The sequence below is a fragment of a genome, unplaced genomic scaffold (assembly GCF_019419815.1).
Source record: "Pyrus x bretschneideri cultivar Hongxiangsu unplaced genomic scaffold, Pyrus_bretschneideri_v1 Contig5, whole genome shotgun sequence".
NCBI classification, from domain to species: Eukaryota; Viridiplantae; Streptophyta; class Magnoliopsida; order Rosales; family Rosaceae; genus Pyrus; species Pyrus x bretschneideri.
The window spans coordinates 10,902,991-10,964,263 of NW_025999787.1; the positions used below are offsets into that span (position 1 = coordinate 10,902,991).

General features: G+C 36.7%; 6 protein-coding genes and 1 long non-coding RNA gene across 13 annotated transcripts in view; 4 read left to right on the forward strand and 3 right to left on the reverse strand.

Moving 5' to 3' along the window:
* Positions 1 to 4,496, reverse strand: part of LOC103940704 — a 4,691-nt gene extending 195 nt beyond the window's left edge. The window contains exons 1-5 of the mRNA XM_009350865.3: positions 3,649 to 4,496; positions 1,514 to 1,599; positions 1,119 to 1,424; positions 891 to 974; positions 1 to 556 (exon numbers count right to left, since the gene is read on the reverse strand). The exon at positions 1 to 556 is cut by the window's left edge and continues 195 nt beyond it. Coding sequence (XP_009349140.2) covers positions 100 to 556; positions 891 to 974; positions 1,119 to 1,424; positions 1,514 to 1,599; positions 3,649 to 4,032 — 1,317 coding nt within the window. The 5' untranslated portion in view covers positions 4,033 to 4,496 and the 3' untranslated portion in view covers positions 1 to 99. The remainder of the gene's footprint in view (positions 557 to 890; positions 975 to 1,118; positions 1,425 to 1,513; positions 1,600 to 3,648) is intronic.
* Positions 4,497 to 9,852: 5,356 nt separating this feature from the next.
* Positions 9,853 to 13,892, reverse strand: LOC103940703 (WEB family protein At5g55860). Of its 2 annotated transcripts, XM_048569156.1 has the most exons (4): positions 13,737 to 13,892; positions 12,951 to 13,022; positions 12,235 to 12,437; positions 9,853 to 11,856 (listed from the first exon to the last, which is right to left on the reverse strand). In XM_048569156.1, the coding sequence occupies exons 3-4, from the start codon at positions 12,400 to 12,402 to the stop codon at positions 10,072 to 10,074; spliced, it is 1,953 nt and encodes a 650-aa protein (XP_048425113.1). In that variant the 5' UTR covers positions 12,403 to 12,437; positions 12,951 to 13,022; positions 13,737 to 13,892; the 3' UTR covers positions 9,853 to 10,071. The 2 variants fall into 2 exon arrangements, with proteins under 2 accessions (XP_048425113.1, XP_009349139.2); XM_009350864.3 differs by lacking the exon at positions 12,951 to 13,022.
* Positions 13,893 to 16,547: 2,655 nt separating this feature from the next.
* LOC103936344 lies at positions 16,548 to 17,823 on the reverse strand. The gene is made up of 5 exons (XR_001952198.2): positions 17,450 to 17,823; positions 17,289 to 17,344; positions 17,101 to 17,191; positions 16,876 to 16,994; positions 16,548 to 16,787 (listed from the first exon to the last, which is right to left on the reverse strand). It is a non-coding gene; the product is annotated as an uncharacterized LOC103936344 (long non-coding RNA).
* Positions 17,824 to 25,775: 7,952 nt separating this feature from the next.
* On the forward strand, positions 25,776 to 29,965 carry LOC103940710 (cellulose synthase-like protein E6). The gene is made up of 8 exons (XM_018645861.2): positions 25,776 to 26,121; positions 26,570 to 26,888; positions 27,012 to 27,152; positions 27,245 to 27,376; positions 27,761 to 27,973; positions 28,085 to 28,309; positions 28,411 to 28,758; positions 29,133 to 29,965. Exons 1-8 carry the CDS (start codon positions 25,826 to 25,828, stop codon positions 29,676 to 29,678), a joined length of 2,220 nt encoding a protein of 739 aa, XP_018501377.2. The 5' UTR covers positions 25,776 to 25,825; the 3' UTR covers positions 29,679 to 29,965.
* A 2,534-nt stretch (positions 29,966 to 32,499) lies between these two features.
* On the forward strand, positions 32,500 to 39,240 carry LOC108865360 (cellulose synthase-like protein E1). 3 transcript variants are annotated; one of them, XM_048568863.1, is made up of 9 exons: positions 32,500 to 32,852; positions 33,839 to 34,160; positions 35,766 to 35,906; positions 36,169 to 36,294; positions 36,524 to 36,736; positions 36,851 to 37,078; positions 37,209 to 37,556; positions 37,630 to 37,726; positions 37,829 to 39,240. In XM_048568863.1, exons 1-9 carry the CDS (start codon positions 32,581 to 32,583, stop codon positions 38,182 to 38,184), a joined length of 2,103 nt encoding a protein of 700 aa, XP_048424820.1. In that variant the 5' UTR covers positions 32,500 to 32,580; the 3' UTR covers positions 38,185 to 39,240. The 3 variants fall into 3 exon arrangements, with proteins under 3 accessions (XP_048424820.1, XP_018501378.2, XP_048424821.1); XM_018645862.2 differs by having other exon boundaries at positions 37,630 to 39,240; XM_048568864.1 differs by lacking the exon at positions 36,169 to 36,294 and having other exon boundaries at positions 37,630 to 39,240.
* A 2,948-nt stretch (positions 39,241 to 42,188) lies between these two features.
* On the forward strand, positions 42,189 to 49,948 carry LOC103940701 (cellulose synthase-like protein E1). 3 transcript variants are annotated; one of them, XM_048569405.1, is made up of 8 exons: positions 42,191 to 42,523; positions 45,500 to 45,821; positions 47,406 to 47,546; positions 47,805 to 47,930; positions 48,150 to 48,362; positions 48,477 to 48,704; positions 48,812 to 49,159; positions 49,233 to 49,948. In XM_048569405.1, the coding sequence occupies exons 1-8, from the start codon at positions 42,252 to 42,254 to the stop codon at positions 49,785 to 49,787; spliced, it is 2,205 nt and encodes a 734-aa protein (XP_048425362.1). In that variant the 5' UTR covers positions 42,191 to 42,251; the 3' UTR covers positions 49,788 to 49,948. The 3 variants fall into 3 exon arrangements, with proteins under 3 accessions (XP_009349137.2, XP_048425363.1, XP_048425362.1); XM_009350862.3 differs by lacking the exon at positions 47,805 to 47,930 and having other exon boundaries at positions 42,189 to 42,523; XM_048569406.1 differs by lacking the exon at positions 47,406 to 47,546 and having other exon boundaries at positions 42,189 to 42,523.
* A 6,946-nt stretch (positions 49,949 to 56,894) lies between these two features.
* On the forward strand, positions 56,895 to 60,697 carry LOC125470422 (cellulose synthase-like protein E2). Of its 2 annotated transcripts, none has more exons than XM_048569410.1 (3): positions 56,895 to 57,253; positions 57,341 to 57,661; positions 59,912 to 60,697. In XM_048569410.1, the coding sequence occupies exons 1-3, from the start codon at positions 56,982 to 56,984 to the stop codon at positions 60,024 to 60,026; spliced, it is 708 nt and encodes a 235-aa protein (XP_048425367.1). In that variant the 5' UTR covers positions 56,895 to 56,981; the 3' UTR covers positions 60,027 to 60,697. The 2 variants fall into 2 exon arrangements, with proteins under 2 accessions (XP_048425367.1, XP_048425368.1); XM_048569411.1 differs by having other exon boundaries at positions 56,900 to 57,253; positions 59,919 to 60,697.
* Positions 60,698 to 61,273: the final 576 nt, after the last annotated feature.

The following is a 61,273-nucleotide window of genomic DNA, read 5'->3' on the forward strand; positions in this document are numbered from 1 at the left end:
CACGGCTAGAACTAGAAGCGAAATCTAAAATTTCGGGGGAAAAAGGGGGTAGACAATAACCTGTAACATGATCAAACAACGCAGATTGGATCCACGGTTTCAGCTCAACTGTTTGCAGCACTTGTAAGCAACGGCAACTGACACAGCGGCACAAACAACAGCTACAGCTGCGTATGTATCTTCACGCTCCCAGCTCTGAAACCATGTTGGCATCGCACAAACCTTGCGCGTGGATGCCCCTTTGCCACTATTCATTCGTGAAAGTGGTTTCCTAGTGCCTTTTTTCTTTTCGGCTGTTGCCTTCACTGCAATCTCATCATTCAGCTCGGGACTATTTATGTTTTCCATTAGCGTAGCATTCTGACAGCAAGAGTTTCCGTTTTCCTGGCAACAGCCCCCAATCTCGACTTGCGATCTACAGACACTAGTATTCATCCCCCTTTCCTTTGGTTGTGTCAACTCTGTAGTGGTTTGTCCCACATCTGTCTCACCATTAAGCTGGAGCCTTCGTTCTTGAGATTCCTTCTGCTGTTCTTCTGATAAACCCATCTGACCCCTGAAACCACACCATAGATTCCCGTCAGTAATCACAGTTACGCAACACATGCACACGGTAGGAACAAAAAATCCTCAAACAAGAAGAGTGACCACTTCATAAAATAATCGGCTACTAATTTTGCGAAGGTTGAACCGACTATTTCCTCAATATTTTCAACCTCCTTTCTCTAGTCAGAATAAAATTGCATAGGTGCAAAAGAGGCCCTTCCTCTAAGATCCAGTTTCATGGCTAAACATTGTTTCAATAATAGAGCAAGCATCGATATGCGAAAATTGCTTCAAAAGCAAGCCTATGGATTATGACAAAAAAATTGAAGATTTAAACAGATTACCTCCATAGCCGGTCTACAATTTCTCCTTTCCCGACATGCTGTTCAAGCAATACATTTACATCTTCTGGAGCAACATATCCATACCTATCAGAAATAAAATGATCAGATATTGCCAACAATTAATCAAGCAATAGAATTGGAAAAGAGCGAAAAATATACCTAAGAGCAATGATAACAGAAAAGAGTACTAAAAGTTATATAAATTAACAGAAAAACAATTCCATTTACCAGTGGCCCGAGACTTCTCTGTTGCAATTTGATCCAAATATGATAACATTTCCAGCATATTTATGCCCCCCAATATGCGAACATGGGCTAACAGACACTTTACCCTGAAGACCATGTAATTCTATCTCTTCTCTAAATCTATTGATCAGGGGAGGTCCACAGACTCCACAACGGCGATCCCGGGACCCATGAGAACATACAAAAACATATGAACCCCTCAGAGTTTCAGGAGTTCCAGGCAGCCATTCACCATCCTTCACAAGAACTTCTTCAACAAATGTATCAACATCAAAATGGGTCAATCTCCTGCATTTTATCATTCAGTTTATGTTAGTATCAAATTTTAAGGGGAATCAATGTATCGAAAGGAAATCCCAATGGAACTTGTAGCTTACCTGTATCGGATCATGTCAGGGAAAATTAATACATCGCCATTTGATGTTTCAGTTCCATCATGTCCTTCACATATTGTTAAGCGGGTCTAGAAGAGGAACGAGATGAAAGAGACAAAAAACAATTGTTAGCCTCAACTAAAAAGTACACCGTTAGAGAAAATAAGAAGTTAAAAAGGAATAAACTGGTAATGACATGGTATTTTAAGCAGCATAGAATGTGCAGCTAATAGATCCAACTTCTGTGAATGGTCAGTAAACACTGCATCCAAGCAAACAGGGCTCGGGTCCTCTCTGGAACTTTCACAGAGGAGACCAATTTGATCGTGGACGTTAGATGCATATCCTATGGCTAGTAATTAATTTATCTTTTTAATGATTTTCACATCAAAAAATCTGTCCCTCTCTTTCTTCTCTCTTCTGAGTCTCCTCTCTCAATTTCACTAGATTTCAGTTTTCTTCTCTCTTTTTTCCATCAAAGAGCTGTAGGAACCATTTCAATTTCACATCAAACAGTCCGCCTCTCTCTCTTCTCTTTCAACACTGCACTGGCAAGTCCGCCATCTTCATGGCTTCCCTTTTAGCAGGCTGCTCCTCAAGCCTCCGAGTGCCGATCATTGCGAGACGGCCCAACCAAAGATCCTCGATCCGAACTATTTTTCTCCTCTTTCTCCCTCCCTTGGTTTAATGGGTTTCACGTCAAATACAAAATCTGACAAATTTCTTCTTTCTCCCTGCAATCTATTGCTTGGCTGTTTGGAAATTTTAATTTCTAGGTTGTTAGGGAGTTTGGAAAATACACAAAAAAGAAGAACATATTAAAAATGTTATTCTTGGTGTATAGGTGTTTTTGGTTAGGTGAATAAAAGAAGTCGGGTTTGGGATGGAGGATGGGGGTAAAGATTGCGTTTTGGGTGTTTAATTTGTTGGATTGATTGATTTTCTGCTTGAGACCAACAACAAAGATGGCTTTATTGAAATTCTGAGATGTGGGAGGCAAGGGGAAGGTGAAAGGTGAAATGCTGAGAAGCAAAATGGGACAGGAGAGAGATGTCATGTGAACGACTTCGCTCTACAGGAAATTTTGAACAAAAAAATTGAAATTAATTTTTGGAAGAGTGAGAAATGGAGAAGAGAAGGTGAAGATTGAGAAAGAGAGAGAGGGTAAAGAAGGCGGTGAATAAGAGAGAGGGAGGCGTTTCGTAAAGAGAAGAAAATAGTTTCAAACTAATCCTGGCCGTTTACTTATTGTTGATCGCTCGCGCTTGAAGGATCCCGAGGATCCCCAGGGAAGGGATCCGGAGAGGATCCTACCCAAGCAAACAAATCAATATCACATCATTCATTCATCAGGCCAGGTAATTTATCTGCTGGTGATTTTCATTTCATTCCATTCAGTATGAAACAAACTACGTAAAAAGACCTATAGCATAAACCTTGTTATACACCAGCTTCCTATATTGTGTTGTACGATGCCATGGGATTAGTCAGTTCACCTTATTTCAAAAATCATATTTTTCACACTATTCCGCATTCCCAAACTAAATCCTACACCCGCAAGTAAACACCGAATACCTCATCAATCAACGTCAAGTTTTGCCATATCCCACCTCCCTTAACAGTTCCCATTTTAGAATTATCCAAATTCTACACAACCGGATTCCGAATTACCCAAAAGAACACCTAAAAGGCTAAAACAGAACCCACTGTACAACACCAAAATATGAAAGGTACCCCCTTCATGTTCAAGCTACACACTAAATCACATGCTTCCAAATCAACCTTAGATTATAAGCAAACCTAACAAGCAGCCAAGATCCATTTCCGCTCGCCACATTCACAAGCAACCGCATTCAACCCGAAAGCGGAAAACTACCAAACCATACAGCCTTAAAACACAAGCAATACACTCCATTGATCAGAATTCATACCCAACCTACTAAATCACACACCTTGAAATCACTACTTAAACAACAAGCAATCCACAAAGTAACCAAAACCCATATAACAAAACGAATTCGAATATGAAAAAAAAACCGAAATAGCACCAAATATCGATCCAATTCATTCCTAAAAAGACTTAGATTTTCACCAAATTAAGCACCAATCACAAAGCAAAAAAAAACAAAAAAGTATACCTCTTTCTTCATATCTCCCCTCCTGGCCATGACGGCGGAGTAGAGCAACCTCGGCAGCCGATCAAACTCGGCGGCCTCGATCCTCGGCGGCCAAACCTGTGGGTTCTTGTAGCACAAAAACACATGCCTTTGGTAAAACTCCACCGTCCCGGCGAGTTGGCTCGTCCGGAACTCGGACCGGGAGAACCCCAACTCGGCGTCGCTGCAGCTTCCGCTGGTGTCGGCGAGGAGACCCTCGTTCTGGAAGCTCCCGGAGGCGCTGCCGATGTGGGAATTGGGGTCGGAGAGGAAGCTTTCGAGCGCGTCGGAGATGACGATTGGGGAGGAGGACGTGGATGGGTTGGTGAATGTGAGTGAGTCGTCTCGGTCTCTGGCGCTCCCCATGGGTCTTGGAGTCTGAGTCCGAGTCTGAGTCGAGTCCGAGTCGAAACCGAGTTGAGCCCGAGTTGCCGTTTTTCCAGTGGACGGGAAGTGGAGACAGGGGGAGTGGGAGACCTCGGTCGGGCAATTATGACACGTGCATTAATTGCTTGTAGTGTCCGTCTTCTCTTTGAGGTACGTATATATACAGACTTCTGTGAGTTTAGAAGAGGCCACGCCTACTCAATTTGTACTTTAACAATAAAAACAATAATTTATAAGAAAACCTAAAGATTCAGATTTGAATAAATTTGTCTGATATGTCTACCTTTTCGGAATAAGAAAAATCATGAATGGGATCACAGTGTTAAAATGTTCACGCTTTTTAGACAGAAATAGCGCGAAGCGCAATTCAATTTTTTAACTGATGCATTTCGTTGAACATTTAGTGGTCTTGTTGTTGTTAACCGAATCAAGTTGCACACATATCAAAATATATTGACATATGTCGAAGCAATCTGATGTGTGCTATTGAGAATTTGTCAAGTGTTGTTGAAGCAACCTGGGAGAGATATTTCGTCAAAAAAACACTGGTGGGCACAAAAAGGACCTGTACCAAACATTTGGAGGATCGTCTGAAGAACTTCACATGTACATTTCTCAGACTTCAGGTGGCCTGAGACTAGGCCTGGCAATTTCTGACACGACCCGATAACCCGACACGACACGACACGAAATTAACAGGTGTTTGGGTCGACACGATAACGAATCGGGTCTTATCGGGTAACCCGATAAGCACCTGTTAAGATAACGGGTCGGGTCGGGTATACACGTGGGTAAACACGATACACGATAAGCAAAATATTATTTTTATAATTTTATAACCCCTAAAAAAATATTGTAATAATTATATACATTAATTTTACAATTTTATACCCCTAAAAATTATAATAAATATATATATATATATTAAATTAACTATAAAATTTATAATAATTATAATAATTATATATACTATAATAATTATACCCCCAAAATATTAAGTCTATCTATACTAATTATATTATATATATATATATTAAATTTTATAAAAATTATAATGCATATGAATTAATAATTTAATATGCATGATCATGCATTTGCCAACTTGCCGTCCTTTTTGGAAAAAAAAATGGAGAGAAAATGAAAATGTTAAGAAAAGTTGAAAATAAAACAAAAAAGTGAGGGAATTAGGGATAGATGTTGGAGGGAAAAGTGAAAATGATAAGAAAAAGTTGAAAAGGAAACAAAAAAGAGAGGGAAAAATGAAAATTAATAGAAGTGGTGAGAAATTTTTTTTTTTTTTAAGTTATTAACTTTTTATCACACACATGACTGTCATGACATATTTCACTATTTTTATAATGAACATGTGACACGTGATGTATGTACTATTCCGTGTACCAGTCAATTATAATTTATACGTACAAAATAAATAGATTTAAATCTACTTAATAAATATATATATATACACACACACACACACGGAACTTGATTGATGGCATACGAATTCTCCAAAACTAATTTCAACGATCCAAACCGTCAAAATTGTTTGTATATGCTTGGAGATCATATCAGCAAAAAATCACAAAAAAAAAACATTCAGAGATCAAGTAACGGGACAAAGCTTTTCAACGGTTATAAACGAAAAATCAAGATTTAATGGTTATTTTAACTCCGATTTTGATAATTTTTTATAACTACACTTCTTGACCCTATATGAATACAATGAATGAATTCGATCTTCAATTTAAAATATTTACACAAGTGGATACCACAAAATCTTATGTTATACTTAATAAAAGTATAAATAAACTCTAAGTGTTAGTCAATCTATCGTTTTACGAATTCTCCAAAACTAATTTCAACGATCAAACCGTCAAAATTGTTTGTATATGCTTGGAGATCACATCAGCAAAAAATCACAAAAAAAAAACATTCAAAGATCAAGTAACGGGACAAAGCTTTTCAACGGTTATAAACGAAAAATCAAGATTTAACGGTTATTTTAACTCCGATTTTGATGATTTTTTATAACTACACTCCTTGACCCTATATGAATACAATGAATGAATTCGATCTTCAATTTAAAATATTTACACAAGTGGATACCACAAAATCTTATGTTATACTTAATAAAAGTATAAATAAACTCTAAGTGTTAGTCAATCTATCATTTTACGAATTCTCCAAAACTAATTTCAACGATCAAAACCGTCAAAATTGTTTGTATATGCTTGGAGATCACATCAGCAAAAAATCACAAAAAAAAAACATTCAGAGATCAAGTAACGGGACAAAACTTTTCGATGGTTATAAACGAAAAATCAAGATTTAACGGTTATTTTAACTCCGATTTTGATGATTTTTTATAACTACACTCCTTGACCCTATATGAATACAATGAATGAATTCGATCTTCAATTTAAAATATTTACACAAGTGGATACCACAAAATCTTATGTTATACTTAATAAAAGTATAAATAAACTCTAAGTGTTAGTCAATCTATCATTTTACGAATTCTCCAAAACTAATTTCAACGATCAAAACCGTCAAAATTGTTTGTATATGCTTGGAGATCACATCAGCAAAAAATCACAAAAAAAAAACATTCAGAGATCAAGTAACGGGACAAAGCTTTTCGACGGTTATAAACGAAAAATCAAGATTTAACGGTTATTTTAACTCCGATTTTGATGATTTTTTATAACTACACTCCTTGACCCTATATGAATACAATGAATGAATTCGATCTTCAATTTAAAATATTTACACAAGTGGATACCACAAATCTTATGTTATACTTAATAAAAGTATAAATAAACTCTAAGTGTTAGTCAATCTATCGTTTTACGAATTCTCCAAAACTAATTTCAACGATCCAAACCGTCAAAATTGTTTGTATATGCTTGGAGATCACATCAGCAAAAAATCACAAAAAAAAAACATTCAAAGATCAAGTAACAGGACAAAGCTTTTCAACGGTTATAAACGAAAAATCACGATTTAACGGTTATTTTAACTCCGATTTTGATGATTTTTTATAACTACACTCCTTGACCCTATATGAATATAATGAATGAATTCGATCTTCAATTTAAAATATTTACACAAGTGGATACCACAAAATCTTATGTTATACTTAATAAAAGTATAAATAAACTCTAAGTGTTAGTCAATCTATCGTTTTACGAATTCTCCAAAACTAATTTCAACGATCCAAACCGTCAAAATTGTTTGTATATGCTTGGAGATCACATCAGCAAAAAATCACAAAAAAAAAACATTCAAAGATCTAGTAACGGGACAAAGCTTTTCAACGGTTATAAACGAAAAATCACGATTTAACGGTTATTTTAACTCCGATTTTGATGATTTTTTATAACTACACTCCTTGACCCTATATGAATATAATGAATGAATTCGATCTTCAATTTAAAATATTTACACAAGTGGATACCACAAAATCTTATGTTATACTTAATAAAAGTATAAATAAACTCTAAGTGTTAGTCAATCAATCATTTTACGAATTCTCCAAAACTAATTTCAACGATCAAAACCGTCAAAATTGTTTGTATATGCTTGGAGATCACATCAGCAAAAAATCACAAAAAAAAAACATTCAGAGATCAAGTAACGGGACAAAGCTTTTCGACGGTTATAAACGAAAAATCAAGATTTAACGGTTATTTTAACTCCGATTTTGATGATTTTTTTTAACTACACTCCTTGACCCTATATGAATACAATGAATGAATTCGATCTTCAATTTAAAATATTTATACTAGTGGAATTTATATACTTAATAAAAGTATGAATCAACTATCATATTAATAATTATATACATTAATTTAATAATTTTATGCGGAAGAGAGTTCTGACGTGGAAAATCTTACTGAAAACATCTTCAACATAACTCTTGAAGGCAATAGATCAAGCCAAAGTTCCAATATAATTTCATGATGTTCGATGTAAATTGAAGATTTTGTAAATGGAGGTGTAAACTTTTAAGAAAGACTTACAATCTTAAAAACAAAAACTCTTTATCCTTGCACATTTAATATTTGTAATAGATTAGTAGTGTATGTATTATTTTTTTTATTAGGCTTTCATTTTCAAGTGTAGATATAGTACTTGAACGAGAAATGTTTTAATGTTTTCAAGTAATATTTATGTCGCAATGTGTGGTATGTGCAAATTGTAAAAAAATATATTTTTTTCTTAACGGGTCATAACGGGTCATAACGGGTCGGGTCACTTTACCCGTTGGGTAAAGTGACACGACCTGTTAAGGACCCGTTAAGATAACGGGTGTGACACGACACGACCCGTTAAGATAACAGGTGTTACACGAAAACGACACGAACACGACAGACACGACCCGTTTGCCAGGCCTACCTGAGACAACCTTGGTCCCAATGTGCATCCGCCACTGATCGTGACAACCATTATCGATAAGTAAAAATGCCAAACTAGAGGTGTAATGTGCGTAATTATATAGTTAACACAATAAATACATAAGAAGTCAAGAATCGAAATAATTTCAGTACTCGTGTGTTAATAAATCATAGTGACTCTAAAAACTGTAAAAGATAAAAGAGCATAACAAGATAGAAGTGCACCGTGTGTGATTATAAAGTGATAATAAATGCAAGTGAAGTTATGAATCGAAAATGCGTTATGTGTTAGTAAACCTTCGAGACGTCAAGAATCAGAATAATTTTGATACTTATTTTAAGTTAGTAAACATGTCCTTAACTACAAGCGTAATTTGTGTAATAGTACAATAAATGCAGGAGAATTTAAGAATCAGCGTGATTGTAGTATTTGCATTAATAAACGGGAAATTTGGAAAAGTAACCATATTTTCGATCTTATATAGAATTATAGCCACCATTTTAGTTTTATGATAATTCTAACCAAAACTTGATGAAAAAGTATTAATATACCTTTAATATTAGGGTTTTTCATAACAAAAACAAAACCTCCTTAAACTCTCGCAACCTTTTGGTTCTCTGCCTTTTCAAATTGTCCAAGAAACAATGGTATAGTTGGTCGATTGTAGCTTCCATTTTCCTAAATCAACTTTTTGATATTTCATATCATGGTTTTAGTCAAAACTTTAATGATTTTCATGTTCCAATGCAAGGTGAATATATTATGAATCTTTCGACAAATCAACAACTTTAATGATTCAGTTTTTGATTAATTTTTATGTTTAGTTTACTGGGTTATCTTCAATTTTCACATTCTCTGACTACATTTGAATATATATATCTACTCTATATCTATATACATATATATATATATATTGATAAAAAAATAAAAATAAAATAAAAATAAAAAAAGTGTAGGAAATGGAGGGGTTTGAGATTAGGGGTACTGGGTAGTATTCAAGAGGCTACCTCTTTTATGCTTCAAGATCTCAACTAATTGTTGTTTTTTCATGGTTAAGAACAATGGGGAATTTTTTGTCATTAAGGCTATATTAGTACTTTTACATTAAGTTTTAGTTAGAAATATTATAAAACTAAAATGGTGGCTATACTTCTATATGTGGTCTAAAATATGGTTACTTTTTCAAAATTCCCTTAATAAACCCATATGAAATCCAGAATACATAATTACTCATTCCATGTAAGTAAACATCTCGTAATTAGAGGTAATGTTTGTTGTGTAGAAGCAATGGTTTTACAATGAACTTGGTATGTAATTTGTGCAACTTGTGAAAGAACCATGCATTGATGCAAGAGTGGATTAGAAGCCGAAACCAACAAGAATCCAATAAGAAAAGCAAAAGGCTAAAATACTAGACACTTCATTTCTACAGAAAATCTTCAACCGATCATCCAACAATTGTCTATCCCAATATACAAAATCACACGGTACCTGGAGTTGCATCCAAATCTAACTAATCTCACACCCCTGTTTTTTCTATTTCTCCCCAAACTTCTTCACAAAATGCGGACACAACCAAACTTCTTCATAATCTCGACACAGGCGTGGCAAATGCAAACATCAAAGGGGTTTCTCACCAGGGAGATAAGAAGGGGAGCCACCTTCGACCTGGTTCTTTTTTCTATTAAACATGCCGCTGAGAGTAGGCAAGAGTGTTTTCTTCGAAATGGATGTCTTATCTTTGTCCAACTTCTGGGCCACAACAGTTTTCGTCTCAGGGTTCTGCTTTTGAACCCTGTAATGGTGTGGGGATGATTCCACTGATGTCTCTGTTTCTGCCAATATCCACGATGCAGCATCAGCGGCTTTCTTCTGCTCCCTTTCTCGCCACCTTCGGAGCTCTCCTTCCACTGCCTTTTTGGCGGCTTCAGCCATTTCTGCCCTCTTTTTGGCCTCCTCAGTTGCAGACTTCATATCCTCGATTTCCTTCTGGGTTGCCTCTATCCTCTTCAAGGCCTCATTTTCACTAGCCTTCACAGCTTCCACCTGAGCCATGGCAGCAGCCACCTTCATTTTTGCCAATGTATCAGACTCCTCAACCTTTCGGCTCAAAGACTCATACTCGTCCTTTGATATAGTGATCTTGGCACCAGACTCGGATGTTGATGCCCTAGCAGCGTTAGTTCTCTCAGATAGGACTCTAATCTGTTCAAGGGCCCTTTCTTCTGCGGCTTTAGCCTCTTCGGCTTCTACCAAAGCAAGTCTCAGCTTCTTTTCTGCTTCCCTTACTGCAATTTTGGTGGTTTCTGCTTCCTTTTTCAACTCCTCTGCTTTTATCTTCATCTCTTCTGCTTCTCGTCTTGCATTTTCTGTTTCCGACGATAGCTGGTTTAGTGTAGCTATCATTTCATTCGAAGCACCTCTTGCTTTAGATTCTTCTGCTAGGCAGGCTTCAAGCTCATACTTAGTTTTCCGCAGTTTAACATGTAAATTCCCAGCAAGAGATTCTGTTTCTGCTTCCTTCTCCTTCAGTTCAGCATGTTCTTTCCTCACATTCTCAAGTTCCTCCTTGAGGGCTTCAACTAAGTTTCTGAGGCTGCTTTCTTCTTCGGCTACTTTATTCAGTGATTCCTTAGCATCATCCAGCTCCAAAGTGACAGTTCTGACAGAATCTAAATCCGAAGCCTTTGCATTCTCCATTTGCTTTTGCAATGCTCCAACTTCATTCAACGTTTCAGATAGTTCTGCTTCAAGATTTCTGGAAAGTTCTGGATCAAACTCTTTTTTCAGAGAGAGCAATTTCTTTGCTGACTCTTCCAATGAAGCTTTATAGGACTGCCTCAACACATCCTTCTCAGCAAATATCTCTGCTTGCTCCTGCTGGGCTTCCATAGAGGCGAGCTTCACTTGCCCAATTGATTCTTGTACTGCTGAAATTTCCTTAGATAGCTCATTTACCTTCTCCGCATTGGCTTTGGCTGCATCTTCAGCTTCTGCTGCCTGCTTGATGGCAGCAGCTTTCGATTCCAAAGATGCATCACAGTCCTGACGAATTTTCTGTAACTCTTGCTTTGCAGCATTAAGTTCAGTAATCACACTCAAATACTGTGTTCTTGCAGATTCCAAGTCTTCTTTCCAAGCACCATTAGTTCCCCCAAGGTTGCCAGAGTTTGCTTCTTCAAGTTGCTTTGCCTGACTTTTTGCAGCTTCGGTCGCCTTTATTGCAAATTCCTTACTTTCAGTGAGGGATTTCACCTTTTTTGACAAATCCTCGAGAGTTGCCTTGGATTTTTCAAGCTCCACAAGTGCTTGGGCTTTAGTAGTTTCAGCATTCTTCAGTTGTTCCTTCAACTTGTTCAGTTCTTTCTGGGCCAGGTGAAGTTGTGTCTCATTGACTAGTATCCTCTGCATTGAAACAACAAAAATTATCGACATCACATCAAAACGCATTTGGATAGTAGAAGAGCATGCGTTAATGAAACATTATAATCTAAAAATGATTAAGAGTTTCAACTAATCTAGAGACTGAATGGAGGAAAAGAAAAAATGCATGATTTATATATGGGCGACACTAAATCATTCACATCCATAGTTATGAATATACAACTTCCTTCAAAGAGTGGCTTCCAAACTAAATAACTTCTCATGATAGGTGGACATAGTATGAGTTATCGATATTCAGAAGGGTAACTTCCTCCAAGAGTATCCTATGTGAAGCTTTTCAAACAATATACATACAACATCTATGTGCTTGCTAAACAAAGGTAAAGGAATTAGATATACCTCTGATGAATGAGCTTTTGCCTTCTTAATTGCAGGTTTCTCCCCAGAGAATGCACCTTCACCAAACATCGAAACGGCATCTTTAACAGATTGGAAGGGTGCCCTGGTGTCGATCTCTCCCACCTCCACTTTAGGACTAGGAGAACTTGTAGCACTGTTTGCAACCATACTGCTCAACTATTTTGTTATACTTCGACTGCTGGCTGAAAATGATAAATATACTTTAAAAAAATTATACTAGAGGAAGGAGAAAGAAGGATAGCAGAAAGCTGACAACCCCACATCTCTCCACAGCTGATCATGAAACTCAACCAAATGCTCATTAGATTTCATACAAACAGTACATGTAAGAAATACAGCCTCATGAAGCATAGTAATACAAGAAACGACCAACGACTGGAAACTACATTCACGCTACAAAAGTTCAAAGGAACCTTCAACCTAAGGCATGATATTGTCAAGGGATGTCAACGTTTGATACTAAATATACCATGCAGCATTGAAATTTTTAATTTTATCAATTTTGAGGCCTTTTCCTCATGCAGCGAAGTAATGCTTCAGGAGACAACAGGAAAGTTGCAACATATCTGTTTAACACACGGCCTTCATCATGACAACCGTAAGAAATATGAGTCAATCCAACAAAAGCCTCTCCATAGGACATATTCACATGCAAGAAAGGGGAACGAAAGGATGAGAATCTCGTTCTTTCATACCCATTCAAACTGAGATTGCTCTTCTTCAGAATACACCCAGTTCCACCTAAAAGTCCCACCACTTCTCGTCACCTAATAATTAACAAATTCCTACAACATTAATCTCCTAAGGTTTCAAGAGCACATTCCCACCACCTAATGTTCTGTCACATATAGAGGACTTGCAAAAAGTAAATGATGGCATAGCAAATTTAGCCAACGTTAAAAATCCACCAACGCCAAGTTATAAGACGGTCCACACTATGGCCAAAACACGTCCTTAATTTCAGAAAAGGCCACAAATTTCACATGGACACACCAACTTTGTCGTTTCATTAACGGCATTGGATTGACACACGATTACAGGTAACTGAATGGGGCGATTTCAATTCAATTCTCACACCATGAATCAATTTTCATTAACTAGTTCCAATTTGAAATTTTACACCGGAAAGTTCAAGCTCCGTAATACAGTATAAAAGGCCTCAGCAACGATGCTTCGCCGCAACTAGTTTAAAGATTCACAACTAAATTTATAAGCATTCACACAATCATGAGACATCATTACATTACTTGAATTCCCCAAGAATATGGGCCCATGTAATCATCAACTCACACTTTTAACAACGAAACAGTCCTTACAAAATTCAAGTCTCGGAAATAAAATAAAAAACAAATTCAAAACAATTAAAAATTCCAACTTTTCTTTACAATTCTTCAGTAAAAGATCAAACCATCATGCCATCAGACAAATTTGGAAAAAAAAGGAACAAAATTTAAGCTCCAAAATATGTGACAGTTACTTACCCAGAAGCCCTAATCAAAGCCCCAAAAATCTACGCAGCACAAAACCTAGAAATCACCAGAGTCTGAAACCATCGCGCTACCGGATCATCCACACACCGGCGAACTCCGACCATCTTCCCCGATCTTCATCTCCTTCCGAAGCCAAAACCCTTTTAAATTCTCGACCCGAGAACCAAAACCCACCAAGAAATCTCAGGTTTGCGCGAGAATTCTCGAGAATATTCAAACTTTCTCGGCAAAGGTGGTGTTTTCCTGGAAAATAAAAACAGAGAAAAAAGGGGAAAAAGAACCAATCTTTAGGTTAGAAATAGAATCGGCTTTTGTTTTCTTGGACGATAAAAGCGGCTAGAGAGAGAGTCTATAGTGTTTTAGAGAGAGAAAGTAGAGAGAGAGGTTTGAGAATTCGAAAGCTGGTTGGAGACAAATATTATATCAGCAGGTTAGTCTGCGAAAGAGAAGAGAGAGAGAGAGAGAGAGAGAGAGAAGTATCCCGTGGGATATCTATTGTCTTGACTGTCTTTTTAGTTTTTTAATGCAGAAATCAATTGTACTTGTCAGACGGTTTTACCCTTGTGTTTTTGAAAGAAATGGTCAGCTCGTTGAATGTACAATGCTCTGAAGCAACCAGTCAGCAAGTGTAGGGGCAAGTGAGGGTGAAGACGTGGCACCGTCCATGGGAGAAGGAGATGGGTTTGGTTGGATTGAGAATGGAATAGCTTTGCCTTTTAGTTGTTTGTTTGTTTGTTTCTCTCTCCATCTCTAAACTTTATCTGCTAAAATGTCACACCAATGCGTCATATGACCAATGTATTTATAATTTAATGCTATCTCATGTCATGTTTCTATTTTTTCTATGTGATGATGTGTGTTTGGGGGGTGGGGTGGTGTGTGTTTGGATAATGGTTATGTTTGCTTACCTAAAAATGGACAATCAACATGCAAGTTGATCATCCAAAGTTCAATCATCTAATGAATATTTTCCAAGTATAAATGGTTCATCTAAGAAATGATCCATCATAATTTTTGAATTGGAATTCCATCCAAATAGTGACAATGAACTCTGCCTCAAATCACCATCACGAACATGAATCTTAAACATGCATTAAGAGGAATCAAATAAAAACAAAAATCCAAAAATTAAGGACTAATCTTACATGATCTCAAATCACCTTTGATTGGTGGTGATTTGGAGCCATATTGTGCCCAGATTCGATTGAAAATTCATAGAAAAAGTTGGAGTGAGTTGCGAATAGAGAAATTCGCCATAGACTAATTAAGTCGCGAGACAGAGAAAAGAAAGAGAAACTGATATTTCAATTTCCTAAAACGTATAATTGCCACGAAAAAGAAATGAGATGTCCCCATTTCCAATAAAGCAGGGACAAAATCATCAAAACATTGTTAGTGAACAGTTTTTTTAGCTGACTTTTAGTATATGTCTAATTTGTTTTCTCTGATTTTCTATTTACTTCTTGGTGGGGAAACACATACATAGATCAAATTATAATTGCGTCAATAAGAAGCGTGTAGAGTATAACTTGTAGCTCAAATAATTGACAACATTTATTTTCGCACTTAAAGTCAGTCGTTTCTGTACTCAAGGTCATCCGTTATCCAAACCGATTATGTCCAATGCATTGGAGGTGGCCTATCTAACTCATGGGACATGAACAACGTCAAGCCATCGGCTTAGTCCATGCTCCACATTTAGTTTGGTACTCTTGAAACCTAATTAAAGTGACAATGCAGAACAAGCTTGAAGCTAAGCTCCATGTTATCTCAAATAAAAGGCATGATCTCCTCACCTAGAAGTCTGTCTTTGGCCGACGCCTCCACACTTTTGCATGATCTCCTTACCGGGAAAGCTGAGTCCATTTTCGTGTATGCTAGTATATTATCAACATCTCTTCACAATACCATAAAGTAGGTCTAAGTAAAAGACGAAATGGTAATCTTCATAGTGCAGCCATAAATGTGCACTACAAGATGAAGATTAGAACTTCATTGCATAAGGCAGAGTACACTGCGTTTGTTAAACTAGGAAAATAGAGATTTGAACTTTAGTGTAGATGAATGAACACATTGCGCTAGTTAATTTGGACAAACCGAAAGTCTACAAGAACCCCCAATATTATATTTTTCCCAAAATATCAAAGACAAATATAAGAAAGAAAGCTTCTAGCAAATGCAAAAAGCAAACCCTTCACCCAAAAAAAAAACCTCATTCCACCAAATCTCCATTCTCTTTGAAAAACTACTTTTCATCCCCAATTTTTTTTTTTTTTTTTTATCATCTACTTTTTATCCCTAAATGTTGGATTTGAGAGGGTCTTGAAATAGAGAAATTGGACCTTTCCCTCCTGCTTTTTTGTTGGTGTGAGAAAGAAATTTGGACTCAAAGTGGCAAAGTCCATATCTTCTATCCATGCCCAACTCCAAATTTGGAATTCAACCAAAGTTCAATCACCCAATAAATATTTTCCAAGCATAAATGGTTTGGAATTCATCCATATAGTAACAACGAGAAAATATGCCCGCGCGTTGCTGCGAGACTTGAATGCACCCGCCTTAACTACATAAATAAGACATATTTAACCTGAATAAATTAAGACACATGCACCATGCACTCGTCTCTCAATTATAAGAAAACTTGTGTTGCAATACTGAGAAAAAGCTTATTTATGCAAACTGGCATTTCACTCAATTATACATTAGTTATGGCATCTTTGGAACTAAATGACTTCAACCTTAATATCCTATAAGCAGTATGTTTCTATAATCCTGTTATGCTAACAGGTAAATATAGATGATACAAAAGTAATTTAGTTTCATCATGCATATTTTCGCACTATTTAGTAAAGAACTTGGCCGGACTTGATTCCGAATAACATTCACAATTTCATATAGAATTTCAAAAGCCAGAGACTTTAGTGTAAATTACAATAAAATTTCACAAAGAAAGCAAATTGTAATATAAGTCTGATCTACAATTCGGATTTACCTGGATATGGTGATTTACGTTTTCATTGGAATTTTTGCATGCATTTACATCTGATGAAAAAATAATACATCATTAGTTGGCAGGAAGGAACTTTGATAAGCTAATAAAGAAGCAAGATTGAATATAAGTTTCGTGTACCCTGAAGTTGTTTGTTCTTGCTACAGAATACTCGCATCCGTTGTAGCCGCTTCTATTTTCTTCATGGTTTCAGTAACGGTATGCTTGGGTCCAATTCTTGTTGTCTTCTATTTCTCATCCTAAATTAAGTTAACAGTTCAACATTATTCGTTATAAGCTAAAAAAGTAGGATTAGTTATTTTTGTAAATCTATTTCTTGTAAACTTGCCTGTTCCTCGAACATACCTGACAAATCGAGATCATTTGACATGGCTATCAATTGGAATGCATTCATAAAACTCGAGGATTTGGGAATTATTGTCTCCACCACATTTTCCTGCAATGAACATAGCAATTGTAACAAAAATCAGATATTTGGATCGAAGGTAAGATTCTAGCATTTTCTCTGTATCACAATCATGCAGAGCTTTTACCTCAATTGAATCAAATCCAACACTAACCCATCACAGCTCGATGATCACTCAGAACACTGAACGCAAAAATCAACAAAATTTCACCATTTTAAATTATAATTAGTTTCATATTCTTTAATCCACTGAAAAAGCAAAAAATTAAAATTAAATTAAAAGTGAACCTGATTGTCGTGGGTGCGGCCACCGATGAGGAGGTTGAAGAGATTGATTTTAGCTTTTTCGTTGAAAAGCTGGCTTTCTTCTTTTCCTTGCGAATCGGATTCTATTATGTGTAGCTCTTCCTCTTTTTGTTCCTTCAAAACTTTTTTCAGCATTCGCTTGAGGAAAGGGGAAATGGTTCAGAGCGAGGTGTCTCCATTGCTGCGACCTTGTCCATTGAACTTTCTGCAGTTGCTTTTAAGCTTCGCTCCCTCCCTTCCTCCCTTCCTCTGCAAGTCACATACATTCCCCTCACCAAACCCTTCTCTCTCTCCCTCCTCCCTCCCTCCTCTCTGCAAGTTGCATGCCTTCCCCTCACCAAACTCCTATCTCTCCATCCCCATCCCTCCTTCCCTCTCTCTCCTCCTCTCTCCCTCCCTCCTCTCTGCAAGTCGCATGCATTCCCCTCATCAAACCCCTCTCTCTATTCCCCTCCCTCCGTCCCTCTCTCTCCTCCTTTCTGCAAGCAGCATGTCGCCTTCCCACCAAATCCCACACCGAGCCATCAATCCCACCGAATGCAACCCTAATTGACAACAATGCCCACCCAACTTTTACCCCCAACCGTGTGATGTTAACCCTAGACGGGCATTCCTGTCATTCGAATTGATGATGGCATCTTCGTAAAAAGCTAAAAGCATCTGAATGGTAATTTTGTAAATAAATTGAAATGTGGTCCAAAACACTGTTCATATGAATAGTGCGATTTCCCCTCCTACTTTAGACTAAAGTAATTTGTTTTCTCTTTTTGTTTTTTTGTTTAATTTTTAATGGAAAAACCAGATATATAGATCAAATTATAATTACGTCAATAGAAAAAAATGTAACTTAAATAATTAAAAGCATTTATTCAGCACTAAAAGTCACTCGTTTCGCACACAAGGATCATTCGCTTCCGCACTCGAGGTCCTCCGTCATCCAAACCCATTATGGCCAATACATTGGAGGTGGTCTATCTAACGCATTGGAGGGCTGAGAAATTTAGAGAAGCCCAAGTCCAACTTCTTGCCCAACCCCAACTAGACAGTTCTTTCTCACACAAGATTGACACGTGGCCCAAAACTCATGCTTGTTGACACATCATCACATCCATGCATGGCTCGTGACACTTGGCGACAAAAACTCAGGCCCTTGGCAGTTGGCATGTACCAAAATATTATTCCTATCAAACCCAAAAGAAAGAAAACCCTAAAATCCTAATACATTTCAAAAAAAGAAACTTTAACAAAAAGCTTCATATACTATTTATTTTAATAAAAAATTATATTTTTACACTAAAAAATTAAAAAACTTCCTATACTATTTATTTTAATAAAAAATTATATTTTTACGCTAAAAAATTAATCCTGACTTTACCTTTAATTTTATATTTATAATTAAAATTCAAAAATTTTAAACTTTTTTCATTAGTTTTCTTCTCAAAAAAAAGGGCAACCACCAAAGAAGCAAACCATCCGCAAAACCAAGGCACAGAACGAGCAAAGAAACCAGAGACAGCAGAAGAGAGTGAGAGAAGGATCAACACAAAGCCTGCAACTGAATATTTACAATCCCACCATGGATATGGTGTTTCATCTGGCCAAAGAGACCATTTAGTCGACTGTAATGCTGATGACGGGTCGTGTGATGTAGCAGATCACACATATCGTGGTATGAAGCAACAAGCAGACCACTTCAGATGTACCGAGTGAACCGAGTGAGGGAGAAAGAGGAACGATGTTTGGACCGCCACAGACATCATAATTTGATACGTATGTTTGAAGAGAACGTGGGTGTATGTATGTCTTTCCCCAACTATGGAGGATAGAAACAGTTTGGGTTTGTTATTGCTTTATTATGTTCTTATGGTTGAGCAAGTAAAATACATACCTTCTTGTTCATCAATTACTTTTATATAAACTTGAAATAAGTAACACGAACACAACTCGATTAACATTCAAATTTAAAAAACAAACAATAATTAAAATTTGAAATTTAGTTGTAAAATTATGGGAGTATAACATATTTATCTGTGATATAAATTTGTAAGGACACAATATTAGTGCACTATAACTTCATATTCAGAAAAGGAAAGAAGTTATAAGGCAAAATGGATTCCACTTTCCACCCGGACCACTCCACCTTTCAACTCCTCACCCAGTCATAGGTCAGGTTTGCACACGCTAGTTTTTAGCTAGGGTTAGGGTGGTTCCTACTATCAATAGATATGGAGAAAATCTTCCATTCCGGGTGGGGTTTGTGCGTCACGGGTGTGGTCTCAACGTCAGAGGGATGGAGTATGTGGTGGTGGTGAGTTAGAGGGATGGAGTATGTGGGTTTTATTGTGTTTGCATGCGGCCGCACGGGCACGTGGTCCGAATGACGGACACCAGAATTTCTCATAGATATGGGAATGCATAGAACAAAAAGTCGTCTGCTCCAGTTTCCAAAGTTGGTTCGATCCCTAACTCGACTAGCGTGTCTTCATTAGTTTTTAATATATGAAGTTGATACCGTGTATACAAACAGAAAGCTGTGCGCCATAACTTTTAAGATTGGTGTACGTGGTCCTTGATTCCACACTATCACTATGCACGTAGTGCGATTTCGCATAAAAGCGATGACTTCTATGTTTTTTCTTGTGACCTTTTCGGCCTTTGTAATTGTAGGATGTGACTTATTAAGTTCACAGACAATGGGGCTCGACTTAATTAGATTTAATTGGTTCTGTCCATACTTGAATCGTTTGTGGCCAAGAGTGTAATTTACATTGACGGTTTATTTATTATTTCATGATTTGTAATCGGAATCCAAATGAGGAGTTAGATCGATTTCTTGTATTGATGAATGATAGAGGAATCAAAACAAGGTGGAATGAACCTACACCAAATAAGAATTCAAACTCCTCATGAGGAATTAGAGTTTATGGGAAACAGTGATGATGGTGAGTGGAGGTGGTGGCATCACCACTCAGATGTTACAGCGACAGTAATGATGGTGATGATGATAAGTGGTGTAGTAGTGGTGGTGATGATGGTGGGTGGCAGTGACGGACGGTGCTGATAGTAGGTAGAAACAATGATGATACGATGAGTAATTTCAAAAAGAACGATCCTTAATTACTAACTCAACGAACCTCGTTTTATTGCTATCGAGTACCTTACTCTTGTAGCATTTCAAATATCCAACAAAAGCCAAAGACAATATTTGAGAATTTTCAGTTACTAACTACTGAACCATTACACAGTTTAAAAGTTGTTGCTACTGTATATTAGACTCATGGTGGAATTAATAGTTATTTCTTATCAGAGAAACAAGTCTTTTTATATTGCACAGTTAGAAGAGTGTCCTCAACAAATTGGGGCAAAAACCACGAGCTAGTGATTCGATGGTAAATGACAGATTGCGAGACTTTCTTCAAACTAAAAACTGAAGGTCTTGGGTTCGAAATCCGCTGCTGGTGTGGAAGCCATACTTGTGGCCAGGGAAAAGCTGAAATGCCTCTGTGAGTCTTCCCAGCCCCGAGAAGGGGTGGATATATAATCGTGACTTGCCACCAGTTGTCTTTCTTTAAAAAAAAAAAAAAAACAAATTGGGGCAAAAATACACCAATCTTTTTTAATACAACAATAGTGACATTGAGATTAGACTTTTTCTTGAAAAAAAAACAAACAAAAGATGGACCAGCTGGTGATTTTGCAATGACAATTCACACTAAGATTAGACTAAACCACCATTTTTATTGAATTTATTATGTATAATGATCAAACTTAAAATTTTTCACTCATAAAGAAAAATATTTATATTCGATCAAGTATTTTGCACCCCGAAACTAAAAGTCCTACTCTACCCCTTCTCGCACCACTAGACAATCTCCCTACAAATAGAGGTAGGGGTGGGTTATGTACAGTTACTGTGCCAAAACCCCCGTACCAATTGCCTTACCAAATTTTTAGTTTGGTAAAATTACCACCATGCCAAACTTTCGATATATAAAGTTTCGATATGCCAAACAGTTTGGTAGGGATGGTAATGGTAATTGTCACTTTGTTTTGGGCAACTTTTTTGGGCCAAAATATGATTTTTTTTCTTTCACCAACCCAATTCAAGGGCAAGACCTTTTTTGTACCTTTACCTCATATATTGTAGCCTCAATTCATCTACCATTCATCATTTACAACTCAGACACATAATAAGTCAAATAATGCATCAAGATTCATGATGGAAATTAAGGTTACAATTTAAATAGAAGTTACAAACCAAATCAAGTAGAAGTTAAGTTTACAATCCAATAGAAGTTAAAATTTCAAACCAAATGAAAATTGGAAGTGGATCTATACTTCAAAAAATAAAAATTCATTAATCAATTCTTTAAGCTTGAGCTGTAGAAGCATTTGAAGGAGGCATTGCATTTCGGTTCAGTACAATATCATGCAATTATTGATTGACACAAAATCGGTGTGGTACGGTTGACAAAAAAAGTCCACCCCTAAATAGAGGTGTCAAACCGGACGACCCGACCATTTAAAGTTGGTCCACGTACATTTTGACCATGCTTGGGCTGTCACACATAATAAATGAATGGTGTTTTGGCCGACCCACTTAATAAAATACTAAGCCTAATCCAGCCCATGACCCTAGCCCATAAGATATGGGTCGTGCCGGGCTGGCCCTGCGTGGTCACTAAACGGGTTGACTTCGTTAACAAATTTTAGTTATTTTAAAGTTAAAAAAAAAAAAAACTTATTTGAATATGTTATTAAGCTTAATATCAAGTCTCACTAACTTTCTTTTGTCAGATAGTCTTACTAACCTTATAATGCATGTATGTAATTAAAAATTAAAAAATAAGCTAGATTATACGTAATAGGTTAGGACCATGGGCCGTGCTAGTCCCATGACAAGTCCAACTGGCCGCAGCACGACCAGTTGGCCATTAGGCCTAAAGTCTTAGACCTGCCCCACCTTACTTTTTATGAATCGTGTCATGTAATGTCTTATTAAATGAACTTGGACCACACCATCCCTTATTTAAATAGACTTGACACATCTATCTACAACTAAGTGACAAGCGATTTTTTTAAAACGAAAATTAATAAAAAAAGTTTGAAAACTTTGAATTTTAAAGATAAGGACAAAATAAAAGGTAAAGTGAATAGTATCATGATTGATTTTTTAGTGTAAAAATGTGATTTTTCGTTAAAGTAAACAGTATCGTGAATTTTTCGTTAAAACTCCCTTCTTCAAATTCACAACGGTGAACTTCAATTTGAGCCAATCAAAGGCAAGATATTTTTTGAATAAAGAACAAATGAAAAAGAAACGGTTGAATTTTGAATTTGGACGATGATAACGACTCCGAGGGATGAGAAGGCAGAAGACAAAACCAAAAATTGATTTTCTAAGTGCTTGATTACAATCGTTTTGTTGCTTAAAGCCCGAAGGGTTAAATCAAGGTGGCAAAGAGGTAAAGCCAAACTCAAACTCAAACTCCATTTCTTAAAACGGAAAAGTAGTGACGTGATACCAAACAACTCAAAACACATATTAGGTACATTTTACTTTACTCTTTTTAATGGTGGCCCTTTCGGATGGACATGGATCATCTTCAAATCTATTAGTTCTAATTCATTAAGTCATATTATCCAGACTATTGAGATTTAATCCAATAATTACAAATAAAAATATGCTTTAAAAGTTATAATAATTTTAATCATTAAATTAAATTTTAATAATCCAAATAATATGATTCGGTAGATTAGGACTAATGGATTCGAAGAAGATCCATGCCCCCTTCGGATTTCGTGTTATATACAATAGTACAATTCTTGTAGACCGGATGACCGAAAAAAAGTTTATAGTCACTCATTATTCAGTATTTAATTTGACAAGTGATTATTTAATTTGTTTTGTCGTATTTCGTTTTATTTTTAAATAAAATTCTTTGTCAATGGCTATCATTTTCTTGAACTACGGATTTAAAATAAAGAATTCTAAATTAAATAAATAAAAAAATAGGTGGCCGACGACGCTTGCATGCGTTATCGCGCTGCACTTAGTTCGATCTGGACTTATCGAATTTTTTTTGTGAAGATTTTAAAAATTAATGAATTATATATATTTATTTTACATTGTAAGGTAATAAATTATTTTAAATATTTTATTTAAAATTAAATACAAATAATAATTGATAAAAACTGATCATATATGATGTACAACGAACAAACATCATTTACAAATTTATGAAATTCTCATCAAAAGAATTCGGAGAGGATAACACCTAATCTAGTAGAATATTTGCATTCTTTGACTTTTCAAAGGTTGAGTATTAGTCACCTTTCACGTGGATCCTCATCCTCTCATATTTTATAGGACTAAATTATCTAAAGGAAAATGATGTTATAACCCGAAGCTGATTTGCAGTCTTTGGTCTGCTATAAGCGATTGCTTGTAACATTATTTTGTTAAATTTATTTAGAGAAAATTTGCTAACATAGTTTTTTTGGGAATAAAAGATGTTGCCTATCTTAAGACGCATGAGAGTAAGCTAAGCTTCATAATAGACTAACAATAATATAGTTTAAATTTGGATTTGGTAAAAATCGAATCTAAAACCTCTCATTTACAAGTGAAGAAGAATACCATTAAACTTGGTCCTAAGTTACTACTTAACACTGTATTTAAACATTGGTTCCATTATAATTATATATGCACGTTCAAAGAAGATTTAACTGGAGCTGAACGATTTGCTTAGGGCCATGACTATCTCAAGCCACTAGCTCTAGCCTCTGCTTATATCCTATATGTGACCACTAATTTCAATGCATTTGTATTATAACACGTATGCATACTTTTTTTTTTTTGTCGAAATATAACACGTACGTATGAATTAGTGTTTAAGAGTTTATTAATCTCATTTGAACAAATTTCCTGATGAACTTTTTTTTTCCGATAAATGAAAGCGATTGAGTTTCGGATTGTTTGGTGGATTATTTTCGCTCTTTAAAAAGTTAGTTGAAAGTGTACGATTTAATTATAACTCTTTAGTAAGATGAATGGTATACAACACGAAATAGGTAAATTATTGGAGCCTTTCGACTTTTGGTAGTTTTGGTTACTAAGCTCTATTTTTCTACTTACCAACGTCGGTAGTTGTCATTTAATTTGTATGGTCATGTCAACAGGATTTTATTAAACCCATGCGTTTATTAGACAATAACAAAAGTTTGGATTCTTAAATGATAATTATTATATATATAAAGGGTGCGGCTGTTCATAACATATTGACCATAGCAAAGCCGCCCCTCATGCAGCATATGGGCGATCGTCGCTAAATGCCAGTTCCATTGACCAATGGATAATGCCTTTGGGGCGGGGGATATGGATGGGGGTGGGTGTGTTTTGAGGCTGTTTGGTGTTCATGCACCATATGCGCGATCGTGGTTAAATGCCAGTTCCATTGACCCATGGATATATAATGCCTTTTGGGTTGGAGATACAATTAAATACTCATAACATGCACTAATTAAATAGTGATGTCTATAAAATTTAATAAGTAATGTGATCAATCTATGTGTTACAAGTAGCAGTGTTGTGAACGAAAAAAGATTCAACATTATATGTCCGAAACATTGTTTTACATGTAATGTTGCAGAGATTGAATTTGTAGATAAAATTTTGTAAATTAAATGACGTGAAAGTTGATGATTGAATTAACATGCGCATTTATTATTGGTGACATGTCATTTAATTTAATTTTATCTACTAATTTAGTCTGTATAGCATTACCCTTATTTTGTTTGGTATGAATCAAGACCGCATATTCAAACATACATACTCAATTGAGTAATGCTAGATAAACTAAATTTGTAAACAAAATTTATAAACTATGATGTGTCACCAATAAAAAATATGTACGTTTATCAACGCTTAAGTAAGAATCTAATTTTCAATTTCAATGTTATTTAATTTATAAAATTCTATCTACAAATTTAGTTTCGCAGCTTACTCAATCATCGGCATCATATAAAGGGACAAGGATTGTCTGATGCCCTCTTGTGCCCTCATGTTTTGTGTGATCACGGTTAAGTCACGTCAATATTTTATATTATTTTTTTTTATAAAGATAATATGATAAAAATGAATAGTAATATAAAATGTTGACGTGGCTTAACCGTGACCACACAAACAGAAGGACACGCGAGGACATAAAAAATGGAAGTGCAGACAATTCTCGTCCCATATAAAGACTGTTTGGTACGTCAGCATTATTTTACTTTAAATATATATATTATACATATATGTATAAACAAATGAACCAACTCTCTTCATCCAACCAGAGAGAGTGAAGAAACAGAGAGATGGGCAAGCAGGAGAGTGGTGGAGAAGGAGAAGAGAGTAGTCTTCCGTTGTTTGAGAGCACAAGTGCAAGGTTTAGGGGTATATATAGAGTATTTGCGTCAACAATACTGGTGGGTATATGTTTGATATGGGTGTATAGAGTAACAAACATCCCAAAACCAGGAGAGGCAGGAAGATGGGCTTGGATTGGCATGCTCATAGCTGAGTTCTGGTTTAGCCTGTACTGGATTATAACTCAGTCTGTCCGATGGGACGTTACCTATCGTCGACCTTTCAAGGACAGGCTTTCTCACAGGTTTGCTACCCCTCCATCTTAAGTTCATACAGTTAATAGTATACAGTTGGTTTAAAAACAGATAAATAATCTTCGCACACATCTTTCTCTTTTTGCGCACTTTTGTTTAGTTCGGTCAATCACCTGGTTTTTCTTTGATTTATATGATTCAAATGTTATAAATAAATGGGTCCTTAACGAAATATGGTGTGTTTTAGTGAAAAAAATAAAATGTGATTTTTCGTAAAAAATGAACATTAATGAAAGATTTAGTTAAAACTTCCTCAATAAAGGATAGTGATTTCTAGGCTCATGTTTTCTCCTGCTGCAACTGCAGTTCTCTTGTTTCTCTACCTTTGATTCTCCTTTGAATAATTAAATCAAATAAAAAATAAAAACGTAAAACATATAAGAGTGCAGTTATGATTTTCTAACCAATAAAGATTATATTTCTTTGAATATTTTGCAGATATGAGGACAAGTTACCAGGTGTTGACATTTTTATATGCACTGCAGACCCCAAAATGGAGCCACCAACTTTGGTGGTCAACACTTTGTTATCAGTCCTGGCCTACAATTATCCAACTGAGAAATTGAATGTTTACGTTTCTGATGATGGCGGTTCGGAGTTCACTTTCTACGCGCTCTTAGAGGCCGCCAGTTTCGCTAAGTACTGGACTCCCTTCTGTAAAAAGTTCAACATTGAGCCAAGGTCTCCACAGGCCTACTTTGCCCTGCACTCTGATGTGCATGACGTAAAGTATGGTCAGGAATGGTTGGAAATCAAGGTAAAAAAATGCCGAGTGCAGCTATAGGGTTCGTTAGGTGACAATTTCGTTTTCAGTTTTCTTTGTTTTAGATAGGACATCCATGTAACGTACTGACTGACTCACACTTACATGTTTTCAAAGAAACTTTACGAAGATATGAAGAATCGGATTGAATCTGCTGTTGAAACGGGCAAGATTCCCGAAGAAACAAAGATGCAACACAAAGGGTTCTCAGAATGGAACCTCAAAGTAGCAAAGAATGATCATCAGCCAATTGTGCAAGTATGCAATTCTTTGAATGAACTGATCTTTGCCCATTACTTTTTGTCACTCTTTTTTGTTTGATTGCTCTGTCCCTTTCGTTTCTTTTGAAGATTATAACTGATGGAAGAGACACGAACGCCATGGATAATGATGGATGCCGGTTGGCGACAATGGTGTATGTGTCACGAGAAAAAAGACCCCAACAGCCTCACCACTTCAAAGCAGGAGCTGTGAATGCACTGGTTAGCTTTAGCTTCCTTACATCCAAGTTCCAACTACATTGCTCCTACTAATTTTAATTTGTATCTGCGCATAACTTGTGTATATTTTACCCTCATATGTTCTCAGTTGACTTGTACTGATGAGAATTTCGCTGCATGAGAAATTGTGCACAACTATGAATTCATGGAGAGTTAGATCCTAGCTCAGGAATCAGGATGAACATTACCAATGAGACCCTATCGATCACGACTACACGGAAGAAATCAATTGTAGACACTAATAATGGATCTTCTCGTTTTAGGCAAATTTGTGTTTGATTAAAAATCATTAGCTCTTCCAATATTAATTTTACTAAAGTTTTGTGTTATGCAAAATGCAAAAGGTTATTTTTTGTTGTTGTGCAGCTGAGAGTGTCATCAGAAATAAGCAAGGCACCCTTCATCCTCCTCCTGGATTGTGACATGTACGCAAACAACGCAGACTCAATACGAGAGGCATTATGCTTTTTCTTGGACGGCAAGTATGGCCACGAGATTGCTTTCGTGCAACATCCCCAAAACTACAACAATCTCACCAAGGACGATATCTATGGAAGTGGATGTTTTGTAATTAATGCGGTGAGAGACACAGATTGTGGTTGTAGCTTTGCACTTTTAAATTATTAGTAAAGAAAGTTACACGGTTTTTACTGGACTAACATGTTCTGGTTTGGGTTGTCATGCATAAAGGTTGAGCTTGCTGGGTTGGGTGGATACGGCGCGGCCTTGTTTTGTGGCACCGGATGTTTCCATCGAAGAGAATGTCTTTTCGGAAAGAAATATACCAAGGATTATAGGGGACAACGGAATACAGAGAGCCAAAATACTATTGACAGAAGTATCCAAGAGTTGGAGGAATCTGCAAAAGCTCTTATCACTTGTAGCTATGAAAAGGGTACTAAATGGGGCAAAGAGGTCTCTGTCTCTCTCTCTCCCTCTTTCTCTTCGTACTCATTCCCTATTTCCAAATACCAGACCCAAATATCACGATGAAATATATGTTGTTTTTAATGCAGATGGGACTGATATATGGATGCCCGGTTGAAGATATAGTTTCTGGCTTGGCGATCCAATGTAGGGGGTGGAAGTCAATCTATTACAATCCAGAGAGAAAAGGGTTTCTAGGTATTTCTCCAAATACTTTGGATTTAGCACTTATTCAGCAAAAAAGGTGGTGTGAGGGCTTGTTTCAGATATTTTTCTCCAGGTATTGCCCTTTCATATATGGGCATGGAAAGATAATGTTGGGTGCCCAAATGGGATATTGTCTCTACCTTTTGTGGGCACCACTTTCCTTCCCAACTATGTGTTATGTGGCTGTTCCTCCACTTTGCTTGCTCCATGGCATTCCCTTGTTCCCAAAGGTACCTCAATCTCACTCTTCTTGATATTAGAGGGATGGATTTCCTTTATGAGCTAGTTATTTATACAGAAAAATGATTTCCGCACAACTCTTTCCTCCTGTACAGCATTGATTTTTGTCCCTGGCTTCTGCTTTAATTTATTCAATCGAAAGACCATAAATGAATAGAAATTGCATGGGAGAAGAGGAGTGAGCAGAATACCACTTCCCCTTGTATGTTTTCTTTTATCAACAATTTTGTTGAGTATAAGATTTGAACTCAGTACCTCCTCCTACAAAGTGGAGACTGAGTGCTAGAAGACCAAATGGTCATTGGCATGCTGCTCATATGAAGGTCATTTAAATTAACTGATTGCTTCTAATTGATGTTTTCAGATGTCAAGTCCATGGTTCCTAGCATTTGCTTATGTTTTTGTGGCCAAGAATGTTTACAGCATTATTGAGGCCCTCCAATGTGGTAGTTCACTCAAAGCATGGTGGAACTTACAAAGAATGTGGCTGATCCGAAGAATTACTTCCTACTTTTTTGCCTTCTTCGATACCATAAAGAGGCAATTGGGGCTATCCGAAACAGATTTTGCCCTCACTGATAAGGTGATGACAGAGGATGTGACAAAGAGGTATGAGCAGGAGGTAATGGAATTTGGAAGTCCAAGCATTATGTATACCGTCTTGGCAACATCAGCGTTGCTAAACTTATTAAGCTTAGTATGGGGAACAAAGAGGGTTGCCATGGATATAGATTCCGAAGCTTCAGAGCAGTTGATCAGTCAAGTTTTTCTTTGTGGCATATTGGTCATGATCAACTTACCGGTGTACCAGGCGCTCTTCTTCCGCAGCGATAAGGGTCATATACCATCATCTGTCATCTTCAAGTCTGTTTTGTTGCTTACACTGGCATGCCTGATGCCTATTTACTAGGAAAGCTAGCTAGCTGAAAGATTAATGAACAGTCAGTGTTTATGAACTAGTATTCTTCCTGAAACACCACATATTATAATTAGAAAGTCTACCACCAGGAGGCAGTACTGCGACTGATGAGGTCGCGTCGTACATGGTGTACTAGATATCCAGTAGAAAATAAGAATGCGGAATTAGACAAGCGTCCAATGTAGAAACATGCACATTAACATTTTGAGTGCAAAGATACATATCATGATGTGAATAAAATTTCCGCAATAAAAGAAAAATCGCAAGGCGATTAGCTACCCCGTTACAATAAGAAAAGAGTTTAGAGTCCAATTGGTAACAGGTGATATGAAATGGAGAAAGCTAGGGCCAAAGTTGCTGTTCAAACGACGTCTAAATTAGTTAGTTTAGGTCATATTGTTACTCAAGTCCAATGAGTGGTCATCTTTACAACACACAATTCTATCCCTTCTTCCTGGCTGTTATCATTTTCTCCCATCTCTAGGCCTTCAAACTCCAGCTGATGTATTAGTGTTTTGCTTTATAAAAACGGGGCACTTTAGATGAATGCTTCACTTGCTGTTCTTCTGCTAACAGCTTCTCATACTTAGTGGCCTCAGTCACCAGCTCTTGAAGCTCGTTAAACTATACATCATAGAACTTCTTCCTTAGGAGTAGTCTCAAAGCCTTCTAGGCAATAGCTATGAGTTGAGCATGGTTGATTGGGAACTAGCATCTCATCCTGGTCTTCCTGAATCTCATCATAAAATCCTTCGTAGGCTCATGTTCATATTGCATTACTTCCACCAGATCATTAATGATCATTCCAGGTTCCACCCTATAGAACTGCTCATGAAATGCCATCTTCATTTGCCCCCAGTTGGCAATGGAATTAAGGGGTAATATAGAGTACCATTGGGAAGCCAAGCCTACCAGTGAGTTTCCAAATAGTTTGTAGTCGGGGTTGTCCTTAAATGCCACACAACGATTTGAAAACTTGAAAATGTGATATCTGGAAGACACAGTACAGTGTTCCTCACTAAAAGTTGGGAACATGGGCATCTTGAAATTGAGAGGGAAAATATTATGCTCATCAATGTACTCGCTTATGATATGTTATCCTAACTATCAGGCGAGTTTGTAGTTAAGCATTTTGTACTACCATCCTCCTTAATTCTGTCAGTTTATTCCTGAGTTGTTGTGATTAGTCATATTATTATGTGGGGGATAGGAAGTCCCCCACTTTGGGCTATGATTGATGCCCGAAAAAGCTTCTCTCTATAGGTCTGGCTGTCTCTATCTAGCTTTCCCTATTGTAACCATCTTTCGGTGTGGAGTACTCTAACTTGAACTTTCTTTGTAGCGTTCCTGTTAAGGAACACAACCTGTTAACTTTTCCTGTGGTCTCCAGAGAGATCTTCTCCATACTCTTCAATACTTGCACCATGGTGGCTTGTAGATCTTCATTAGTAACCTTTCCACCCAACTTCTCAGAAAAAGGTCGGGCTCTCTAACATTCTGGGGCCGTGCAGTGAAGGAAAGTCTTCTGAGTGATCTATCATGCCTACTTCTGTTGGAAAGAGGTTGCCCAAATTCGACTTTCCACCTGAAAGTTCGATCCTTCCTTCGTCTTGGCATACAATATCACAAAATAAGTTCCATTGGGCATGCCAAAACTATGTTCGGGCTAGATTTGTCCCTCGCACAACTCCCTAAGGTCTTGCTTGTCGGGCAAGGTTTGTTGCTTGGTGTGCTGCAATATGAGTTTGCTATTAGTTTGAAAGGTGCCTTTGTGGGGCCTTTGTTAGGCCTTAAGGCTCACAATCAAAACTAACATGGATCTGAGCCTGCCACTGTTATCTTTGTATAACAAATTGTTATTTTTTGTTTATTAACTGGGTTGATTACTTGCGCACAAGTTACTTATACTTCTTGAGCTTACTGGATTTTTACAGATGAGTTAAGTTTGTATAAAGTTCTTTTTCTTGCCTTGTAAACAAGGACTTTTACTCATAATATTGTAAGTCCAGATAAAGGGGTTCAACGCCTTCCAACTATTTCTTTGATGACAGTTAACACTAAAGAAGCAAGGTTAATTAGTTTAACCAAATTAATCATAGATGAACATTGAATGAAAATCAGTTGAAAATGATTTAAAACACAAAGGAAGATGCATTTAAATAGTAGATCCACTTTATGTAAGTACAAACAAAAAATAGTTGGGCAAGATTATAACCTTGTCAGGCAAGGTTCATCTTCTTGCGACCATTTCTCTTTTTGTTTTACATGGGTTGTAATCTTTGGAGAATGAAAGGTAAAACGGGTTTACTAAAGGGATTCGATACTACAACGCTGGGGAAAAGTGGTAGTGCTTCTAAAACTTGATAAAAGATAGCTTTCTATGGTGAATCTATGACTAAAAGAACAGAGAATGGACAAACTAAAACTTTCTAGTTTCTTGCTTTTTTGAGAGCAAAGTTGAAGGTCTTTTGATTGATTGGTTGAGTGTCATTGTCTATGATGTCCCTTGCCGCTTTTATAGATTTTTTAGCTCGATTGTCCAAGCCTTGCGTTTTGGTGATGGCCTCTGGAACATGGTGAGTCACCACTTATTTACCTATCCATGCCTTTGAAAGGTACTTTTGCTAGGGGTGAGCTGCCCTTCTGAGTGTCATTTCAGTGCACTGACTACAATAACATTAAAAATTGAATATTCCAATAAGTGCTTTTTTGTCATTGGTGGAAGTCACATCATATGGATTAAATTGTCAAGAATGTTAGGCTGTAGCTTACAAGTATATGTAACCACATATGCCTTTATCTATTATTTAGGATATTAACAAAAAAAAGCTATTATTTAGGATGGAAAGAGAGAGAGAGAGAGAGCGTTGAGTTGAGAGAGAGTCTGAACTAGATGGGAAATGAAGGGTACGTACCATTGTTCGAGACGAGGAGAGCAAAGGGAACAGTCCTGTATAGGGTTTTTGCAGCATCTATATTTGCAGGAATATGTTTGATTTGGGTTTATAGATTGAGTCACATACCAAAAGAAGGAGAAGATGGAAGGTTTGCTTGGATTGGACTTTTGGGTGCTGAGATATGGTTTGGTTTTTACTGGATCCTTACTCAAGCCACCCGATGGAACCGTGTGTATAGGCACACCTTCAAAGATAGGCTTTCTCAAAGGTATATCAATTACTTCATGTTAGTTTGTTATTTGTTATTTGACAACCGTGGTTCATAAAATGATTACTTTGGATGCGATCCTTAACTATTAATATTTTTTTGACTGAAATCTTGTCTGCTTTTAGTTTTTGATCGAAGTCCCTGACATTAATGTAATAGTGTAAATTATTATATTTTAAAATTAAAAATTAAAAATTGAAAATTGTATTTGTTTATATTAATGAGATTTTAAATATAACCCATAATTTACGGGATTAAAAATAATAAAATATAAATTATACTCTCTATTATATTGTGTGTGTGTGTGTGTATATATATATATATATATATATAGATACATTCATCAAAATTAACAAAAGAAATTATTGTACCAAAGCATGAATACATTCTTTGAAACACAGAAAAAAGAAGAAGATATTAGACTTAATAACATTAGTAAATTTCTTCGATTAAACTTGACATAGATACATTCTCAAATCAACGAAAAAAAAATGATGTACCTATATAACTTTAAAAATGGATTGATTTTTTTTTAATGGATTTTATATTAAAAATTTGGGTACTTTTTGTTTAAAAAATTTGTACATTTATATTAAAAAAATGATACATTTTACATATAACAAATTGATATATTTAAGAATGGGTACATTTAAGATTAAAAAAAGTTGAGAATATTTTTATAAAAAACTAATGGGTACAAACTTATTCTAATTTAATTAATTAATTTATTTTGGAAATTTTTGAATTGAAAATTAATTAGGAGTTTAATAGAGGTGTGAGTACTAAAACTTTAAATCAATTACTAATTTTTATTTAAAAAAATATGTAATAAACATGTAAATTCATTATCATATTAATACTAGAGACTCTAATCAAAATTTGAAAACTAATAAGATTCAGTCAATGAACATTAGTAACTAAGAACCGAATACTAAGTTTTCCTTCATAAAATTTGACCTGATGACATATTGGGGTTACATGAACAGATATGAAAATGAGTTGCCGGGAGTGGATGTATTTGTGTGCACAGCGGACCCAACCATAGAGCCGCCAATTATGGTGATTAACACGGTTCTGTCAATGATGGCTTATGATTACCCGCCGGAGAAGCTGAGCGTCTATCTGTCCGATGATGGCGGGTCGGAACTTACATACTATGCTCTCTTGGAGGCCGCTGAATTTGCAAAGCATTGGATACCATATTGCAAGAGGTACAGAGTGGAGCAAAGGTCACCTGCTGCTTATTTTGTCACAGTATCTGCTGATGCAATTGATCATCATCAGGCTAAAGATTTCTGGGTTATTAAGGTAACACAAAGATATTCTGTAGTGGATCAAATTCAGAATTTTTTATAATATTCGTGGCCGGTCAAAAAGCTAAGAAGAATCGTAATGATAAAGACTAAGTCCGTCAGTCAATCATGCTTATTTTCTGCTTTTCTCAAAAGGGCAAGCATTAGTTCTGGGTTTTCTCACGTTTGCTTGTTGTTTTCTCAAGAGGGTCAAGCATCATTGTGGGGTATCATTACGTGTAATGTTGAATGTTTTTAACCACTTACTGCAACGTTTCTTCTAAGTATTAGTTGTGAAGGCTAATTGAATATAAATTAGTAAGGTAATGTTAGGGAGATCAACTCTTCCAAGTATATTTTATAATTAGTATAGAGAACTATTATTAACATTTTAAAAATCTCAAATCTCATTCTATACTCCTCACAAGTGTATTTTACTATTTTTCTTTTTAATTATTGAAAATTTAGAGTGCCAAATGAGATTTTTGGAATGTTAATAACAATTCCCTTTATATAACATGGTTGCTGATGATTGGATTATTAGGTAAGTATTAATTAACGTGTTAATTTTCTATTTATGACACATCATATTATTGTCAATTTGACTAAAAAAATATGATCTACTTACCACTGCTCAATTCGCAATATGCCTTTCTTTTAAACCAAAATATATCTTTTTTGTAAATTAGGATTTTCACCCCCTAACATATCGCTTTATAAATATATATATATATATATCAGCTATGAGTATTTTGACAATTTTCGAGTCATTATTTTGGTCATTGACCACAAGGAAAATTTTTCATGTGTATTTGGAAAATTTGCCTATGGGTATGATTGAGATAATAATGTTCAAATTTATACACATTTTTTTTAATTTATAAATTTTATTCACTAAATTATTTGTACGTGTGCATCTTAATATAAGTGAAATTGGAAGTAGGCATAAATTTGAAAAAATAAAACAAAATGCAGCTGGCAATACAAAACGTGGTAAACAAATGTAAGTGCTTTGTATTTTCTTACTGTGTTTTGGCTCTTCTTTTTTAATATTGTTTATACATTTAAAAAGAGAATTACTATTGACATTTTAAAATTTTAATCGTGCACTCTTTATAAGAGCAATTGCATCCTTCTTTAATGTAATAATTGTTGAGACAATTGGACAAAGGCAATTATTAACTTAGTGAATATAAATGTGGCTGATATCAGCTTGACGTCAGATAGACTCAGGCACACAGATGAGCTATCCCTGACTGATACTTTGTCCATAATGGATGGGCCCACATGTAGCCCGACTTTTTTGGGCTGGCATGGAGAAGGGTTTTTGGGCTTTGGGGGATAAAATTATCCAATTCCATCGGCAATTGAGATGGGATAAAGTTGCTCTAAGAGTATTTGTTTTAAATATAAAAAATTTAGAGTATATAATTAAATTTTTTAATGCTAATAACAATTTCTTATATATATCATCAAAACAGCACATGGAGGTGCACACTTTCAAAGTAAATATTAACGGTGAAAAAATAAGTTTGGGCAGTGCAGCCCAATATATATTGATTAGTTCACTGATAGTCTGATACTTGTTTTTCTGATTTTTTTTTTTTTTTTTTTGCTACAGAAATTATACAAAGAAATGGAAAATCAAATCCAAACTGCAGTGAAGCTAGGCAGAATTTCTGAAGAAGTACGATCAAAATGCAAAGGCTTTTCTCAGTGGGATCCAAATTCATCTAGACGTGACCATGACACCATTCTTCGAGTATGAAACTAATTTGATACTCAAATCATCTCTTTTAAAGAAAAAAAATGCAATTCAGGGTCATAGTAAACAACAACAGGGCCTTATCCCATTAAGTGGGGTCGCTGTATGAATCTTAGAACGTTAATGCGCTCGATTTTATAGTCTTGCGTTAACTTCAAGAACTCCATGTCTTTTATGTAGTAAAACATTGAAAAAAAAAAGTTAAACTTTTCCACTGCTGTCTGATATTTGATGTGTAATAATTACACTCTTTTTCTAGATTCTTGTGAGAAACCCTAATTCAAGAGATGTTGAAGGGTGTGTATTGCCAACTTTAGTGTATTTAGCTCGGGAGAAAAGGCCTAAGCATCACCATAACTTCAAAGCTGGCGCTATGAATGCTTTGGTAACTATAAACTTACATCTATTCGGTGATATTTTATTTTATTTTATTTTTACAAAAGAGACTAAATGCGATAGGCATTCATGGCCAACTTTCGCAAAGCGGGAAGCTTTGTTGGCTTTAGGTCTCCCTTAGAGAGGTAAAAATGGTGCTTCCAAAACCCTCAAATATTAGAATGTTTGTTGATAATAATCATTCACTGTTTGTTATGTTATCCTTAACATTAATGCAGATTAGGGTATCTTCAAACATTAGCAATGGGCAGGTCATTCTTAATGTAGACTGCGATATGTATTCGAACAACTCCATGGCCATACGTGATGCGCTTTGTTTCTTCATGGATGAAGAAGAAGGCCAAGAGGTTGCCTTCGTACAGTTCCCACAGAATTTTGAAAATATGACTAAGAATGACTTGTATAGCAATTCTTTACGCGTAATCTTCGAGGTGAGTAGATGTTAATGGAGTTACAAGACTGTAGAATTGAACTTATTTAATTGAAAAGTTTCATGTTAAGTTATTCTAATCTTTATAATTGACATGTTGGAGTGGGGATTAAAGGTGGAATTCCATGGCATGGATGGTTATGGCGGCACTATGTATGTCGGAACTGGATGCTTTCACAGAAGAGAGACTCTTTGCGGGAGAAAGTTTATCAAGGGATCGAAGTTTGATATGAAAAGGGAGATCAGTGGACAAAGAGAAGAAAGTAGAATTCATGAATTAGAAGAAAATTCAAGAAGTCTTGCAAGCTGTACATTTGAAGAGAACACTCAATGGGGAAAAGAGGTCTCTCTCTTTCTTTCTCTCTCTCTCACACACACACACACACACACACACACACACGCACGCACGCATGCAAACGCACGCACACACAACTGCACACTAATTGAGCTTGATGAATGTCTATAATTTGCAGATGGGATTGAAATATGGATGTCCGGTAGAAGATGTGATCACAGGGCTATCAATCCAATGCCATGGTTGGAAATCAGTGTATTGCAATCCCACAAGGAAAGCTTTCTTAGGAGTAGCCCCAACTACGCTAACTCAGACTCTTGTGCAGCATAAGAGATGGACAGAAGGCGATTTCCAGATTTTGTTCACTAAATACAGCCCTGCATGGTATGCACATAGAAAAATTAGCTTTGGTCTTCAACTTGGATATTGTTGCTTCTGCTTCTGGTGTTCGAATTCCTTGGCAACGTTATTTTATTCGATTGTCCCTTCCCTTTACCTCCTCAACGGCATTTCCTTATTTCCACAGGTACTGTTTTTGTGTCAAAATATACATATTTTCTTTTGCAACTTATAATAAGGGTTTTGCTTTCTGGATTTAGGTCTCGAGCCCTTGGCTCATACCATTTGCATACGTGATAATTTCGAAGTACACTTGGAGTTTTGTTGAGTTTTTGGGGTGTGGTGGCACAATCTTAGGTTGGTGGAACGATCAACGAATTTGGCTCTACAAGAGAACAAGTTCCTACCTATTTGCCTTCATTGACACCATTTTAAACTCGCTTGGATATTCTGATACAGCATTCGTAATAACATCTAAGGTGGATGATGAAGATGTGTCAGAACGATACAAGAAAGAGGTTATGGAATTTGGAGATTCGTCGCCAATGTTTACCGTACTTGCAACACTAGCAATTCTCAATTTGTACTGCTTCCTTGGGTTTTTAAACAAAGCAATCTCTGGAGAAGGAATAGCAGAAGCTTATGAGAAAATGCCTTTGCAAATTCTTCTGTGTGGGGTTTTAGTTCTTCTCAACCTACCATTATACCAGGCCCTTTACCTAAGGAAGGACAAGGGAAAGCTGCCAAGCTCTGTAGCTTTTAAATCAATGGCATTTGCAGTATCTGCTTGTATCTGTTTCCAATATTTATATTAAAAGAAATGTGCTATTAGAACCATTAGAAATTGTTATTACCCCCGATTGATGGTCTACCATGAGGATTTTAGGGCTTAAGATGACTTTCTGAACTCTACCCTAATGAGATAATATGTGATTTTATTCCTATTTCAACTAAAGAAATGTGATTGGTCATCCTCTTTCTTGCTCCATGGCTTGCTCCATGCCAAATCCCTATGCTATTCTGAAAATTATGAGTTTGGTACCGTAGTATTACAATATGTTCCTATAAAAGACTACGCAGCGTGCAATCCCGGGAATACCAAGTTAATATGTTTACAGCATAATTGAGGCCCTCCAATGTGGTAGTTCACTCAAAGCATGGTGGAACTTACAAAGAATGTGGCTGATCTGAAGAATTACGTCCTACTTTTTCGCCTTCTTTGATACCATAAAGAGGCAATTGGGGCTATCCGAAACAGATTTTGCCCTCATTAATAAGGTGATGACAGAGGATGTGACAAAGAGGTATGAGCAGGACGTCATGGAATTTAGAAGTCCAAGCATTATGTATACCGTCTTGGCAACATCAGCGTTGCTAAACTTACTGAGCTTAGCATGGGGAACAAGGAGGGTTGCCATGGATATAGATTCCAAAGCTTAAGAACAGTTGATCAGTCAAGTTTTTCTTTGTGGCATATTGGTCATGATCAACTTACCGGTGTACCAGACGCTCTTCTTCCGTAGCGATAAGGGTCATATACCATCATCTTTCTTGTTCAAGTATGTTTTGTTGCTTACACTGGCATGCCTGATGCCTATTTACTAGGCAAGCTGGCTAGCTGAAAGATTAATGAACAGTCATTGTTTATGAACTAGCATTCTTCCTGAAACACCACATATTATAATTAGAAAGTCAATCACCAGGAGGCAGTACTGCCACTCATGAGGTCACATCGTACATGGTGTACTAGATATCCAGTAGAAAATAAGAATGCGGAATTAGACAAGCGTCCAATGTAGAAACATGCACATTAACATTATGAGTGCAAAGATACATATCATGATGTGAATAAAATTTCGGCAATAAAAGAAAACATCGCAAGGCGATTAGCTACCCCGTTACAATAAGAAAAGAGTTTAGAGTCCAATTGGTAACAGGTGATATGAAATGGACAAAGCTAGGGCCAAAGTTGCCGTTCAAACGACGTCTAAATTAGTTAGTTTAGGCCATATTGTTACTCAAGTCTAAGGAGTGGTCATCTCTACAACACACAACTCTATCCATTCTTCCAGGCTGTTATCATTTTCTCCCATCTCTAGGCCTTTGAACTCCAGCTGATGTATTGGCACTTTGCTTTTATAAAAACGGGGCACTTTAGATGAATGCTTCACTTGCTGTTCTTTTACCAACAGCTTCTCATACTTAGTAGCCTCAATCACCAGCTCTTAAAGCTTGTTAAACTGTACATCATAAAACTTCTTCCTCAGGGGTAGTCTCCTTCTGGGCAATGGCTATGAGTTGAGCATGGTTGATTGGGAACTAGCATCTCATCTTAGTCTTCCTAAACCTCATCATAAAATCATTCGTAGGCTTATGTTCATATTGCATTACTTCCACCAGATCATTAGTGATCATTTCAGGTTCCACCCTATAGAACTGCTCATGAAAGACCATCTTCATTTGCTCCCAGTTGGCAGTGGAATTGAGGGGTAACATAGAGTACCATTGGGAAGCCAAGCCTACGAGTGAGTTTCCAAATCGTTTGTAGTTGGGGTTGTCCTTAAACGCCACACAGCGATTTGAAAACTTGAAAATGTGATATTTGGAAGACACATTGTAGTCTTCCCCATTGAAAGTTGGGAACACGGGCATCTTGAAATTGAGAGGGAAAAGATTCTGCTCATCAATGTACTTGCTTCTGATATGTTATCCTAAACATCAGGCGAGCTTGTAGTTGAGCATTTTGTACCACCATCCTCCTCAATTCTGCCACTTTATTCCTCAATTCTGCCACTTTATTCCTGAGTTGTTGTGATTAGCCATATTATTGTGTGGGGGATAGGAAGTCCCCCACTTTGGGCTATGATTGATGCTCGAAAAAGCTTCTCTCTATGGGTCTGGCTGTCTCTATCTCGCTTTCCCTATTGTAAGCATCCTTCGGTGTGGAGTACTTTAACTTGAACTTTCCTTGTAGCGTTCCTGTTAAGGAACATAGCTTGTTAACTTCTCATTTGGTCTCCAGAGAGATCTTCTCCATACTTTTCAATACTTGCACCATGGTGGCTTATAGATCTTCATTAGTAACCTTTCCACCCGACTTCTCAAAAAAGGTCATGCTCTCAAAGATTTTGGGGCCGTGCATTGAAGGAAAGTCTTCTGGGTGATCTGTCATGCCTACTTCTGTTGGAAAGAGGTTGCCCAAATTCCACCTTCCACCTGAAAGTTTGATCCTTCCTTCATCTTGGCATACAATATCACAAAATAAGTTCCATTGGGCATGCCAAAACCATGTTTGGTTTAGATCTGTCCCTCGCACAACTTCCTGGGGACTTGCCTGTCAGGCAAGGTTTGTTGCTTGGTGTGCTGCAATATGAGTTTGCTATTAGTTTGAATGGTGCCTTTATGGGGCCTTTGTTAGGCATTAAGGCTCACAATCAAAACTAATATTGATATGAGCTTGCCATTGTTATCTTTGTATAACATATTGTTATTTTTTGTTTATTAACTAGGTTGATTACTTGCGCCACAAGTTACTTATACTTCTTGAACATACTAGATTTTGACAGATGGGTTAAATCTGTATAAGGTTCTTTTTCTTGCCTTATAAACAAGGACCTTTACTCATAATATTGTAAGTCCGGATAAAGGGAGTTTAGGGCCCTTCCAACTATTTCTTTGATTACAGTTAACGCTAAAGAAGTAAGGTTAATTAGTTTAACCAAATTAATCATAGATGAAAATTGAACGAAAATCAGTTGAAAATGATTTAAAACACAAAGGAAAATGCATTTAAACAACATATCTACTTTATGTACGTACAAACAAAAAATACTCGAGCAAGATTATAACCTTGTCAGGCAAGGTTCATCTTCTTGCGACCATTTCTCTTTGTATTTTACATGGGTTGTAATCTTTGGAGAATGTAAGGTAAAATGGGTTTACTAAAGGGATTCGTTACTACAACGCTGGGGAAAAGTAACAAAGCTTCTAAAACTTGATAAAAGATAGCTTTCTATGGTGAATCTATGACTAAAAGAACAAAATATGGACAAACTAAAACTTTCCGGTTTCTTGCTTTTCTGAGAGCAAAGTTGAATGTTTTTTGATTGATTGGTTGAGTGTTATTGTTTATGGTGTCCCTTGCCGCTTTTATAGACTTTTTAGCTCGATTGTCCAAGCCTTGCGTTTTGGTGATGACCTCCGGAACATGGTGAGTCACCACTTATTTACCTCTCTATGCCCTTGAAAAATATTTTTTTGCTGGAAGTGAGCTGCCCTTCTGAGTGTCACTTTTCACATAGGCTTGTTGTTTATTCCTTGTCAAAAAATGATTTTTATTCCTCCTGGGCCGACGACTTGTCCGAGCCCAATTCTCCCTTTGCTTTTTGTGTTCTTGAGCCTCCACTCTCACTAAGCTTAGCATTAAATTTACACTCAAATGCAATCTACCTCTGTCCATAATAGGAGAGATTTTTCAGTGTGACCGTCTCACCGGATGGTACACCACGTGTCGCTATATAAATGGTGGGATACGTGTGTTAAAAAGTTAATAACTTAAAAATTAAAATTTCCCACCACTTACATAAAAACATGTAGTGTACCACTTGTATTTCCGTCACGACTAAAAATTTCTCCCATACTAGAATGTTCAGTGCACCAAATACAATAACATTAAAAACTGAATATTCCAGTAAGTGCTTTTTTGCCATTGGTGGAAGTCACATCACATGGATTAAATTGTCAACAATGTTAGGCTGTAGCTTACAAATATATGTAACCATATACGTCCTTATCTATTATTTAGGATATTGACCAAAAAAAAAAATCTATTATTTAGGATAGAAAGAGAGAAAGCGCTGAGCTGAGACAGAGTCTGAACTAGATGGGAAATGAAAGGTACGTACCATTGTTCGAGACGAGGAGAGCCAAGGGAACAGTCCTGTATAGGGTTTTTGCAGCATCTATATTTGCCGGAATATGTTTGATTTGGGCTTATAGATTGAGTCACATACCAAAGGAAGGAGAAGATGGAAGGTTTGCTTGGATTGGACTATTGGGTGCTGAGATATGGTTTGGTTTTTACTGGCTCCTCACTCAAGCCACCCGATGGAATCGTGTGTATAGGTACACCTTCAAAGACAGGCTTTCTCAAAGGTAAATCAATTACTTCATGTTAGTTTGTTAATCGTTATTCGACAACTGTGGTTCATGAAATGGATGCTTTAGATGTGGTCCCTAACTATTAATATTTTTTTGACTGAAATTTGGTATTTTTTTGTTTTTGATCGAAACCCTGACATTAATATAATAGTGTAAGTTATTATATTTTTTAAATTAAAAATTAAAAATTGAAATTTGTATTTGTTTATATTAATGAGATTTTAAATATAACCCATAATTTATAGGATTAAAAATAATAAAATATAAATTATACTCTCTATTATATTGTGTGTGTGTGTCTATATATATATATATATATATATATATATGACACACCCCAATCGAGATCAGAGCATGCTGGCCGTCATGTGGAAGTGATGTAACCATGTGCACAGTGCGGAAGCTAATAGAATAATAATATAAATGGTACGAATAAATAAAACTAGCTTTACACAACGTAATAAAAATCAAGTGCAAGCGTAAGTGTGAACCCTAAGTTCAGAGCATAAAGCCTAATGCAGTCCAGAAGGAAACGACACAACAAAAGCACACCCGAAGGTGGTCCTACACTGGTGGTGGTCTGTCAGATATGCCGGGGAAATCCTCAGGGAAGCCACCAAACGTGCTAGCCAACTAGAACCTGGAGGTGCGCAAAACAAAAGCGTGAGTGGGCAAAAACAAAGCTTTTTGAAAACCAATTCAATAAATAAGTTCTAACCCCTCGCCGTAAAACCTGTATAATTCCCAGAAAATAGAATATATATAAGTCATGCTCGAAGAACGTGCCATGCAATATGTATCGAAGTAATATGCCAGTGCTCAGAAAACATCAAATCAATACCATGAAACTGTCAGCCGGAGTCACTTAACGTGACCTTTACTGCTGAATCTAGAGCTCAAATCTCCATCTCAATAACTATACCTGCACACGAGTCGGAACCACCTAAAGTGGTCTGTACGACAGGAGTGGGTGTAATATAAGTACGCTCTAGTGCTACGATCATGTGAAGGCTGGGCGAATAATCGCGGGTCACCTACGAGTCGGAACCACCTAAAGTGGTCTGTACGACAAGCCTGTGCACCTAACTTGGATCCAAGATGAGCGTGTGGTGTGAGAGGTGAACATCACGTGAAGGACTGTGCCCAACTCTGGGCGGGAGCACTAACACCGGGGGTGTAGGTTATGAGCTCTCTAAGTCTCTAGAATCACTACTGAACGTAAATATAAATTATACTCACCTGGCACTCACCTGTGCGTCCACAGCACCAATATACATATGTATAAATGCAACTAACAATGCATAACAAACGGCAATGTAATGCATGGCATATAACGAATAAACGATTCAAATCAATTTTTGGGAAAAGTATAAGTATATAGGTATATACAGAGAATCAAAAGCCCACTCACTGGTAAGTGATCGTAACCCCCTTGCCTCGAGTGACCACGCTCGTCCTCAGGATACGTCTCACCTATATGCGAAACAATTATAAAAACGTTAATTTTAAAACACATAACCAACCTTTAGAAATAACTTCTCATACATTGCTCAAATGGGGTGTATGAATACACCAACGTGATCTACTCAACCTCAGGAACATCCCCATATTTTTAGAAAAATTTTCCACCGCCGCACGCGCCCCCACGCGCCGCCAAGCCACGGCCACACGCGCTGGCCACACGCAGGCACGTGCCTGGCACGCTGACAGCGTCAGTTGACACCATCAGGAATATTCTGTTATTCCCTAACGGTTTCCGTCAACGGCGTTAGGAATATTCCGTCCAACTGACGGAATATTCCGTCGTCTTCTCCGGCGAGACTCCGGCGCCGGAAAAGCGGGAAAAATTTCAAATATTCCTATCTTCTTCGTTTTTCAACCAAATTTCACAAAATTGGTACCAAAATGAAGCTTACAACGAGAGGAACAAAACCATACCACTTTCAAGTGCTAAAATCCATGAAATCTCACCTGAAAAACTCCACCATTTCCGGCCAACTTCGAAACTCACAATCCCGACGTCCAAAACCTTCAAACGAACCACTCCAAGCCTCCTAGGGACCTCACCAAGCTTCCTACAAGCTTGAAATTCCCAAAATCGTGAGAAATCACGTGTGCATGAACAGTACCAAAATCGGGCAACCCGAGTTCGACGTGAAAACGAAGGTAACCTTACCTGAAATGGGTATGATTGGACTCCTACGAGCCTCACGAGCATGGATATGTATTTTGTGTCTTCGATCTGTGACGATTTAATGGGTGTGTGTGTGTGTCCGTACGATGGTGATGATAATGGAAGGGAAAGGGACTCGGGGTAGGGGGTACAGGGCAGAGGAAAGGTGAGGGTGAGTGTGGGGAGGTGTGTGGTGCAAAACCAGCCACACAAACCAAAAAGAACAACCACACAACGAAAAAAATCTCGCTAGGGGCAAAATCGTCTTTTCACGCGTACGTTTTTAAAATTTTCGGGACGGGCTGTCACATATATATGGATACATTCATCAAAATTAACAAAAGAAATTATTGTACCAACACATGGATACATTCTTCAAAACACAGAAAAAAAAAGAAGAAGATATTAGGCTTAATAACATTAGTAAATTTCTTCGATTAAACTTGATATAGATACATTCTCAAATCAACGAAAAAAAGTGATGTATCCATATAACTTTAAAAATGGATTACTTATTCTAATTTAATTAATTAATTTATTTTGGAAATGTTTGAATTGAAAATTAATTAGGAGTTTAATAGAGGTGAGAGTACTAAAACTTTAAATCAATTACTAATTTTTATTTAAAAAAATATGTAATAAACATGTAAATTCATTATCATATTAATGTTAGAGACTCCAATCAAAATTTGAAAACTAATAAGATTTCAGTCTATGAACATTAGTAACTAGGGACCGAATACTAATTTTTCCTCCATAAAATTTGACCCGATGACATATTGGAGTTACATGAATAGATATGAAAATGAGTTGCCGGGAGTGGATGTATTTGTGTGCACAGCGGACCCAACCATAGAGCCGCCAATGATGGTGATTAACACGGTTCTGTCAGTGATGGCGTATGATTACCCGCCGGAGAAGCTGAGCGTCTATCTGTCCGATGATGGCGGGTCGGAACTTACATACTATGCTCTCTTGGAGGCCGCTGAATTTGCAAAGCATTGGATACCATATTGCAAGAGGTACAAAGTGGAGCCAAGGTCACCTGCTGCTTATTTTGTCACAGTATCTGCCGATGCAATTGATCATCATCAGGCAAAAGATTTCTGGGTTATTAAGGTAACACACAGATTTTTCTGTATTGGATCAAATTCAGAAATTTTTATAATATTCGTGACGGGTCAAAAAGCTATGAAGAATCGTAATGATAAAGACCAAGTCCGTCAACCAATTATGTTTATTTTCTGCTTTTCTCAAAAGGGCAAGCATTAGTTATGGGTTTTCTCACGTTTACTTTTTATTTTCTCAAAAGGGGCATGCAACGTTTCTTCTAAGTATTAGTTGTGAAAGCTAATTGAATATAAATTAGTAAGGTACTATTAGGGAGACCAACTCTTTGAAGTATATTTTATAATTTGTATAGAGAACTATTATTAGCACTCTAAAAATCTCATTCGACACTTCTCACAAGTGTATTTTTTTTTTAATTATAGAAAATTTTAAATGTCAAATGAGATTTTTAAACTGCTAATAACAATTCTCTTTATATAACATAGTTGTTGATTATTGAATTATTAGGTAAGTGTTAATTAACGTGTTAATTTTCTATTTATGACACATCATATTATTGTCAATTTGACTAAAAAATGTGATCTACTTACCACTGCTCAATTCGCAATAAGCCTTTCTTTTAAACCAAAATATATCTTTTTGTAAATTAGGATTTTTTTTTTCTAACATATCGCTTTATATATATATATATATGTATGTATGTATGTATGTATGTATGTATGTATATGTATATATCAGCTAAGAGTCTTTTGACAATTTTCGAGTCATTATTTTGGTCATTGACCACAAGGAAAATTTTTCAATGTGTATTTTGGAAAATTTGCCTATAGGTACGATTGAGATAATAATGTTCAAATTTATACACATTTTTTTTTAATTTATAAATTTTATTCACTAAATTATTTGTATGTGTGCATCTTAATATAAGTGAAGTTGGAAGTAGGACTAAATTTGAAAAAAATAAAACAAAGTGCAGCTAGCAATGCAAAACGTGGTAAACAAATGTAAGTGCTTTGTATTTTCTTACTGTGTTTTGGCTCTTCTTTTTGAATATTGTTTATATGTTTAAAAAGAGAATTACTATTGATATTTTAAAAATTTAATGGTACACTTCTTATAAGAGAAATTACACCCTTTCTTAAGGTAATAATTGTCAAGACAATTGGACAAAGGCAATTATTGACTTAGTGAATATAAATGTGGTTGATATCAGCTTGACGTCAGATAGACTCAGGCGCATAGACGAGCTATCCCCGACCGATTACTTGGTCCAGAATGGATGGGCCCACATGTAGCCTGACTTTTTTAGGCTGGGGTGGAGAGGGGTTTTTAGGCTTTGGGGAATAAAATTGTCCCATTCCATTGGCAATTGGGATGGGATGAAGTTGCTCTAAGAATATTTTTCTTTTTAAATATAGAAAGTTAGAGTATATAATTAATTTTTTTTAATGCTAATAACAATTATATATATATATATATATATATCATCATCATCATCAAAACAGCACATGGAGGTGCACACTTTCAAAGTAAATATTAACGGTGAAAAAATAAGTTTGGGCTGTGCAGCCCAATATACATTGATTAGTTCACTGATACCTGTTTTCTAATATATATTTTTTTTTCCTACAGAAATTATACAAAGAAATGGAAAATCAAATCCAAAATGCAGTGAAGCTAGGCAGAATTTCTGAAGAAGTACGATTAAAATGCAAAGGCTTTTCTCAGTGGGATCCAAATTCATCTAGACGTGACCATGACACCATTCTTCGAGTATGAAACTAATTTGATATTCAAATCAACTCTTTTAAAGAAAAAATGCAATTCAGGATCATAATAAACAATAACAGGGCCTTATCCCATTAAGTGGGGTCATTGTATGAATTTTAGAACGTTAATGTGCTCGATTTTGTGCCAAGTCTTGCGTTAGCTCAAATTACTCCATGTCTTTTACGTAGTAAAACATTGAAAAAAGAAACTCAAACTTTTCCACTGCTGTCTGATATTTGATGTGTAACACTCTTTTTCCAGATTCTTGGGAGAAACCCTAATTCAAGAGATGTTGAAGGGTGTGTATTGCCAACTTTAGTGTATTTAGCTCGGGAGAAAAGGCCTCAGCATCACCATAACTTCAAAGCTGGCGCTATGAATGCTCTGGTAATTATAAACTTACATCTATTCGGTAATATTTTATTTTTACAAAAAAGACTAAAAGCGATAGACATTCATGGCCAACCCTCACAAAGCGGGAAGCCTTGTTGGCTTTAGGTCTCCCTTAGAGAGGTAAAAATGGTGCTTCCAAAACCCTCAAATATTAGAACGTTTGTTGATAATAATCATTCACTGTTTGTTATGTGATCCTTAACATTAATGCAGATTAGGGTATCTTCAAACATTAGCAATGGGCAGGTCATTCTTAATGTAGACTGCGATATGTATTCGAACAACTCCATGGCCATACGTGATGCGCTTTGTTTCTTCATGGATGAAGAAGAAGGCCAAGAGGTTGCCTTCGTACAGTTCCCACAGAATTTTGAAAATATGACTAAGAATGACTTGTATAGCAATTCTTTACGCGTAATCTACGAGGTGAGTAGATGTTAATGGAGTTACAAGACTGTAGAATTGAACTTATTTAATTGAAAAGTTTCATGTTAAGATATTTTAAACTTTATAGTTGACATGTTGGAGTGGGGATTGAAGGTGGAATTCCATGGCATGGATGGTTATGGCGGCACTCTATATGTCGGAACTGGATGCTTTCACAGAAGAGACACTCTTTGTGGGAGAAAGTTTATCAAGGGATCGAAGTTTGATATGAAAAGGGAGATTAGTGGACAAAAAGAAGAGAGTAGAATTCATGAATTAGAAGAAAATTCAAGAAATCTTGCAAGCTGTACATTTGAAGAGAACACTCAATGGGGAAAAGAGGTCTCTCTCTTTCTCTCTCTCTCTCTCTCTCTCTCTCACACACACACACACACACACACACACAACTACACACTAATTTGAGCTTGATGAATGTCTATAATTTGCAGATGGGATTGAAATATGGATGTCCGGTAGAAGATGTGATCACAGGGCTATCAATCCAATGCCATGGTTGGAAATCAGTGTATTGCAATCCCACAAGGAAAGCTTTCTTAGGAGTAGCCCCAACTACGCTCACTCAGACGCTTATGCAGCATAAGAGATGGACAGAAGGCGAGTTCCAAATTTTGTTTACTGAATACAGCCCTGCGTGGTATGCACGTGGAAAAATTAGCTTTGGTCTTCAACTTGGATATTGTTGCTTCTGCTTCTGGTGTTCGAATTCCTTGGCAACGTTATTTTATTCGATTGTCCCTTCCCTTTACCTCCCCAAGGGCATTTCCTTATTTCCACAGGTACTGTTTTTGTGTAAAAATATACATATTTTCTTTTGCAACTTATAATAAGGGTTTTGCTTTCTGGATTTAGGTCTCGAGCCCTTGGCTCATGCCATTTGCATACGTGATAATTTCGAAGTACACTTGGAGTTTTGTTGAGTTTTTGGGGTGTGGTGGCACAATCTTAGGTTGGTGGAACGATCAACGAATTTGGCTTTACAAGAGAACAAGTTCCTACCTATTTGCCTTCATTGACACCATTTTAAACTCGCTTGGATTTTCTGATACAACATTCGTAATAACATCTAAGGTGGATGATGAAGATGTGTCAGAACGATATAAGAAAGAGGTTATGGAATTTGGAGATTCGTCGCCAATGTTTACCGTACTTGCAACACTAGCAATTCTCAATTTGTACTGCTTCCTTGGGTTTTTAAACAAAGCGATCTCTGGAGAAGGAATTGCAGAAGCTTATGAGAAAATGCCTTTGCAAATTCTTCTGTGTGGGGTTTTAGTTCTTCTCAACCTACCATTATACCAGGCCCTTTACCTAAGGAAGGACAAGGGAAGGCTGCCAAGCTCTGTAGCTTTTAAATCAATGGCATTTGCAGTATCTGCTTGTATCTGTTTCCAATATTTATATTAAAAAAAATGTGCTATTAGAACCATTAGAAATTGTTATTACCCCCGATTGAGGGCCTACCATGAGGATTTCAGGGCTTAAGATGACTTCCTGAACTCTACCCTAATGAGATATTATGTGATTTTATTTCTATTTCAACCAAAGAAATGTGATTGTTCATCCTCCTTCTTGCTCCATGGCTTGCTCCATGCCATTTCCCTATGCGATTCTGAAAATTATGAGTTTGGTACCATAGTATTAAAACATGTTCATATAAAAGACTACGCGGCTTGCAATCGCTGGAATACCAAGTTAATCACCTATCTTAAACTCATTAGAAATATTAAGCTACTATCAAATCATTAAGTAGGCCGTTTCTTGCTACTCTTTCAGGTGGTTATACTAGTCTAGCATTTTCTTGTGCCTTTGAAGCCAAGAATGCTTTCAGAATTATTGAAGCCATGAGGCCGACTCCACTAGAATGATGAACTTACAAAAAACGTGGTTTGATCCGAATTTCGGAGGATTGCAAAGACTGAGGCATTTAGGACTATCATAAATGGAGTTTATACGCATCACTAACTAGGCGAGGATATGTCAGAGGGGAATGAGCTAGAGGTTTTGCAGATTGTGTTGCCTAATTCTGATCAATACAAAGATTGTGCGTTGTGCAGGAGGAAAACTTTGATAGGGTTTTTCATGTTACTGGGAAGAATATCAAGCACTGATCTGATAAGCTTTCGACAATAGAATTTATATTAAGATGATACAATAAACTAATTTAAAACAGAGAGACAACATTATTTTGATCCTAAACAAAATTTTAATTCACAAAAATACCTTGTGTGAAAGAGTTGAATCTAAAGAGCTTTCCATGCTTTAATACAAAAATTTGAAACAATTACAAGCAACCGCAGCAAATGCCATAAGCGAAGGTGGCTGGAATCGTTCCTTAGGTAAAGTGCTTGGTACAAGGGTAGGTTGATGAGAATCAGAGCCCCGCATAGCAGAATTTGCAAAGTCAATGTATCATAAACTTGTGCTATGCCCTTCCCATCGATTGCTTCCTCAAGAAACCCAGCAAAGCAGTACAAATTGAGTAATGCAAGTCTTGCCAGTGAGGTAAACATTGGAGAAGAGTCCCCGAATTCCATAATCTCTTTCTTGTGCGGTGTGACACATCTTCATCAGCCACCTTGGTGGTTATTACAAATGCTGAATCACCATATCCAACGGAGTGTAGAATGGTGTCAATGAAGGCAACGAGATAGGAGTTCATATGCGCTGCTCGTTCCACCAACCTAAAGTTGTGCCACCACACCACAAAAACTCCACAAAGCTCCAAGTGTACTTTCCAATGATCACATATGCAAATGGTATGAACCATGCTTGTGATCTAAATTCACAAAACAAAACCCATTTGACATAAAATATATACTAAATATGACACGTCCCGATCCCGATATTCCCCGAAACTAGGATAGGCATGTGCTGGCCAACACCCGAGGGTGACAAAAGCCATTTATTGAGTCAAATGCTGAAAACAAAGAATAGATAAGGCTTATAAATATAAAAGAATAATGAATATGCATTTAAGGAACGTGTTCAGAGTATACAACTAACTAGAACACTAAAAGAAATAATATAAAATTGAATGAAACAAAGGAGTAGGTCCTACACCGAGAGGACTCGAAGATGCCGATGCGGAAGTACCTGGACGTCAGGATTGTATGCCTCGATTCTAATTCCTGAAGGGGGCGCAAAACAAACATGAATGGACCAAGTTGATATATATATATATATATATATATATATATATATATAAAATAAAACAGTTATCAACGTACTAATCCCCAGGTTATATGAAAACACACACACACACACACACACATATATATATATATATATCATGATAAACATAGGTTTTCCGAAACCTAGCATGTTGTGCAATGTCTCAAATCATAACTTGTATATATAATAATCACTAGTGAATGTCCGATAACCCCCAGGCCCTATGCTGGCTCCCCGTCCTTATGCTAAATAGCCAGAGGAAACACACTTCAGGCCCTATGCCAACACCAAACCGTCGCCCGGGACGGACCAGAATCTATCCCTACGTCCCGTAGCGGAAAGGACCACTACGTAAGTACAAAACCAATGAACATACATATATTGAAAAACTTCATAGTATAAAGTCATCCATCATCTATATTATAAAGAGATGTTCTAAACATATTTTAAATATCATATCGTCATCCATAAGATATTTTATAAGAACACGGGTTATAGGAAAAATAGTAATAATTCAAACTAGCCTCAGTAAGCATGTTATCTCGTAAAATGTTTCATAAAACATAGTCATCAAATCATGCTTTTCATGTATACATTTCTACTATCAAAACATGCGTTTTTAGAAGGGGTCCACTCACAGTACTTAGCTGCTGAAGAGCCACGCAACTAGCGAAGATAGAACTCCACAATTAATTGGCCCTAAGCACATACAGGGTACATTTAGTCAAACTCTACTTAAACGATTGAATTTGGGAAAACGGACATCGGAAACGGGTCCAGAACATTGAAATTAGCCTAGGATGAGTCACACATGAAAACCCAAAAAGTCAACGATCAAAGTCAACGTTGACCAGTCAAAGTCAACGTTGACCGTTGACCGGGTCAACGGGTCAAAGGTCAACTGGGTTTGGGCTTAAAGGGTTTGGACCTAATGGGTTTTAGAGTTTAAATAAATGGGTTTAGGGTTAACAGGCCGAAGGCCTTAAAAGGAAATAGCCCAAAGGCCTTTAACAAATAATTTAAAACAAAACAAAATAATAAAAAGGGCTTGGGCTTGGGAATGAAACGGGCCTTAGGCTGAAGGCCTGGCCCAGTAGCCATTTGGGTTTTTATAAAACTAAATAAATAAATAGATAGATTAAAGGATTTGGGTTGGGTTTAAAAGGATAACGGGCCTAAGGCCCAAGGTTTGGCACGGCCCAAAGGGCCTGGTTCAAAAGGATTTGGGCTAGAAAGCCCAGCCTAAGTTCAAACCATGGGTCACCAGACCCAATCGAAGGAGAAAGCCGGATTCCGGTCGAAAAATTCCTGAGCTCCGATGGAGCTCAAAACTCAACCAAAACATGTGATTCAAAAATGAAAACAGTAGCTCTCAAAGAGACAAAGAGAATGGTACCTCGCACGATGTCCAACTCGTTGTGGTTTGGTCGGAAAACACCTCGAAAGCCTCGGAGGTCACCGGAAACTGGGTAAGATTCAAAAGGATATAACTTATTCAATACTCCATGAAATTAGGTGAAACAAAAAGGAAAGTTATAGTACTCGGCGAGACGAAGAGATTGATACCTTGCACGCCGGCCAACTTGCCGTGGTTTGGCCGGAAATTCCTTGAAAGGGGCAGTGCTCGTCGGAAAATTTGGAAAAACTACTCCGAGCTATTTTCTGCGATTCAAATGTATACACAACTTAAAAAAAGCTTCGATCTAACCCTAAAACACAACCCAAGCGTTTTTAGAAGCTTACCAACATCGGAAAAAAATGAAACACGTCGAAGAAGATGATGAACAGTACCGGCCGAATGGAAGATAAGGGTTTGTGGTGTTCTTTCTTTGTTTTTGAGAACACAAGGGTGAAGGTGATGATGTTTTGTTGTTGTGGTGATTGATGATGAGGGAGATGAGGGTGTGCAGGGAGGGAGAACACGGGTGAGAGGGAGGGAGAGTCAAAGGGAGTGATAAGGGAGAGTGAGGAAGAAGACAGAACTGAGAGAAAAGGGAGAGAGAGATCGGGAACACAAATCAGGGATGGGCCCCTTGGGCACACCATTTAAGACCCAAAAACCATTTTAAAAAGGAAAATACCCCAACGTAGTGAAAATACAAAAATACCCTTTTTGTTCCATAAATCCCAGGACGGGTTGTTACAAAATAAATATTTAGAAGGTAAATGTTTGTTCACTTGGTCTATTAGGTTAATTTTTGTCTAAATGTGTGATCCGAATCTAACAAGCTAATGCATGCAAGCACACATGTACATATGGTGTCAGCCATGAGCTTCATATCTAAAAACAAAACAGATATTCGTTTGAAACATTGAGAAGCAAGGTTGATCTTGAGATTTTGGGGGTCATAAGCAAAACTTAAATGAGGCCCCTAAAATCATAGTTGATCTGTATATGGTTTTTTTTATTTGAAACAAATAGGTATAGATATATAGCGACATTACCAATTTGGATCACATATTCATGGAAGGACCCACATGATTACTGACCCATCAATTAGTTTTGGTAATTAAATAAGGTACAATTGCAAATGTATGTAAGAAACATGTCATTGTGCAATTTTGTGGCAAATTAATGAGAATAAGGACTTAGAACCAGACCTGTGGAAATAAGGATGTGCCTCTAAGGAGGTAAAGTGAAGGATGAATTGAGTAAACTAGTGTTGCCCAGCAATTTGCAGCCCAAAAAGAGCATCAAAGATATCCAAGTTGATGGCCTAAACTAATTTTTCCATAGGCATACCATGCAGGACTATACTTTGAAAGCAAAATCTGGAGGTTACCTTCTCACCATCTCTTATATTGCACAAGCTTATCAACTCACAACACACCCTCTCATATGTGATCAATTTTCAAGTCTACACGTAGACAACAAATTAGGTGAATGTATGAGTACGTGTTGCCCTTGGGCTTTCAAAACAAGGACAACCTACTTTAATACCACATAGAATTTGGGATTCCCTCGTAAACCAATTGGCAATACGAGAAGTAGTCCAATATCTTATAAACCTTGCATTGATCTATCTCTCACCGATGTGTGGGACACTTTGTTCTCAAATCATCAACACTCAATAATTATATATATGTTTCTTATATTATATAGGGTAATTCTAGGGAGACTAAATTTTGTAAACTAAATGACATGAAAGTTGATGATTGAATTTTTACTTAAGTATTGATTAACATGCTTATTTCTTATTGATAACACATCATTTAGTTTGCAAATTAGTCTACAAATTTAGTTTACCTACATTATTATATAACAAGTTAACTTGTTTAAAACAAGAAAAAAAATAAAAAAAGTAGGTACCTTGGAAACCGAGTGTCATTAAAAGTCCTGATGGAGAGATTTTTCAGTGTGACCGATATATGGGATGGTACACCACGTGTTACTATACAAATGATGAGATATATGTTTTAAAAAGTCAATAATTTAAAAAGTAAAATTTCTCACTATTTATATAAAAACACGTGGTGTACCCTTGTATTCTAGTCACAATGAAAAATGATGGGGTTTGGAATATCACCACAACCTTCAACATTGATTCCCCTCCGTTGCCTATACTTCTCGATCATATAAGAGGTGTCATCAGTATTAAGGTGCTGCTTTCCAGTGTGCTGCCTTGGGGCTTACAAGAGGTGCCATAAGTATTGCGGTCGTGCGTTTCATACGTGCTGCCTTGAGTAGTATACTCCTTGACTTTCCCGACCTTGTAAGAGGTGCCATCAGTAGTAACTTCCCTCTTGAGGTCCTGCGTTTCAGATGTGCCACCTTGAGCAGCAATTTTCCTCCGCTTCCACGTATACTTCGTGACCTCGCTGGCTGTATTTGAGGTGTCTCGAGCAGCATCAGCATCATAATGCTGTGCTAACCATTCTGAGCGACGACATCCGCTCGTAGCACCACCACCGATAGCATCCAACCCACTGAAACAAACAACACAAAATTATTCAAGTTTTTCAATCACCTCTCGGTCGGGTAACTACTAACTACTAACAAATTTTAGCAAGTTTAAATTCGTACCCACAATTCCCCACATGAGAGAGAGAGAGAGAGAGAGAGAGAGAGAGTGAGAGAGAGAGAGAGAGAGAGAGAGAGAGAGAGAGAGAGAGAGTGTGTGTGTGTGTGTGTGTGTGTGTGTGTGTTTGTGTTAACTTCTTCATTCTTGTTTGACAACGGTAAGAATTTGAGTCATCAGAGCGCTTCGTCATATTCAAGATAGCTAAAGCTAGGGTTTCTGAACTTTGGTAGCAATCATGATCATGGTCGAATTTTTGACCACGTAGGGTTTTTTTGTTGTTGTTTTTAATTAGGTTTCTGATCTCGGGCATTCTAGTTGATAATCTGATTCTGCTCATAGGCAACAATATGTTTTGAAAGATAATTAAATAGACCTCCCTGTATATGGATCTCTGACTTCAATCCTTGTTCATGTACAAAACCCTAGTTGCATTAGGATATTACATATTAGTGTCTTGTTGACCGTTTCCCTTCTTTTCCTTCTCAGTTTAGGGGGATTTACGTGCATGGCCCCACTTTAGTTGTTTTCCTATTCAGTTTGTTTTTGCTCACCATTAATATCCATGGATTTAACAATTGATTGGCAATCTAAACTAACCATTAATATATCTTCTTCATGCGGTTGTTTTGGTTGTTTGTTTCACTTGTGGCATGGGCACAAGACGAATGACTGTTGAATGAGTGTCGATGACTGAGAGTGACTATGAATACACTACAAGAAAAAGCTTCACTAGCTTGAGAGGTTTCAGCGTCTCTACTTTTGTTTATATCGTTAAACAATAGAAACAATGCTTCTACAAATTCACTAGCTTTAGAGTTAGCTATATCTCTACTTTTGTTTCTACTTTCGTTTATATCTCTAAAGCTTCACTAGCTTTAGAGTTAGCTATATGTCAAGCCTTGTGAGGGTTGACCAAAAGTCCAACTTGAGTTGGTACCGTTTAGACCCCGCTTTCCGTTTTAATATTCAAAAATCTAATGAGGGTCTCTAAAAAAATAGAATTTTTATAAATTTTCTGTTACCTTATACTTTTAGAACAATGTTTTATAATGTTGATATGAAATTAACGTTAAAATGTTAAGTGACAAAATTTATAAAAAATCTCACTATGAAAGTGTCCACGTGCAATTTCTCTTCCTCTCAAAGCAATCAACCTCTAGATAGTAGAATGTTCAGTGCATCTAATACAATAACATTAAAAATTTGAATAACTCCAATAGGCGCTTGTGCTAATATAATATCCATTCTGCCGTAGGTGGCTCACATAATTGGTAAATAATTGTCAACAATGTTAGGCTGTGGCCGACAATAAATATAACCATATCTATCGTTCTCTGTTATTTTAAGATAGAGAGAGACAGAGAGACAGAGAGAGCTGAGCTGAGCTGAGAGAGGTTTGAACTAGATGGGAAATGAAGGGTATTTGTCGTTGTTCGAGACGAGGAGAGCCAAGGGAACAGTCCTGTATAGGGTTTTTGCGGCATCTATATTTGCAGGAATATGTTTGATTTGGGTTTATAGATTGAGTCACATACCAAAAGCAGGAGAAGATGGAAGGTATGGTTGGATTGGACTATTGGGTGCTGAGATATGGTTTGGTTTTTACTGGCTCCTCACTCAGGCCTCCCGGTGGAACCGTGTGTATAGGTACACCTTCAAAGATAGGCTATCTCAAAGGTACTTTCGTGTATGTATTTCTAACTTCATACTCTTTTTTTTTATATTTGTTATCCAACAAGTATCATTCATGAAATTTGAACTCATATACGAGAATGAATTGCCGGGAGTGGACGTATTTGTGTGCACGGCAGATCCAACCATTGAGCCGCCGATGATGGTGATTAACACGGTTTTGTCAGTGATGGCTTATGATTATCCGCCGGAGAAGCTGAGCGTCTATCTGTCCGATGATGGCGGGTCGGAACTTACGTACAATGCTCTCTTGGAGGCTGCTGAGTTTGCAAAGCATTGGATACCATACTGCAAGAGGTACAAAGTGGAGCCAAGGTCACCTGCTGCTTATTTTGTCACAGATCTGCTGATGCAATTGATGATGATCAGGCTAAAGATTTCTGGGTTACTAAGGTACACAAATTTTTCTGTATTGGATCAAATTCAGAATTTGTGTTACTTATTATATTCGTGACAGCCCAAAAAGCCAAGAAGATAACGTAAAGATAACGATTAAATGGGTCAACTTATTTTTGTTTTTCCCAAAACGGCAAAGCATGAGTTATGGGTTTCCTCATGTGTAATGGTGAATGTTTTTAACCACTTAATCTAAGAGTTCTTATCTCTACTAATTAATTAAACTCCTTTTGTCAATCAAAAGAGGATGAAAAGACAAATTAGTCTTCTATCACACAAAAAAAATGATGGGCAATGCTGTAATTTCACAAGTTCAAATTTTACAATTTTTTATTGAAACCTCACCTACAGGTGATGTTAAAATACCTTCAATATCAAAAAAAAAAGGGGCTTTTGGATCTAGGTCCAAAAACTTAGATAGTTTTTGGGACTGAGTCCAGTTATCCAATTACATATTTTGATATCAATTTTGCCCCTTCAGATAAAAATATTTAACTTCTTTAATTTTTTTATCATTTATTCAGTTTTTAAATTTGAATATTTAAATACTCAAACTAAAATATTGTCTATTAACTACCTACTATTTATGAAGAAAACAAGACCGATATAATCTAGTAACTACCTACCTATTGTATAGGAAGAAAATGCTTTATACCTACAAAGCAGATATAATCTACCCGCAAAACAAAAATAAACTACCTATTGTATTGAAAGAAAAATGCTGGGAACCTACATGGCGGAACATAAAAATATAAATATGATATAATATACCTCCATTAAAGGAACGAATTTGGAGGGAAGAACACAAAAATATCACCCATGAAAAGAAGAGACAAAAAAGAGGAGGATTGATAGAGGGAATTGTTTGGAAGAAGGAAAAAATGAGGGATGAAACAGACTGGGGGTTGAGGTGATTATATGACTATAACTAATCCTACAATTAAGGGATTAGTTAAACCACAAATTATCTTATAATTAAGAAATTTTGTGTATATACTACAATTCATAAACCTAAGGGGTAAATATGGTACAAACCACAAATAAACATACATGGAATCTCAATTATTGGACCTATTTCAATGAAGTGGACTAATTCTATTAATCTCTCACAAAATTGGATCTATATCAAGTTATCCCAAAAAAAAAAACCTCCCACTCCCCCATGTTCTCTCTCTCCCTCTCTCCTTCTCATTTTCTAAAAAAATGTGTTCATACACACAAAATGTGTAGGCAAATGCTAGTAACTATTTTGAAAGCCGTATCTGTGGGATATATCAATTGAATATAACAAATTCAAAAGGGCAGGAGACTAAATATTTAGTTATATTTGTAAATTATATGATATCATTGTTAATGATTGAATTATTATTTAAGTATTAATTAACGTGCTTATTTTTTTTTATTAATGACACATCATATAATTTATAAATTTGGTCTAAAAATTTGGTTTACTTAGCATTACTCAATTTGCAAGACAAAAGAGGATGAAAAGACAAAAGAGGGTGAAAAGACAAATTAGTCTTCTAGCACAAAAAAAAAATGGTGGGCAATAATGTAATTTCACAGGTTCAAATTTTACAATTTTTTATTGAAACCTCACCTACATGTGATGTTAAAATACCTCCAATATTAAAAATAAAATAAAATAAAATAAAACCTCCCACTCCCCCCCCCCACGTTCTCTCTCCCTCTCCCTCTCTCCCTCTCTCCTTCTCATTTTCTAAAAAAATGTGTTCATATACAAAGTATGTAGGCAAATGCTAGTAACTATTATGAAAGCCGTATCTATGAGATATATTAATTGAATATAACAAATTCAAAATGGCAATCATGATCACGGTCGAATTTTTGACCACGTAGGGTTTTTTTTGTTGTTGTTTTTAATTAGGTTTTTGATCGCGGGCGGCCTAGTTGATAATCTGATTCTGCTCACAGGCAACAATATGTTTTGAAAGATAATTAAATAGACCTCCCTGTATATAGATCTCTGACTTCAATCTTTGTTCATGTACAAAACCCTAGTTGCATTAGGATATTACATATTAGGCCTCATTTGGCAGCTCGGACTGTACTGATTATTTATGTCGGATAGGATAAATAGCCATCGGATAGTACTAACTAAATTAATCGGGCGTTTGGTGCAGTATCGGACTAATAACCGTATTATTTATACTATGTTTGGTACTGAACAGATAAGAAAAGGGAAGAAAAAAAAATTGACAAATCTTTGTTTCTTTGTTTGTTGAGATCCAAGATGAAGCGCCGAAGAGTCTGCGGTGGAGGAAATAAAGAGAGATGCAGCGGCGGAGAAGAGGGAGGGAATTCCTACAGTAGCCAGAAGAAGACACAGGGAGAGAACTGAAGAGTCTGTGGTGGAGGAAGTAGAGAGAGATGCAACGGTGGAGAAAGATGCAGTGGCGGAGAAGAAGGAGGGAGATCCTGCGGTAGCCAGAAGAAGATGCAGGGAGAGAAGAGTCTTGTTCTGGGTGGTTGGATGGAACTTGCTGGTGGTGGTGGTTCATGGTGGCTGGCGGAGGAATTAGGTTTTGGGATTTGTGGGATTCTTTGGTTTCTTGGAAGCTACTTGGAACTTTGGGGAGTTTTGATTGGGAAAATGGAGGGAGTGTGGTTGGTTTTTGTAAGCAGAGAGAGCAGCTGGGAAGAAGAAGAGAGAGAGGGGAAACGAAGAAGAACAGCAAAGGGAGGAAGAAAGCCCCGACTAAATTGTCCTGTGGTTTTGGATAGTATAAGGAAGCGGGTATTCACCGGATAAAATAGGTGGGTCGGATTATTTAATCCGATGTCTATTTAATATGAACGGACACCAAACACCGTACTTCGTATAATTAGTACTATCTGGTGCTTTATATGGTGTGTCAAACGAGGCCTTAGTGTCTTGTTGACTGTTTCCCTTCATTTCCTCCTCAGTTTAGGGTGATCTACGTGCATGGCCCCACTTTAGTTGTTTTCCTATTCAGTTTGTTTTTGCTCACCATTAATACCCATGGATTTAACAATTGATTGGCAATCTAAACTTACCATTAATATATCTTCTTTATGTGGATGTTTTGCTTGTTTGTTTCACTTGTGGCATGGGCACAAGAAGAATGAATGTCGAATGAGTGTCGATGACTGAGAGTGAAGATGAATACACTACAAGAAAAAGCTTCACTCGCTTCAGTGGTTTAAGCGTCTCTACTTTTGTTTATATCTTTAAACAATAGAAACAATGCTTCTACAAATTGGTGATCTGTTTGTTCTATTGTTGTAGCTATTGATGTCTAGAGACAGAACCAAGATGCGTCCCTCAGTTTTTCAGAATATTGCAATTAAGCTCTGGCACAAGTCTCGGTGCTTGCTGTCACACCTTCTCTTGCGTATTCAAAAGATATTTAGGGTTTTTAATGGGGGAATGTTTTTTATTGTGTGAAATTCGAGGGTAAACCAACGCAACCAACACTCCAAAACCAAAAGAGTTCATCGTGAAAATAAAGTGTTTAATCCCTTCATAACCCATCATATAGGAGAAAACGCACAAAACAACCAACAAAACTAGTAAGCATAGCCAACTCTGAGGAGGAACTGTACAAGAAACTAACTAAGCTACTA

Excerpts from the sequence above, each read along its gene's own strand:
- LOC103940703 (XM_009350864.3), bottom strand. The coding sequence starts at position 12,402 with ATGGTTGCAAACAGTGCTACAAGTTCTCCTAGTCCTAAAGTGGAGGTG. Across the intron at positions 11,857-12,234 it reads CAAAAGCTCATTCATCAGAG|AGGATACTAGTCAATGAGAC; the intron begins GTATATCTAATT and ends GTTTCAATGCAG.
- LOC103940710 (XM_018645861.2), top strand. The coding sequence starts at position 25,826 with ATGGGCAAGCAGGAGAGTGGTGGAGAAGGAGAAGAGAGTAGTCTTCCG. Across the intron at positions 27,974-28,084 it reads GATGTTTTGTAATTAATGCG|GTTGAGCTTGCTGGGTTGGG; the intron begins GTGAGAGACACA and ends TCATGCATAAAG. Across the intron at positions 28,310-28,410 it reads GTACTAAATGGGGCAAAGAG|ATGGGACTGATATATGGATG; the intron begins GTCTCTGTCTCT and ends TTTTTAATGCAG.
- LOC108865360 (XM_018645862.2), top strand. The coding sequence starts at position 32,581 with ATGGGAAATGAAGGGTACGTACCATTGTTCGAGACGAGGAGAGCAAAG. Across the intron at positions 34,161-35,765 it reads AAGATTTCTGGGTTATTAAG|AAATTATACAAAGAAATGGA; the intron begins GTAACACAAAGA and ends TTTTTGCTACAG. Across the intron at positions 35,907-36,168 it reads ACCATGACACCATTCTTCGA|ATTCTTGTGAGAAACCCTAA; the intron begins GTATGAAACTAA and ends CTCTTTTTCTAG.
- LOC103940701 (XM_048569405.1), top strand. The coding sequence starts at position 42,252 with ATGGGAAATGAAAGGTACGTACCATTGTTCGAGACGAGGAGAGCCAAG. Across the intron at positions 47,547-47,804 it reads ACCATGACACCATTCTTCGA|ATTCTTGGGAGAAACCCTAA; the intron begins GTATGAAACTAA and ends CTCTTTTTCCAG. Across the intron at positions 49,160-49,232 it reads GCATTTCCTTATTTCCACAG|GTCTCGAGCCCTTGGCTCAT; the intron begins GTACTGTTTTTG and ends TTCTGGATTTAG.
- LOC125470422 (XM_048569410.1), top strand. The coding sequence starts at position 56,982 with ATGGGAAATGAAGGGTATTTGTCGTTGTTCGAGACGAGGAGAGCCAAG. Across the intron at positions 57,254-57,340 it reads AAAGATAGGCTATCTCAAAG|ATACGAGAATGAATTGCCGG; the intron begins GTACTTTCGTGT and ends ATTTGAACTCAT. Across the intron at positions 57,662-59,911 it reads AAGATTTCTGGGTTACTAAG|ATCCAAGATGAAGCGCCGAA; the intron begins GTACACAAATTT and ends TTGTTTGTTGAG.